At 35.4% G+C, this 72,089-nt stretch overlaps 1 protein-coding gene, 1 non-coding gene and 2 pseudogenes across 2 annotated transcripts in view; 2 read left to right on the top strand and 2 right to left on the bottom strand.

The window, feature by feature from the left end:
* LOC125830386 (trihelix transcription factor ASIL1-like) overlaps positions 1-1,345 on the bottom strand; it is a 2,295-nt gene extending 950 nt beyond the window's left edge. Inside the window, exon 1 of the mRNA XM_049509568.1 lies at positions 1-1,345. This exon is cut by the window's left edge and continues 950 nt beyond it. Coding sequence (XP_049365525.1) covers positions 1-361 — 361 coding nt within the window. The 5' untranslated portion in view covers positions 362-1,345.
* A 6,706-nt stretch (positions 1,346-8,051) lies between these two features.
* On the bottom strand, positions 8,052-8,125 carry TRNAR-UCG (transfer RNA arginine (anticodon UCG)). The gene has a single exon. It is a non-coding gene; the product is annotated as a tRNA-Arg (tRNA).
* A 5,323-nt stretch (positions 8,126-13,448) lies between these two features.
* LOC125830364 (uncharacterized) lies at positions 13,449-17,778 on the top strand (annotated as a pseudogene).
* A 35,728-nt stretch (positions 17,779-53,506) lies between these two features.
* Positions 53,507-65,096, top strand: LOC125830363 (transcription factor SRM1-like; annotated as a pseudogene).
* Positions 65,097-72,089: the final 6,993 nt, after the last annotated feature.

Here is a 72,089-nt window from a genome sequence, read left to right as displayed (position 1 = left end):
ATGGTGGTGGTACTCGAGGTGCAAACTCATAACTTGATAACAAGCTCTTTAACTTCCTCTTCTTTTGATGCCTCTGTGAATCTCCATACTCATCATCATCATCATCGTCATCAAACACATCTTTCCCTATCCGCTGGACACCATTTTCTTCGCCATCATCATCTTCTTCTTCTTCTTCGCCATCAACTTCTTCATCATCAACTTCTTCATCATCATCCGCCTCCTCCACATACTGATTGTCGACATGCCTTGAATAAGAAGTGTCGTGAACAGAAAGCTTCTGGCAATTGGTTGACTCATAACCCTGGTTCAAGCCATAAGGGTTGGGTGGATATCTCCCATTATCCTCAATGTCATCCATTGAAGCACAACAAACCAAGTGTCTACTACTACAACACACTAATACCTAGAGAGAGTCTAAGTTCAAATTCCAAGCACAACGTTTTCTTGATCAATTTCGATCCATTTTAACTCCAAATTAACACTTTATTTCTAGCAACTAGATGAACAAGTTTCTCCATCATATTTATACCATCACAAAAATCTAATTCAAAAAATCAATCTCAGATACAGGCAAAATCCCTTTATCTAATTCAAGAAAATATGCCTACAACAACCCAAAATCCAAACAGAAACTTCTCACATACAATTGACAACCTTTATCAAATTCAAGCAATATGCCTACAGCAACCCAAAATCCAAACAGAAACTTCTCAGGTACAACTGAAACCCTCCATCAAATTCAAGAATATATGCCTACAGAAACCCAAAATCCATACAAAAACTTCTCAGACACAATTCAAAGGAAAACCCTATAATCCTTTACCTCAACAAGGGGGAAATTTGTACTCAAACAGCCTTAAAACTGGAAACTTAATCAAACCCCTAAACAACTCAATACACATCCCAAAAAAACAAAGAACTTATCAGTTTCCAATCAGAAGAGATACCCTGCTGTTTAACTCCCTTACTTCAAGAAATGATTTTTTTTTTTTTGTTTGAGCAAATCAAACACCTTAACAACCAAAACCCATCTAAAAATCAAGAACATCCAACAGATTAAGTTCCAATAAATAAAAAAAGAACACCCTTTAACTCCCTTACCTCAAAAAAGGGAATCTTGTTGAAATTGCCTTAAAAGTTTGAAACTTTGAGGGAAAATCAAACAGGTAGCAAGAACAAATTCAAGAAAACTTTAAGGATCTGAGACTGTAAAAGGATTACATGAAAATAAAAAAAAATGAAAATTTAGTAGGGTTCATCTACTGGGGTAGCAAAGATGTGAGAGAGAGAGAGTGAGGACGCAAAAATCAGGTGAGAGTGCAACCACCAAAGTTGCTCAAGTGCGCCGAGTGTGATTTTTCCTTCCGGCTGCTTTTGGGGTCCATCAACAGCACGGGTGTAAGGACATTTGTCCTAACATTATTAGGGCCAACTATTTATTTTATTGAAAATTTAAAGAGACATGGCCAAATGACGCCCTGACCTATTATCGGATTCTCAACTACACATTTGAGAATCCTATTACCTAGGGGTGTGTATATCCAAACTAATAAGATATTTTTATCGGTTTTGGTCCTTAATGGTTCGATTTTCAGTTTACCCGATAAGAAGATGTTTATAAAATAAATATATGACTTCTCCAATAATTTGACAGGACAAGACAATAATACAATTTTACAGAACGCTCATAAAATAAAAACAATAATAACTAACATGAAAAGGACTATACAAGTGCACCACACAGAGAAATTAAGAATATGGTTCTTACTTTAGATTTTGATGTTTTGTATAACGTAAAGTTGTGAGCTCAAAGTCAGTGTAAAGTGTGAATTAAACGCTAATGAGCAAAGACAATAATCAATAAGATACTGAGATCAATATTTAATAATTATGTATGGATAGAGTAGTAAATTACTACCGTCTTAATGAGTTATCGGTTTACCCAATATTTAAAACCAATATCGAATCGATAACCCGATATTTTTTTAAGAAAATAGTTAATTCAATAACCCAATAACAATAAACCAATAACATTTTGTCAAGCCCTAACCTACATCCTGAACGTGGCCGGCACTCGAAAACCATCGTTGGTCCCCAAGCGAACCCTTGCTCTGGCTCACTATTCAGCGAAAGACTTACTCAAACAAAATAGGACTTTCAATTGCATAATTAAAGTTTAAAGTATAAGTCAAACTCAAATCAATGAACATATAGAAATACTTATGAAGTTAATATCAACTGTCTCAAAATATCTCAACAAGAAAGGGAAAATAAAGAGACTCCTTAACGTATAACTATCTACGAAGCCTCTAATTACTAAGATAGATGTCGGGACAGGACCCCAAACAGCTTTAAACAAAACAAGAAATAACTATGAATCCCTCCGAAAAGCAAGAAGGCTCACCAAAGCTAGCTGGAGTGCAAATGATATCAATGAAGTGCCTGTTAATGATCCTGAACACCTGTATCTGCATCATAAAAAATGCAGGTCGAATAATGTCAGTACATTGAATGTACGAGCATGTAAGGGGAAAACTGAAAGCATGTGCATCTGAAATGACAAGGCAAAAAGATATACTCACCTCAACTCAACTCCAATACAAAATCAACAATGATAAATGCAATATTTAAAACATTATAAAATAGGAGATCTAACAATGATGTATAAAAATACAATAAGATTTTCTTTACTCTTAGTTATTAGATTCTCTAACTGACAACCATCACTATGAGCTACATGATGATATAACGTCTCACCCACACCGTTAGAACTGTCCTATACCTTTCCGGGGTATAGAACACCTCAACTAAGTGGATTCACTAATTAAGCTATGCTTAAAAGTAATAAGGAGTTGTCTAAAAAGTATGATCTTTTACCCATGTTGGCTACATTGTTTATGAGGAATGTGAGTTGTCTGAACTCATCTCCATATTGGTGCTCAATATTACTACCAATAATATATAAACTGATGCTCAAATGTATAAAACATAACTCTTTCTCAATTTGAGATAATTACTCAAAATATCTTCTTAAAAGAGGTAATACTCTGAAATATCTCTGAACTCACAAACTCATTTAGAAATAAGTGTTTCTCTCTTTTTAAATGTAAAAGTGTTATATTTGGAAATACTTAATTCTCTTATACTCTTTTTCAATCATGAATACAACTCTTCTCATTCTCATACTTACTTTCTCAAGACTTAGTTCATAACTATTGTTGATTACAAAAGAATTCTCAATTTGACTCAAAAGACCTCTTGAACTTTCCTTTTAATTTTACTTCAATTTGAAATGTAAAATTAAGACATGTGATTAGGACATGTGGGATCTCTCAAGGATTAATGGAGACTTTAGAAGCTAATACAAAGAAACGAACGTATTCACGATTCAAAGGAACACGTTCGGAATGAAGCACGAAAAGGAAAAAATACCAAGTGACCCTGGTGTAACAGTGGCGCGTCGCACCAGACCCAATTGATTGGGGTTGGGCGCACTGATGACGCATCGCCCCAGACCTCAATTAATTGGGTTTGGGTTTGGGCGCACTGATGACGCGTCGCCCCAGACCTCAATTGATTGGGGTTGACTTCGGGCGCATTGCTGGCGCATCGCCCCAGCCCCTCCCTAAGTTTCTGACAAATTTTTATGCTCAAATTATGGTCCTAAATCATATAGAATCAAGTGATTTCTTCCAAACTCTTTTTAATTCATAAACTCAACACGAATCCATCGAAATTTTACACAATTCCTATTAAGAATCACAACTCATACTCAAGATCATCAACTCAAAAAACTCAAAACCTCCATTATTAAAGGATAAAGCTCCAACCAAAAACTACTCAAGAATCTCTCAATAAATGATTTCATGGACGAATTAAACGTATGGTATGAGGAAGAACAAGTCCATCACTGTGGGAAGTCTTACATACCTGGAAAGAACGATGTTCTTGGCGAATTCCACAAATCTTGATGAACGCTAGAAACTTAGTCTTTTTCTCCTCTTGAAACCTCGCTTTAAATCCCTAAGTAATTAGGAACGTGAATAGGTGATTTAGAATCTGACTAAACCCTTAATTGGGTCAGGAAAAACGTGCTAAGACAAGTGTGAAAAAGAAAAAGACAAAAATACCCTTTCCTAAAACGGACGAAATGCCTTAAATGGAGAGGCTTCAACTAGATTAGGTGCCCACATGACCCGATGGGTTGGGTTCAACTAGATTTAAATCCTAACAAAAAAAATACTAGAATCATATTTCACTAAATTGTCTTAGATATTTTTGTTATTTTTAAAAAAAAATTAGTTCATAATATTAATGGAGTCATATATTTAAATAAGTTTTTTTTTGAAAATATATTATCGTATCAAAATCGATGATTCTTTTCAGTGGCCCAAGTCAGGATTGAAGAGTTTATTATCATAGAGGGCTTATTAATTTAGAGAATATCTATTGTATTTACTTTCCTTTCAAGTCTAGAATTTACATTAATCGCAAAATATTTAGTTTCCTTTAAATTTAATATCTATAAGGAAAATAACATATATATTTTCAATTTTCTTATCTTTAGTTGTTTATAAATAAGGATGTACTTTTCTGTAACACCTCAATCTTTGAGAAAGGCTAAAAAGGGCTTACAGGCAAGTCCACAAATTCAAAATGAACCATGGAACCTTCATAGAACCCTAAACAGTTCGTTTATGGGTCCATGACCCATTTAGGGGAGGTAGCCCAACCGTCTGGGACTGCCAGGATTTGAGTCACCATAACGGGATCCTAGACGGCCCGTGGTGACTTGTACGAACCGTTTAGGGATCCTTGTAGGTCACCCGTCAGCTTTTAAGTTAATGTCAATTCTTTAAATATGAGAATGATTTTGGATATGAATTAAGGTCACTAGAATCCACTTGCACAAAGTTGAGTTGAAAGCTTTCTTACGGATTGAGTTTCAATATGAGATTTTAGTTAGGTCAACTTCAAATGACCATATCTCTCAACATATAATGAATTAGGTGGATTACGACCTATCAAATTAAAGTATATGAGTCCTCTTTCCAACTCCACCAAGTTTGCTCCATTTTGAGTTCGAATTAAAAAGTTATGCTCATTTTAGTGAAACCCTGTTAGGCAGTCGAAGTATCACATACGGTGTTACCGATGGTGAAGTATTTCACGGACCGTGGAGCCCTAAAAGATCCGTGTAGCCTTCCTATTATGGCACTCCATCATCTTTTAAGTTAGGGTCGTTTTGGTCTTTTCCTTATGTGTTTGGTACTTAAGCTATGTCATTTTAACCCCTATTTCAAGTCTAAACCATGACGTTTTCACCTAGTTAAGATCTTAGAAAGTGTTAATAAGTTCTTTTACATTCATTAACACTTCAAGTTAAGGTTCCAAAAGGAGAAAAGTTAGGGTTTCGAGCGTTCTTCAAGCTTCATCGATTTCGCCAAGAACTTTATTCTTTCAGGTAAGACTATCATAGTGTTGGACTAGTTCGTCCTCACTCCCTATATCTACTTTCAAATCAGTAAAGTGTAATCTAGAGTTCTATTCTTAGATTTGAGTATTCTCGAGATGAGTTGATGTTGAGTTCTGAGTTCTTGAGTTCTTGATTCTTATAATTGAAATTTAATTCCTAATTATTGAATTTTTGTATATTGTGCATTGAGATTATTGATTTGATTATTCATGTCTATTTATCAGCTTGAACCCTATTCATGAATATTCATGGAGTCCTTATTGAGAATCTTTTAAACAAATCATAATTGTTTTAAACTTAGTTTTTGAGAGAGTAAAGAGGAGTTTGAGAAAGAGTTTTAACCAAGATTTGAGCACGAGTATAAGAGAACTAAGTATACCTAAATGTATCACTTTTTACATTTAGCAAAGAGAAACCTTGTTTTCTAAATGAGCAATGAGTTCATAGATATTTTAGAGCAGTTACCTCTTTTAAGAGGATAGTTTGAGCAATTGTCTCAAACTAGAGAAAGAGTATGTTTATACATTTGATCATGAATATATATTTATTGGAAGTAGTATTGAGCACCAATATGGGGATGAGTTCAGACAACTCAAAATTCTCATAAATCATGTCTGCTAACATGAGTAAAAGGATCATACTTTTTAGACGAATCCTTATAGCTTAGTGAATCCACTTAGTTGAGAGGTTCTATATCCCAACACGGTATAGGATAATTTTGGCAATGGGCGAGACATTGTATCATCACGTAGCTCATAGTGATGGTTGTCGGTTTAGAGATTCTCCCAGTTGAGTTAAAGTGTATTTTAATATATCACTTATTATGTTGAGTTCAGAGATGAGTAAGTATTTTGTAAAGCTTTAACTGATTTAACTTCTTTATTTATTTACATTCAGCTTGAGTATATTTTTATCTTTTGCAGTCCTTACATTCAATTATTTCTCTTCAGCTATATACATACTCGTACATTCAAATGTACTGATATCATTCGATCTGCATCTTTTTATGATGCAGATACAAGTGTTCAAAATCATCAACATGCGCTTCATTATGATCACTCTACACTTCACCTAGCTTTTGGTTAGCCTCCTTGCATTCTAGATGACTTCACATTTACTTTCTAGTTAGTAGGTTTGAGATATTGTGAGTCTTGTCCTGACATCCTTCTTTAATAGTAGATGCTTAATAGATAGACAGAGTCGAGGTGTCTCTTAGTATTTACTTTCGTTTGAGTTGTTCTACAAACTATAAGTATTGTTATTGAGTATTTACCAGACTTTATAAGATGAGTATTTGAGTTTAACTAATTTAATTATGTTTTGAGCCTATCATTGCTTGAGTAAGTCTTCCGCTAAGTAATCAGTCAGGCCAAAGATTTGCTTGAAGACCAGCAATGGTTCTTGAGTGTTGTCCACGTCCAGGATGTAGGCTCGGGGCGTAACATTTTTTATTTGAATTAATGCAAGAATCAATAAAGAGTTATCATTCATTCTCTCTTCATATTTTTTCTCTAATTATTGATACATAAATTATGAAGAATTAATACTTATATAGTCAAAAGAAATTACTGATAAACATTCCATTCAAGAAGTTCATAACATACTCTCAAATATTTTAAATTATATTATTTCTTTCATTTTATTTTAAGCATCTAATAAGATTTTAAACACTCAGTAAGAAAACATTGAGAATGAAACAAATTTATTAATCTTTTTTTTAAAATTGAGAAATGCTACTGAAAAATGAGAACTATTAATTATTATTTTTTACCTCTTTAGTAGCAAAAGTAAAACTGAAAAATAAAGTAATTTGTTGTGTCTTAACTTTCTGAAGTAATTATTATCTTAAAATAATTTCTTGAACTAAGCAGATACTACTACTTCAAATATGACTGAGGGAGTATTAAACTAGCATTCCTACCCCTTTTGTTTAATTCTTTGTAATCCATTTTTTGTTAACCCAGTTTTAATTTTTCAAAATAAGGGCTCCTATACTGATCTGTGAAATTGTTTATAAGCACGTTGAAACTTATAATTTATGAATTTTTATCATGAAACACATTTATTATAAAAATGATAATACAAACGTAATATATATATATATATATATATATATATATATATATATATATATATATATTAAAGTTTTTAAAATTGATGAGTATAAATTATATATTTTTTTAAAACTTTAATAATTATTTTAATAACTATGTCCAAATACATGGTAAAACTTCACCGGGATATAACTTGCTAAAAATATTTGAAATTTTATGACCAAACGCTAGGTAGGTATGTTGCTATTGTTGTTGTTTCTACATGGTATGACATGTTTACAACCTCAAGTCTAAAGAATATTTTTAGTACATTCTACCAATTTTTAATTTCAAACCATAAAATTTAAAAAGTATTGTATTTTCTTAAAAAATTGTGATAAAATTAAAATCAAACAAATAAATTGTAACGGAGAAAATATATGTCTTGGTAATTGTGAAACCCCCATTAAAAAGTACTAGGTGTAATAAACTAGAAAAAAAAGAAGAAAGAAATTGCACAATAAAAAAAAGTAAATAGTCGACCACAGTGGGAGTCGAACCCACGACCTTTTGATCCGAAGTCAAACGCGCTAATCCACTGCGCTATGCGGTCTTGAATATACATTTTCTTCTCAGAAAGTTTATTGTCTAAACTCTCTTTTACCGTTTTACGCACCCAAACTAGTTTAGTGTACGCGCAAATAAAAAACGTACCTCATTTGATAACAGACAATCAGACATTATAGGAGTAAGTTGAAATTAACTAAACGGATATGCTTAGACAAACAATGACATACCAATCTTGTTCGGAATATAGACTTTATTATGTTTATCAACCATTTCTTTTTAATATTATACGGCATTTATTTCTGATGGTAAAATGAATTTATTTATTAAAAAATAAAAAAATATAAGATGGTTCAAGCCAATTTTTCAAGTTAAAGACTTTTTTTTTTCCAGAAATTTTAATTTTTTTAATTAAAATACATATTTAAACACAAAATTTATGTTTAAGTGTATTTTTAAAATTAACTTTAAATACTATTTTTTCAAGTATCACTTAATTTGTATTCAAACAATCTCTCTCTCTCTCTCTCTCTCTATATATATATATATATATATATATATATATATATATATATATATGTATATATAAAGCTGGATAATAAGTCCGTTGATATGGCATAGCTCATTGGCCAGTATTATTATTTCTCTATTTTCTCAGAATTTTGAATTTTTTTCTTCAATTTATGTTAAAAAGTTATTATAAAAAATTACTCGCTTTCTTTATTATTAGCATTTATTGCAATTAATGAATAATTCCAATACTATTTAACAATTATTTAATCGGAAAAGGGTCATATTTGCCCTTGTACTCTTAGAAAAAGGCTATATGTATCTCTCGTCATACTTTTTTGATATATTTGCTCTTGACATCCAACTTTGGGGTCATATTTGCCCTTGAACAGTTAAGTCTCATTTTTCTATTTCTTATTATCCTACTTGGCGCCTACGTGGATATATTTTTATCACAATTAAAAATTACTCTCAATTTAATTATTTTTCTGACCCAATATTATGATCATTAACCACTCATGTAATCAATTTAAACCAACTGCTAATACCATATTTCCCTCGCCGGTCGTTACTTTCATGTAGACAAACACAGGCATCAACACAGAGAGAACTAGGGTTGCATCTCATATAGATGTACTTTTACATCACCAAGGTTATTTAGATGAGATGCAGCATATGATATGTATTGTTGACATTAGTTTTTCTTCAATGGATTTTAACTTTTCCCAAGAACTTTTTGAAAGAAATTAAAGAAAAAAACACTCTTGTCATTTAATAAACATTGTTTTCTGTCATAATGCTCTAACTGATTTTCTGAAGAAAAGAAAATCGAAGTTGTATACACGAGACAAACTACCACAAACAATTTCATTACTGCATAAAAATATTCTACAAATTTATTGAATCAAAGATTTTAATTTGTGATTCAAATGGAATCACCAATTAAAATCTCATTCAAACGGAATCACCCCAGCTCCCTCTCTCTGTTGATGCATGTGTTTGTCTACACGAAAGTGACGACTGGCGTAGGAAATATGGTATTAGCAGTTGGTTTAAATTGATTACATGAGTGGTAAATGATTATAATATTGGGTCGGTATAATAATTAAAATGAGAGTAATTTTTAATTGTGATAAAAATATATCTACGTTAGGCGCCATGTAGGATAATAAGAATAGAAAAATGATGTTCAAGGGCAAATATGATTCCAAAGTTGGATGGTAAGGGCAAATATACCAAAAAAGTATGACCAGGGGTAAATATAGCTTTTTTCTAAGAGTACAGGGGCAAATATGACCCTTTTCCGTTATTTAATTGAAGAAATTACGTGTTATATTAATAAGGAAAGGGAGTAATTTTACCGTGTTATTAATAAGGAAAGGGTAATTTTACTTAGCCGTTACATTTGGAAGGAAAAGTTATTTTAAATAAATGCAATAAATGCTACTAATAAAGAAAGAGAGTAATTTTTTATAAAGTTTTTTAACAGAAATTGTTGGTATTATATTACAAAATAATTGGAATTAACTATATATTTAAAATTTAAAATTAAATTAGCAGTAACACAAACGTTAGCACTACGTTTTAATTTTTTAAAAAGACGTTAGCATTATATTTTAATTTTAGAAAAAACGTTAGCACTAATTATAACACTTCATTTTTTTTAATAATTACAATATTAATGATTATATTTAATTTCTAATAGCTATTTAAACTCTGTTAATCCTCGATATTTTTCTAAGCATATTCTCCCCACAACTAATTAAATTCATTTACTTATTGTTCCTTTGAGAAATAAGAGGCTATTCCTTAAGGCTTGAAGTACATAATCATTCTTTATTCCATTAATAAATTTCCTGTTCTCTGTGATTTCTCTTTTTTTTTTTTAAAAAAAATACCTCTAACTATAGATGTTAAAATTGTGGAGTGATATTCAGCCGAAAGTATATATTTATATTACATTATTACTTTATATTTTATGCATAATTGTATTGTTACCTCATTTTTTTAGTGTTTTGAGCTTATTATAAAATTTATGTGTACAGAAAATGTGTCGAACGAACATGATCGAAAAGAGGAGATTTTGGCTCCTTTTGAAGCAAAGGTACAAAGATTGAAGGATGACTACATCATCACCTCGTGAGAAACATATGTGAAGAAAAAAATAAGAGATTTAAAGTCGATCGGGCTCGCCACTGGTGTTCCCAAGTACAAGCCAAGAAGGATTATCTCAATGAGTTTGGATTAGTTATTTGATTCCTAATGAAGTTTTATTGTTTTATTTTTAGTGAAAGAAATTTCCGGAAAATAAATATTTTGTACTATCTAATAAAAGAAACAAACCTACTACTATTAGAATTACATACAAAAATTCGTATTTAAAAATGAAATCTTTTTATATATTTTTCGTTTTTTAAAGAAGATATAATAATAAAAAGAATACCGCTCATCTATATTTCATGAATATTTATAATTGTTTTTTTTTATGCATAAATATGAAGAGTTTCATCATATTTGTTTGACAAAATTGATTAATATACCGTGCGAAGCGCGACTATGTTTTCTAGTAATTAAATAAGGTGCAAGGGTAATTATGTAATGGATACGATTATAAATAACTATTGATGGATTATTTCTTTTTGAAACTTATATGTTTTTTTTTTTTTCGGTTTCTGAATCCTATATGTAAACGTTCCCAGTTTCAATACGAAATTAATAATTCTTTAATAAAAACACTTTTTTTTTCACTTGAAAAATGAGGATAAAACACTAAACAAATTTTTATTCAACTTAAAATCTAATACATTCTCTTATTATATAAGAGAGACTTCACGCTGAATCAGGCACGTTTTCATCGACGTGCCTGCTTCAGTGTGTTTCGGAAAAAAAATTAAAAAATATTTCTTTTGTTCTATTTTATTTTAATTAATGTATAATTTTTTCGAAATTATGAGATCCATTTTAGCTGTGACTTTTAGTTTTAACTTCATATTCTTTAGTTATAGCTTTATTGTTTTGAATGTCGGTAATATTTTGTTTATATCTTGTAACTACTTTGAGTAAAAAATCAACGATCAATAACGAAAAATACTTTAATTATGGACATCTTAATGGACTTTTTCGCATTAAATTTGCACAAACAAAAATTAATTAACAACTTAAAATATCTAAAAATCATATTAAAATTTAATCAACTTTCTAAATTCTATCTATATCACATAAATTAAAATAAAAAAATAATAGATATTGGGTCCGTGCTAACAAGGGCACCTGTGTCTAGTATGTTTATAAGGTTCTCACCATCTTTTATTCTTAGTTACTTAAACATATTTCAAAACTTTAATTGTTATTGATAAAACCATCGGTATGAGCAAGTTATTTTATTTATCTATTTTACTCTGCTCGTTATTTAATTATTCAACGTCATTACATTATATGTTTCATACTATTTCTTATTTTGAAAATGAGATTTAGGTATATAGGTAAGTTCATAATACATATATTAGAAAAAAAAATCATCACATTAAAACAAATAGAATAAAATAAAAATACTCTAGATAAATATTGATATAAATGTTAAAATAGACATTTTAAAAAGTCAAATTTGAGATTTATGGATCCTTGCTTTGATGAACATATGGCTGATTTAAACATGGAGGAGTGCGCTTCACCTTCTGATCATAATGATCTCCAAGAGATAACCAATGATGTTAGAATTATCATACTTACATACTTAGATGTATGGGTGCGTCTCCCCCAATTACCGATTGAATTCTACGATAGCCTATTACTTAAAAGAATTGAAAATTCCATCGGCAAACTCCTGAAAATAGATGTGTGCACCAGTTCCACACTACGAGGCAGATATGCCCGGCTATGTATCCAAGTTCCCTTAGAGGAACCAATGATAGGTTGTATACAAATCGGACAACATAGACAACCAATCGTTTATGAAGGCAATGGATTTTATGTACTAATTGTGGAAGGCTAGGCCATACACAAAATTCCTGCCTATACCACTCGACCACTACACAACCAAAATCCACATCACGAAGTTTGCAGGATGTATCTAGTAAAACCACAGAGCAAACAAAATGGCAAACATTCAAGTTCCCAAGTAGAAAGTCTCATAAACCAGGGAGACAGTACGAAAGACAAATCTGGCCAACCTACCCCAAAATCATCAGGTATAAATGCCAATTTTTTTGCAACGGATCCAGGTAAGTCTCTCAACTCACATCAACTGTTAAATAAACCTAAAGATCGAATTACTACTCCTCTATCTTCTCATCCTCCTGTGAAAGGGGCATTCGTCGAGGCATCATTACATAATTCCTCAAGGAAAACTCCTGGAAAAATTCCTATTTCCATTAACACCTTATCTCCGCAATGCTCTAATGAATTTAATCTTCTAGACGCTCTAAATGATAACAACATCTCTACTTCCTCGGAAGTCTCTGACATGCTTTCTGAAACTTTACACCTCATTAAAGGCATTAACGAGAACCCATATCCTCCCCCTGCAAACTCCTCTGACACTCACCACGTGTCACCTCCCCTTAGAAACCTCAACATACTCTCCTCTCCCTTTGGGCCCACAATTTTTTCAAATAGCCAAAAGATCTCTAAGACAAAATTGGAAATGCTACCTACTTCCCCAAGTAATTCCCCGCCTTTACACTTGGCGAACTCCGATGTACAAGTGGCCATGGAAACTTGCCAACCAAAATTCCCCCCTAAACCCTATTTGCAAGAAACAACCAATCACCTCCCTAAAGTATCATCCTATAAATATATGCAATCATTAACACTCCATTCACACACCTGCTCCTCTACGTGTATTTTTTCCTTTTCTAACAATGTTCAGACCATCAATTCCCATTCCGCAGAAAATTCATTTTGCTTCTCTAGCTCGTCCTTCTCTTCTTAGGTCCACCATGAACTTGAACATGAACATGAACAATCCCTCTCCCCACCAAATTCTGCAACATCCTCTGTTGTTTGCGACTCAACCAACTCACCCTCTTCACCTCCCTCAGTCGTGGGTCGAGATGAGCCTGTAAGGCCATGCAACCATCTTCTCTATGGAGATCAACAGAGTGGAGACTCTAGTTATTCTACAGAACCAAAATTTCCTTGCTCAACTGATCTCAGAAGGAATGAAAATAGCAATGAAATTTTTTTGTAAACCAAATGTGGGCGGCAAATGTTCTGGACCCCTAGCACCACCGGTCATCCTATCATTTATCCAGACAATGCAGACTTTGTGGAACTTTCCAAAGTCTAATCGTGTGGAATACTCGTGGTGTTAACAATGATAACTTTAAAAGAAATTTTAAAGACCTTATCCAAAACTATAATCCTTGCATGGTTGCCCTCCTTGAAACCAAAATGGAAAATCACCAGGGAATGCTTAATGAATTTGGCTTTGATGACTTTTGGGAAACTCCAGCTCATGGTAGATCAGGTGGTATCATTCTTCTTTGGCACACTAGTATTATCATTGTCACCAAGAAAAATCAAACCTCCCAAGAGCTGCATACCATGATGCAGGTACATCCGCTAAATCTACCTTGTTATTTCTCTATTATCTATGCTAGCACAATCTACTCTAAGCGTATGAGTCTTTGGAATAACCTAAAAGATATTGCCAATTCCTACGCGGGGCCTTGGCTTATAGCTGGCGATTTCAACGAAATTCTTTCCCAAAAGGTCAAGTGGGAGGGGGGGGGGTCACCTCCTTTAGTACCACTAAAAGCTCTCACTTTTGGTCCTGTATCAACCATTGCAACCTCATTGACCTAGGGTTCAAAGGTGCTCGTTACACATGGTCAAAACATAGGAGAAAGAAAAAGTCTTCCCTCATTCTAGAATGTATGGATAGGGTCTTTGGAAATAATTGTTGGTTAGATCTTTGGCCCGATACTCAGATTATGCACTTACCCAAAACCCATTTCGACCATAACCCCCTTCGTATTACCATTAACACTACTATTGCTCATAGGAGAAACAAACCCTTTCGCCTTGAAAAACTTTGGTCTGACCATCCTCAATTCAACAACTTAGTTAAGAATAGCTGGGAAAGTAGATCCTTCTAGGAAGCTCTCCCTATCAATACCTCTGCTGCTAAGGACTGGAGCAAGGAAATTTTCGGAGACATTTTTTGAAAGAAAAGAAAAATTCTTGCTAGATTAGAAGGCATACAAAATTCTGCCGCCTTCCCCTATAGTTCTTTTCTTCAAGACCTCGGCTCTAATCTTAGATTTGAATACAACAACATTCTCAAACTCAAGGACAAATATTGGAAACTTAGATCCCGTATAAATTGGCTCAAAGACAGAGATGCAAATACAAAATTCTTTCATCTCTCAGTAGTAAACATAATGAGGAGAAATATAATAGTCTTTTTTAAGGATGACAACGACACATAGATTACAGATCCTGGAAAAATTATGGATCATACTTATGCCTACTTCAAAAGTTGCTTTGCTACCTCCCATACTGCCACTAATTGGCATCAAATTCTAACTGCTACACCTAGTTTCCACAAACTGGACCTTTCAGATCTTGATCAACCCCTTCAAGATTATGAAATCACCTAAGCACTCTTCTCCCTCAAGCCCTTCAAAGCTCCGGGTCCAGATGGGCTTCACCCTAATTTTTTCCAATCCTAGTGGAAAACTGTAGGTAAATCTGTTATCGCTTGCTGTCATGAAATTTTCACCATACATAACATCCCCGAGAACATGAATAATAATCTCCTCTGCCTGATTCCAAAATTTGAAAATGCTAACCATTTCAAGAATTTAGACCAATTGGCCTTTGTAATACCATATATAAGGTTATTACAAAAATTATAGCTAACTGCATAAAACCCCATCTACCTAACCTTATAGGGCCTTACCAATCTAATTTTGTTAAGGGTCGAAGAGCCTGCGACAATGTCGTCCTCGTTCAAGAGCTTATGAACCAGCTTAATAAGACTTAGAATAAAAAGGCATGATTATGCTTAAGATCGACCTTGAAAAGGCCTTTGATCGTTTGGAATGGTCCTTTGTTTGTAGAACTCTTCAACATTTTAAATTCCCACCAAATATTACCAATCTTATCATGAAATGCATCTCCTCTTCTAACATAGCAGTTCTGGTTAACGGTAACCAAACAAATTATTGTTCACCATTTAAAGGGATACACCAAGGTGACCCCATGTCTTCTTATATCTTTATCCTTTGTATGGATCTTCTATCATCTTACATAAATTATTAGGTTGACCTCCTTCACTGGGATCCCATCCACCTCTCCACTAATGGCCCCCTATTGTCTCATCTATTCTTTGCGGATGATCTTACTCTCATATCTAAAGCCTCTGTTAAATCCATTCATACCATATCCAATTCCCTAGCCAAGTTCTGCACCCTCTCGGGTCAAAAAATTAATACGACCAAATCCAAGGCCTTATTCTCTTCAAACTGCGACTTTAACATCAAGGCCCTAGTTAAACATCTTCTTGATATCTCCCCTTCCTCTCACTTTGGAAAATACCTTGGTTTCCCAATTCTAAACCGCAAACCCAAGGCTTGTGACTTCTAATATGTCATTGATAATATGAAGAAAAAACTCTCTAGTTGGAAAGTCAACTTTATGACTACTGCAGGTCGGACTATTTTGATGAAGTCTACTCTTAATACTATTCCGGCATATACCATGCAATATTTTCTTCTTCCGAAGAATATTTGTTATGCCATTGATAATATCCAACGAGATTTCCTTTGGGGTTCCTCCACCCATAAAAAAAAGCTTCATTATGTGACTTGGGAAAATGTTACATCCCCGAAGGATAATGGGGGACTTGGCCTTCAAAGTGCTGAAACTAAGAATAACGTTCTCCTCACAGGCCTCGCCTAGAGATTCTTCTCAAACAATTCTGATCTTTAGGTGAAAACCTTATCCCACAAAAAGAAACATAATTATTCTACCCCTTCTCGATCTTTTATCTGGCAGAACATCCTCCATGTATGCAAATTTTGTTTGCAAGGTATAGCTTGGACACCTGGATTAGGAAACTCTATCAATCTCTGGCACCAACGCTGGATGCGTAACAAATCCTTCCTCCGGTCCCTCATTCATGCCTCCCTACATCGAGGAGAAGAGCACCTTAAGATCTCCACCTTATGGGATGGTACTTCTTGGGATTGGTCAAAAATTTCTTTCGACGTCCCCCCTGACATTGTGCAGGAAGCCTCCAAAATTCACCCTAACCCTCAGATTCGCGATAATGATATCCCCTATTGGACCTATAATTCTACCGACAACTTTTCTATCTCTTCTACTCGTGCAATTTTTACCCCGGCCCTCCACCGACCCTTTGCTCTTCGATGGATCTGGCAGCTCAAGACGCCAGAAAATATTAAGTTCTTCCTTTGGCAATGTGCCCTTGGACGTCTGCGTGCCTATCTCCATTATATAGGCATCATCAATAATCCTACTCGCGTAGTTTGTCATAGTGGCTAGGAGACCATCATACACATCTTCCTGGACTGTTACATTGCAAAAAAGTTTTGGTTAGATTTAGGTTTGCATATTGATAACATTATTGGCCACATTGAAGGCCACTGGCTATGTTCCCTTCGTGAACTAGAATTCCCCAATAATGACCTCCCTTACGACTGGACTGACCTCTTTCCTCTTGCTAGCTGGTATATTTGGATTAACATGAATCATAACATTCATAATGGGAAAAATACTCTTCTCCTTTTTGTATTGATTAGAAGCAGAACCTCCAAATTTATCCACCATACTATAGCACCCTCTAATCCGGAGGCCTCTATCTCTATTAATATCAAGTGGTTTCTTCCTCCTCCTAATCACTTTAAATTAAAAACTGATGGGTCTTTCTCAAAGACATCAGGTGGAAGTGGTATTGGTGGGGTAATTAGAGACGACCAAAGAAACTGGTGGGTTGGCTACTACAAGAGTACACATAGCCATAAATCACATTATGGTAGAATTGGAAGCTATCTTTTCCGGTCTTCAATTGGCTATCAACTACAATCTTAAACCTTTAGAAGTGGAATCTGACTCCACTGATCTCCTCCTCTATTTAGAGGAACCGGTTTTACTATATTCACCTTTAATTTCATCTTGCAGGTCAATGTTGAGGAAGTTGGGGAATCTAGTGGTACGCCATAACTTCCGGCAAGGAAATAAGGTGGCAAACTTTTTGTGCAAGATATGTTGTCAGCTAACAATGACCCCTCAATCATACATACTACTATTGCCTCCTGCAACTGCTGAAGATCTACTCAAAGTGGACAAAGAAGGTGTACTATCTAGTAAACTAATATTAAGGTCTACTTGTAATAAGTTAGCTTGTTTTGGCAATCTATATGTAATCACTAGTACTAATAGTGATCGTGTAAGGTTCATCGTTTAACTATATATATAATATATATCTTTGTCTACCAAAAAAAAAGTCAAATGAGCAACAGAGAGGAGAATGATCATTGTTCAAAGTTGAGGAAAGAGTTTGATTATTAAAATAAAATTATGAGGTATAAATAATTTTCACCCTTAATGAATGTCTCTTTTAAACTCAAAATAATTCTTATTGGTATACAAGGCAAGTTTGATTCTATATGTCAAATGTCGACAAAACGTTTCTTACCATTGATTATATCAGCAACTGTTATATGTAAGTCTATCATCAAGTTAATTCATAAAAGTTATTATTTTTTTTTTACTTTTTCCGAGTCACTCTAAAATGTACAATTTGGTCGGTTATAGTAAGAGGCAACATTCCCCACATGCATCACACATTATGATGTCAAACAATGGTGTATACGTGAAACGATTAACTCTTATTATAATTAACTAAATCGTACGTTTTAGAGTAATTCAGGCAAATTAAAAAATTATTTTTATCGAATTAACCTAATGAACAACTTATGAATACGTAGTGAACGTGTCTCGTTTCAAATTCAGTATATTACTATTGTTGTATATGTATAAGGTAAGTTTTTCTGTGTTTAAATGTAGTCGAATTAAACATTCTTACTCTATTGCTTTTGTGTAAAGGGTAAAAAAGATGTTCTTAAAGTATGCAAAATTAAGTCTGACATATATGTCAACAACCAACAAAAAGGTTCGTCATTGATTATGTCAATAACTGTTTATATGCAAACTGTCAAACCAATCATCAAGTTAATTCAAAAAGGTTATTTATTTTTTTCAACTTTTTCGAGTTACTCTAAAACGTACAATTTAGTCGGTTATAGCAAGGGTCCAATCATTTTCCGTACACATCATAGATTACGATGTTAAACAACAGTTATATCTAGAACGTAATGATTAGCCATTTAATTATTATCCGACTAAATCGTACGCTTTAGAGTAACTTGTATAAATTAAAAAATGACTTTTGAATTGACCTGGTGAACAATTTATGGTTATATAGTAAATGTGTCTGATTTATAATTCAATATATAACTATTGTTTTATGTGTTTAAGGTAAGTTCTTCTATGTTTAAATGCAGTTGAAGTTGAACATTTTTACGTTATTGCTTTTGTGAAAAAGAGGTAAAAAAAAAATACTCATAAACTGCAAAATTTAATAAATATGTCATATGTTAGTAGTTTAGTCCAAAATATATTTGTTGTTAATAGATTGATTTAAAATATCTTTATTGTTAATAATTCGATCTAAACGTCTTTTTCTAATAAATATATTGTTTCTTTTCCTTTAAAAAACATTCATTTCTTGATAAAAATATTATTTTTAGGAACCTTTTTTTTCTTTTAAAATTTCTTTAACCGGTAAAAATGTGGGAAGTAATTTTTCTTCTTTTCTAATGTAGTTTTATCGATTAAAATAGAATAATTATACTTTTTTTTAACTAATAATATATTTCATTAATATAAAATCATAGTAATTTATTATTAATTTATATTTAGATAATGATATAAAATATTTTTCTGACAAAGTAAGTTTTGTTTTTTAATATTTTGAAGTGGAAGAAGGATCAACATTTGCTAATAGTTTTTAATTTTAAATCCAAGATATAATAATCATAATGTCATAAAACACAAAAAAAATATTTATATTGTTTCAAATCACAATATATATATATCTTTAAAATATTATTAATGGAATTATTGCTGACCCATTTTTCATTTTAGCTTTAAAATCATAGAATATAATAACAAATGCTTTAACTACTTTAATTCCAAAAATATGTAAAATTCCTTTTTTATTAGAAAATTTTAATCATTATTTAAATAAAAATGATAACGAGGTTACTATGATCTTTTATATATATAATCTGGCCCAAAATTCTCATATTGTTACTTATCTTTGACCCAATTAAATAATAATATGAGCATTTTAAGTAGAATTATTAACAAAAAAGACATTTTTAAACCAACCTATGAAAATAATAATTTTTTATTTGATTTTTCTTAGTGTAAAATTATTTATTATTCATGGACATTTTTCTTTCCTCCCTTTCAATTCTATGGTTGTTCACTTGTTTGAGGTTTTTAAGTGGTTTGTGCAAAGTGTCAAGTATTCTACGGTGAGAATTGGCCCAATTAAATAATAATATGAGCATTTTATGCCAAATTATTAGAAAAAAAGACATCTTGGACCAAACTATGAAAGAATAATTTTTTTTTCAATTTTGCTTTGTGTAAAATTATTTGTTATCCTTTTCCATTGCTTTTAAAATTAATCATGGACATTTTTCTTTCTTCCCTTTCAACTATGTGGCTGTTCACTTATTTGGGGATTTAAGTGGTTTGTGCAGAGTGTCAAGTGTTCTACAATGAGAATTGACCCAATTAAACAATAATATGAGCATTTAGGTCAAATTTGTTAACAAAAAAAGACTTTTCTGAACCAAACTATGAACATAATAAATTTGTGTCTCAATCCCAGTGTGACTGATCATAATCTCGGACCAGCTACTGATCATCGCCTTGGTAAGCTATTGCCTCACCAACTAGCTAATCAGACGCGAGCCCCTACTCGGGCGGATTTTATTCGATTTTTCTTAGTGTAAAATTATTTGTTATCTTTTTCCATTGCTTTTAAAATTATTCATGGACATATTTCTGTCTTCCCTTTCAACTTTGTGGTTGTTCCATGTTTAGAGATTTAATTGGTTTGTGAAAAGTGTCAAGTGTTCTACAGTGAGAATTGACCCAATTAAATAATAATATGAGCATTGTAGGCCATATTATTAACAAAAAAGACATTAAAACCAAACTATGAACAAAATAATTTTTTATTCGATTTTGCTTGGTTAAATTATTTGTTATCCTTTTACGTTGCTTTTAAAATTATTCATGGACATTTTTTTTCCTCCTTTTCAACTGAACTGTGGTTGTTCACTTGTTTAGGGATTTAAGTTGTTTGTGCAAAATGTCAAGTGTTCTACAGTAAGAATTGACCCAATTAAATCATAATAAAGTATTTTAGGCCAAATTATTAACAAAAAATTTTTGAACCAAACTATGAACAAAATAAAATTTTATTCGATTTTGCTTTGTAAAATTATTTGTTATCCTTTTCCATTGCTTTTAAAATCATTCACGGACCTTTATTTTTCTTCTCCCCCTTTCAACTCTATGGTTGTTCACTTGTTTTGGGATTTAAGTAGTTTGTGTAAAGTATCAAGTGTCTACAATGAGGATTGACCCAACTAAATAATAATAGGAGCATTTTAGGCCAAATTATTAGCAAAAAAGGCAATTTTAAACTAAACTACGAACATAATAAATTTTTATTCGATTTGGCTTAGTGTAAAATTAATTGTTAAACTTTTCCATTGCTTTTAAAATTATTCGTGGTTATTTTTCTTTCTTCCCTTTAAACTCTGTGATTGTTCTCTTGTTTGGGGATTTAAGTGGTTTGTACAAAGTGTGAAGTGTTCTATAGTGAGAACTGACCCAATTAAATAATAATATGAGCATTTTAGGCCAAATTCTTAACAAAAATAAAAATATTTTTGAACCAAATTATGAACAAAATAAATTTTTATTCGATTTTTCTTAGTGTAAAATTATTTATTATCCCTTTCCATTGCTTTTAAAATTATTCATGGACATTTTTCTTTCCTCCCTTTCAATTCTATGGTTTGTTTTATTTAGAAATAATATTTTGACTGGTTTTAGAGTCGCCACTTAACTTTTAAGAAAAATCAAGAAAACTATTGTTTTCAAAAGACAAACAGAAATCTAATGAAAACTTAAAAGGGGATCGGGATTCTTATTAGCATTTTGGGAAGGGATTTAAAGCACCCGAAATGCCTGCTAACACGCAGTTATCCGACGATTAATTATTTGGCTAAAATAATTTTAACTTAGCTTGAACTGCAAAACTGAACTATTTTATAGTTAAGACCATTTTAAAGGAGAAATAGAGAAATGTTGCAATATTATCTAAGTGAAGTATTTTTTGTTAAATTATTATTTAAGTTCGTTTAAAGATGACTGATTTAGTTGAATCGTGAAAAAAAACAAGATATGCGTCGTTTGGGGGTTTGAAATTTTCAACCTTAAGATTAACGGCAAACAATGACAAGCAAATAAACATAGTAAGACAAAGGGGGAAAGAGATTTGGGCCCAAATCTGGTTTTCCTGTCCGCCTGGGCCAGTATTTGGGTCCACTTTCGTTTTGGGGCTTTCGGCCCATTTGAGTCACCTGCACCTGTCCTAGTCTAACATGAAATAAATATCTTTCTTCGGACCTTAAGCCCAATTCCTCCACCTGTCCAAGTAATAGTAAGTAAAATGACAAGGGCTTAGGCCCAATAATAACAAAAATACAATTTCGAATAAATAAAGGTGGGCTTTTGGCCCAATCTGATTTGCTCCGCTTTTCTTTCAATTTCGAGACTTGTTCGTCGATTTTCAATGGTCGGCTGACTCAATAAAGGTGGAATTGGGCCTCCATGGCCCAATATGAAAATGCGAGGAGAGGAGTCCACCACGGGATCATAAGGGATTCATATAACAAAAAAAAGAGGCAACATTAGTATTCGAAATATCAAAACAAATGAGACATAATTCGGTTGGAGTAAGAGCCATTTAAGAAATTCAAAACCAAGAGGTAACCAAACCCAACTATTAGGCCAAAATAACATATGACTTTTAAAGAATACGAAATGAACTAAGATAATAATGACAAAATTTAAACTACAACTTCTGACATTTAACTGTAACAAGGAAACTAAGCAAAGAAATGATTAATATTTGACCCCAAAAATACAAACATTAGGGAAAGAAGGAAATATGACTATGTCTAGATAATTACCAAACAAGGCCCTTTCATTAATCAACCCAATATGTTTGCAAGCACAAAGGAGTATAGATAAACACAATATTCGCCAAAGACTAACATTACTGAGTAACAATATCTAGTACATGATTAAGACAAACAGTAAACTAAAATTGGGGCCGATACCTTCGTATTTAGACAAAGATAGGGGAGTTTATTATCAAATTAATACCACAAATAACAAGCATAAATAAGCCTCTTAATTCATGTTCTTAGCTTATTATGACATATGAAAAATACTACAGATGTGATGACATTAAGATTCACAAAGAAACAAAATTCTCACACACACATATATATAGAGAAAATGACCAAAATGGTCCTCAATGTATGGGCTTTGATTCCATTTGGTCCTTAATGTATGGACTTGATGGAAATAGTCCTTTATGTATCATAAATTGTGATCAATTTGATCCTTAACCCTAAAATTTTAATGGCAGCGATTATTTAAAAAAAAATTAACGAGCGATTTCCCATTATTTTTTAAGCAGTCCTCGCCTCGGGAATTTTTAATAAAAAAATTTAAACTTTTTTAAGAAAATGGCTGCTATAGCAGCTATTTCTATTTTTTAAACGATGTTGGGGAAGCGTTGTTAAAAAAATAATTCACAGCAGCGATTTTAAAGAAAAAAGAAATTGCTTTTTGGACCGGCAACGATTTTTATGTTTTTTAAAGGAGTAACAACGTCAATTTTGTCAGAAGAAAATCGCTCTGTCAGGAGCGATTTTGTCCTTTTGGTTAAAAAAAATTGATGTGCCATTTTGGAATTTTTGGAAACAGAGTAAGGAAAGTCTTGAACGAGCGCATCTTTTGCATATTCCGTGTATTTTGACGGGAAAATAAAATAAAATATTAATTTTAGGGTTAAGGACCAAATTGATCACAATTTATGATACATAAAGGACCATTTCCATCAAGTCCATACATTAAGGACCAAATGAAATCAAAGCCATACATTAAGGACCATTTTGATCATTTTCTCCATATATATATGTATACACACGTTTAAGACTAAACTGGACACACATATATACGAAAATATCGGCGTAAGGAGCCTGATTTACTGCTAGACATATCCAAGGCTTCATTATAGCGCTGTCAAGAAAACTATAGAGGCAAATTGCCAACACACTCATGAGCTAAAAAAGAAGAAGAAGCAGCGAGCAACATACGACAGCATAATCGACACGTTTCGAGTCTAAATAACATGAACAATCACACTATTTCGAACAAACGAGATAGAGACTCCACCAACTTTAGAAGATAAAAAGTGAATTAAAGACTCCAAATATCAACCTACGATACCAAGAAAGCTTCATTGATACTTTGACTTTCAAAGAAAAAAAAACACATTGAAACGAGGAGCTAAACTCACTCGCAACAGAACTCACAACCAAGCATTGAACAAACAGCAAATAAGAATCTTATCTCGGAGTCGAAAAAGAGACCAAAAGCATCCTAAGGAGAAAGAATTTTACCTTTTCGAGGGCAGCGAAATAAGAACCGAACGAGCAGAGCAACGACTTCACCACCACCACACACTTTGGAATGAAATCGACAGAAAAGAAAAAAAAGTTTGAGTGAATGAAGTGAAACTCCAGTAAACGTCCTCCTCTTTTTATTTTCAATGTATCTTTATATAGCTATATCTATATATGAATGTTCCCTCTCCCCCTATATTAGTTTTAAGAAATTCCCCCCCCCCCCCCCCTTTTCACAGTCAACAACAAGCAAATATATATAGAGGGGAAATAGGGTTCGGATTTTTGGGGGGAAAAGAGGTGAGAAATTGGACTAGAATAAGGCCCAATCCGAATTCAAACTTCAAATTCTTTCACAATGCCAGCAAAACACTTTTTTTTCTGCGATTTTCTCCCCATTTCGAAAGAGGAAAGGGGGAAATCGACGCTAGGGATCAAAGGCCTGTCCTCGGACGTCGACATGGCTCTATCTCGAGGCCACAAGGACGAAAATCGCAGAGGCTCAGAATTGGAACAACCCTGCTGTCCGTTTGCTCTGGTGAAGGCGGAAGACGCGGGAAATCTAATGCTTTCCGTGAAGACGCCGTGTATTTGGCGTCGTTTTCCGTTGGATTCGCTAGAGCATTGCTGCTGTTCACGTTAGAATGGAGCAGTGGAGTGGGTCGGGTATTATTTGATGTTATGGGGTCGTCTGGGTTGTTTTGGCATGTTGTATGTATTGTATTATAAATAGGGGAATATTGTATGTTGGGCTGAGAGAATGAGAGGTGTTTGGGCTGGATTGGAGAAAAATGGGCAGATTCACGTGTTGGGCTCCTGGGAAAAGAGAAAAGAGTCCAAAATATAGATTCTTCTGGTGGGTTGAAGTGAAATGGCTACCATCACAATTAAAATTACAACTAATTGAGGTCAAAACTTTACCGAATCCAAATTGAGTGGGTGAAACGGCTAAAAGTTATATAAGAAGAATTTATATAAATTAATTAAGGAGCCTCTTAGTCTTAACGAAATAAAAGAATCAACTTAATTATAAATTAATCATTTAAATAACTCAAAATTATAACTATAAATACTACTAAACTAAATTAATAAAATATTTATTTTAACAAAGTAGAAATCTTTTGAACATGATTTTCAAATATTTATAGAATATACTAATCATATATATAATTATATGAAATATATTTATCATTCAAAATGTTATAAAGGTCGATTGAAATTATTTAAACTAACCTTGAAACTATTTAAATTTTGTAAAGCTAATTATTCTAAATCATTTGAAAATTAAGAAGCTCTGAAATTAATTATTATCGGGGAGGGTCGAAATTGGGTGTCAACATGGTTGTTCACTTGTTCGGGGTTTTTAAGTGGTTTGTGCAAAGTGTCAAGTGTTCTACGGTGAGAATTGACCCAATTAAATAGTAATATCAACATTTTAGGTCAAATTATTAGAAAAAAAGACATCTTGGATCAAACTATGAACAAAATAATTTTTTATTCAATTTTGCTTAGTGTAAAATTATTTGTTATCCTTTTCCATTGCTTTTAAAATTATTCATGAATTAGTTTTTCCCTCCCTTTCAACATTGTGGTTGTTCACTTGTTTGGGGATTTAAGTGGTTTGTGCAAAGTGTCAAGTGTTCGACAATGAGAATTGACCCAATAAAACAATAATATGAGCATTTTGGGCCAATTTTGTTTTAAAAAAATACATTTCTGAACCAAACTATGAACATAATAATTTTTTTTCGATTTTGCGTAGTGTAAAATTATTTATTATCTTTTTCATTGCTTTTAAAATTATTCATGGGCATTTTTCTGACCTCCCTTTCAACTCTCTGGTTGTTCACTTGTTTGGAGATTTAAGTGGGTTGTGCCAAGTGTCAAGTGTTCTAAAGTGAGAATTGACCCAATTAAATAATAATATGAACATTTTAGGGCAAATTATTAACAAAAAGACATTTTGAAACCAAACTATGAACAAAATAATTTATTATTCGATTTTGAAATTATTTGTCATCCTTTTTCATTGCTTTTAAAATTATTCATGGACATTTTTCTTTTCTCCCTTTCAATTCTGTGGTTGTTCACTTGTTTGGAAATCTAAGTGGTTTATGTAAAATGTCAAGTGTTCTATCATGAAAATTGACTAGGAAAATGTCACTCCCCGAGCCTACACCCTGGACGTGCATGGCCGGCACTCGAGAACCATTGTTGGCCCCAAGCGAACCTTGGCCTGACTCAACTCTCAGCGGAAGACTTACTCAACAATAAAAGAACTTTAAAAGTGAAGTTTTAACTCAGTGTCTCAAAATAGTAAACTCAGAAATGTATAAGAACATTCAACTGGCCAAATGATGGCAACTCGAGTCTCAAACATCATCAATGGAAATAAAAAAAGACTCATGAACTACTACTGTCTATCTATGAAGCCTCTAGTACTGTGAGGGATTTAGGGACAAGACCCTTGATCATCTTAACAAACTGAAATAACGGAAATAAATGAGGGATCCACCGGAAGCAAAGAGGCTCACAACCCTGGAACTGCAGATGGTATCAACGAATCGCCAGTTGATGACCCTGATCTGCTGTGTCTGCATCATGAAAGGATGCAGGACAAATGACATCAATACATTAAATATACGAGCATGTAAGTGGAATGCTGAACATACCACCAAAGCTTGAACTTGGAAAGAATGAAACATACTGACCTCGACTTTACTCAAGTCAACCTCAACTCATGGATACTCAACGCAATGCTGTGTAAAACAACGATAAAAGTGCAGTTTATATAAATCATTTAAAACAAAAGATAGTACTCAATCTATTTAAAAATACAATAATAACTCAGTTTGTATGTAAAGATACAAAATAACTCTGTTTGGGAGATTCTCTAACCGACAACCATCACTATGAGCTATGTGAGATACATTGTCTCGCCCACTCTGCCAGAACTGTCCTATACCTTGCTGGGGTATATAACTCCTCAACTGAGTGGATCCACTAAGCTATGCTTAAAAAGCAATAAAGAATCATTTAAAAAGTATGACCCTTTCTACCCACGTTGGCTACATGGTTTATGAGGACTTTGAGTTGTATGAACTCGCCCCATATCGGTACACAATACTACTCCCAAAGATATAACTTAGCTCATATGTTTTAAAAACATTTCCTCATCCTCAAACTTTGAGATTATTACTCAAAGGTTCTCTTAAAAGAGATTATACTCAAAAACTCCTCATGAACTCATTTTGAAATCGATGTTTCCTCTTATTTTAAATGTAAACATTTGCTCTTGGGAATACTTAGTTCCCATAGATTCATTTTAAAAAATGAAACTCAACTCTCCTCGTCCTCATACTTAAGTACTCAAGTCTTAAAACAAGTTTTAAAATATTGTAAAAGACTTCTCGAATTGACTTGAAAGAACTCTCAAGAGTTTACTCTTAACTCTACCTTGAATTTGAATTTTAATTATGAATTCAAGGGTTATGATTCATGTTATGAAGGATCTCTCGATGTTTAGATATAGTTTAGAGTAGTTAGAATCAGAAAGGGAGTAAAGGTACACTTTAAGGGACTTAGACGGAGCAAATGACGGAAAAAAGGTGGAGGCAGGCGGCCCTGGCACACTACTGGTGCGGGGCGCCAGCCCCTAAACTTCAGAGACTCATTTGTGGAGCACTGCCCTAGACCTTCCGGCGCATCTGGGGCACGCCGCCTCAGCCTCTCCCCAGAATTTCCAGACAAATTTTCTTCTTTGATATTTTGGCCCTAATTCACCTAGATACGAATGGTTTCCTCCCAACTCACTTAGATTCGAATAGCCAACATAAGTACAAAAAAAATTACTCAAAAAAACCCCTCAGAGTCTAGTGAAGAAGTTACAACTACAAATTGTCTTCATTTGGAGTACAATAAATGACATCTAACGAGAGGAATAAATAATAAATATTTAGACATGTTTCCCAAGAAGAAGTTTGGCTTTTTTTTTTCTTTTGCAATGGCTTGTTTTAGTTGCACAACTTGCAAGGCAGTAATTTGTTTGGTCAATCTATAGAAGTAGTAGTTGCAATTGTAATTTACTTGAAAAATTAATTTTATTTTCTTAATAATTAAGTAGAGTAATAATTAAAAGGGGAAAAAGATAATAATACGTTTTAACATCAAATATGGACTATGGATACCCTCAATATCATAAACGCACTTGTTTGAGTCGACAAAAAATGAAATTTGTTTTTAATTATAAAAGAATCTATTCAAAGATCTATAAATGAGTGTAATCTTCTCACCATCACACATTAATTTTTGTCGCTTTTAAAAGGACTCTTCTCAGCTATAAAAGGACACAACTATGTGACTCTCTAACACATCAATTATAAATTGAATTGTTAGAGAGAAGCATTACTCCACTATAAGTCACTAAATTCCCTCCCTCCTCCCATCCCACCCCCCCACCCCTCTTCCTTCTTTCGATGGATTGGCCTGAATTTCTAGAAAGTTCAAACCCTCAGGAGCCAACAATTGATCTGTATGTTGTATCACCTCAAGATAATCATGAGGTGACTGGATAAATAGATAGGTGGATTCCTAAGGAGAAACATGTTTTCCAAAATGCTTTTTCTAGGTATAATAACCTAGGTTCTCAATTTTTTTCCCGAATTTATTGCTTCAAAATTACCCCCCATAAATCCTCGGAGGAAATGAAAACCTCTATATAAACCTCTTTAAAAAGGTTGAAATGGAGGATTCTTTGAAAAACAAAAACGTTGTTGTTGGTGATGTTGTTGATGATCATCATCAACAACATCATCAAGTGCCACAAAAAGATAACTCATCAGACAAGGAGACTAATCTTAATGACACTCTGTCTCGAGCCGAAATCAGTCCTTCACGACGTCGTCAATGGGGAATTCCATGGACTAAAGGAGAACACTCATAATTAAATTAAATTTTTCTTTTTCATTTATTAAAGTTATGATTAACTTATACATAAACTACTTTACTACCTTTATTTTTATGTTTTCACACACATTTACAAGTTTTGTTTTGTTTTTTGCATGTTAGATTTGATTATTTTTTTTTGCATGTTAAATTTGAGTTTTCTTGACATCTCCTTTATGTGAAACCTTTTTTTTCTTGAAAAATAATAATAATAAAAAGAATGAAACTTCAAGAAACTCATCAAGAACTCAAATCATTCAATCTCAAGAATGAAATTTTGGATTTAAAATCACATGTTTGGCATGAGGGTGATCGAACCCAACACTATGAGAGCTTACATACCTCTTAAGGATCAATCCTTGGTAGTTACCTACTTGTCTACCTTAGCCCATAATCCAATCACATCCCAAGAACCCATCTCTTTACTGGTTTATTCTTGTTATTTATTGATGTTGTAGTTGATAATTACAATCAAAACCCCCATAGTTGACAGTTGTGTCACCCCTTAATTTGGAACCATGCTTTTATTCGTAAATATTTTACCTATAATTGACTTGAACATATTTGTACTTGGCTCTTGAATCTTAACCACGTACCACTTCCTGTGGGATTCGACCCCAACTCACTTAGTTGAGTTATATTACTGACTAACGATCATTGGAACTTAGTATTGGAAGAAGTGTCCTGATACGTGAAATTAAAATGGCACCGCTGCCGGGGAGTGGTGTTTTTTGAGACTTTTGAGTTTAGTTAAATTTTGTTCTTGTTAGTTATAGTTGAACTTACTTAATTTTAGTTTTGTCTTGTGATTTTGTTTTTTGAAATAGGAAGTATGAGTGTGAACAAAAACAATGGTAGCCAAGTAAGCCACCAAGATGACGTCGGAAACCTCAACGATGTCAACGAGCCTAATGCTAATGGCCCCCATATTATGGGTGGTATTGGTGCCATTCGCTTGCCTCCGGCCGAAGGGACTGCTGTGTTCCACATCATAAGTACTATGTTGCAGCTCTTGCAATTGAAGGAGTTGTTCAGTGGTTTGGCTCATGAGGATCCCACGAGCATATTCAAAACTTCACGGATGTTTGCAGGCTGTTCTCCTTCAAGAACATATCCCAAGAGTCGGTCCGGTTGAGGTTGTTCCCATTCTTTTTTATGGGAGAAACATGCAAGTGGCTGGTTGAGTTGCTACGTGAATCAATCACTTCGTGGGAGGAGTTGGTCATCGCATTTAATGTGTGATTTTTCCCTCCCTCAAAGATGATGCCTCTTCGGGATAACATTCAGAGCTTCAAGCGTCTGGAAGGCAAGCCAATTCATGAAACTTAGCTACGATTCAAGAAGTTAGTGCTCCAATGCCCAACTCATGGCTTGCCTGACAATGTGTTGCTGACCAACTTTATTCGGGAGGTTTAATGCAGCAACCTTATGTGATACCAGCTCAACTATTGGATGACATGACCACGATAAATTAGGCTTGGTACACCCGTGAAGACCAGGTCTCTCCTCTCACATTTAAACTGACCAAGGAGCAGATGGAGAAAGGCCAAGAGAGGGACCAGAACATGGCCAAGATCATGACACAACTTGACATTTTGTCCAAAAATGTCATGGGAGCTGGTGCTCGAAGTGTCAATGTCGTGGGTGTCGGGTGTGCTAATCCTGATGAGGCAAAATTTGAGGCTTTGTACAACAAAAAGGTGAATTTCCTAGCCAACCAAGGTGGTGGTTATCGTTCAAACTACCCGAGGCAGGGTGGTAACCAAGGTTGGAATAGGGATGAAGGTTGGAATGATATGCTTTCTCGTATCCTTAACAAAGTTGAGGGGTCAGACAAGATTTTGAAAGAAATGAAAGAAGATGTGTCGACCCTTAGCCAGACGGTTACCTCCCACTCCGTATCGATCAAACAGTTGGAAACCCAAATGAGTCATATCTCGTCTCATTTGAACCCGAGACAGTAATGGGGTTTGCCTAGTGATACTATGTCCAACCCCAAAAATGAGGTTTGAGTGTGGACTTGCGTTGTGCCACGACGTTAACTAAGGCGCTGCTTAGGAGGCAACCCGAGTTTTTATTTGCTTTCTTTTTGAGTTGAAATAATGGTGTGTTAATTGTGTAGGTCAAAGTGGGGAAAGTGTTTGAAAAGTGCAGGTTGGCGAACAAAAAGTCCAGTCGGTGCATCGCCGAAGGGGTCGGTGTGCCTGACTTGATTTGCAGTTTGACTCAAGACAATTGGAAATTGGACTTTGTAAAACTTGGCGAGCCTAGAAGCAAATTGGCGAATCGCCAACCAGGTCGGCGATCCCGACATAGACCACCGTTTGGACCCCCACAATAACTGGAGGTTCTGTAAAACTCAGCGAGGTAAGTGCCCACACGGCGTGTCACTGAGTGGGTCGGCGAGCACACTAATGTCGCCGAATGAGCGCGAACCGGACAGATTTTACAATCCAAAGGTTTAAACTTTCAAACTCTTTCACTTTCCCTCACTTTTGAACTTCCCAAACTCACTCCCGCACTTTAGTCTCTATATTTCTTGAATTTTCTTCGCATTTTAGTCGTCGAAATTGTGTTCGGAGTGGATTACTTTGCCGCCTAACATTTCAACTTGTTTAATCGGCATCTAAGGTTGCTTTTCCGAACCCCGAATCTTAATTTAGCAATTTTGTACTCATTTGCAATGATTTTGTCTTAGTGTTGTGTGCTCAGCCTCTCTGATCTTAATTTTGTTAGTGTGTGCTTGTGTTAATTCAAAAATCTTGCCCATAATGCCTTTATTATTGAATTCCTGTGAATTTGTGCCTTAAAATTAGTTAAAATTTGTGGGTTTGTGCTCACATGTTATTGGGTTTAGTCAGGTGAAATCTTTGTAGCCCGTATTTGTGCCAAATGACGTATTTTGCCCAATGATGGAGCGGTTGACGTCATTCTTAAGGGCAAAAGTTGTCAAATGGCCAAATTTGGCCAAACCGGGAGAAGTCTAAGTATCCTGGGGGCATGGGAGTAATGGGTCTTAGTTTAATTTGATAGGTGCATGTTTTGATTTTGTTTTCGGGGGTTGTGCGGTTGAATTTGAGGAGTTAGGTTGAAAGTAGGCACGTTGGGTCGTTTGGCGAGCTGGGTCGAGCTCGCCAAAGTTCCCCATACCGCCTTTAATTTCATGCTATTTGTGAAGTTTGGTTCTATAACTTTCGGCGCGAAGCTTGAGGTCGCCGAATGCACTCGGCAACTCGCCGACAATCCTTCTTAATCTCCCTTTGTCTGCGCCCCTTACCCTTAATTGCACTGTAACCTTTGGCGGGCTAATCCTTGCTCGCCGAATGCTGTCAACGATTCACCTAAAGGCCTTCCCATCGTCGACATGTCATGTTTTTCTGAGATTTTTGAGCCCATCCTTTCGGGGAGCCTGATCTAGCTCGCCAAAGAGATTCAGTGACTCGCCGACTGGTTCGGTGAGTCTATCTGCAACTATTTTTCTGTGCTTTTGCTTGAAGTGTTTCTCACTATTTCCTGATGTTTTACAGATATAGTAAGGACAAACATCGACCTGCCACCCCGAAAAGAGCATGGGGTATCAGAATGAATGAAAGAGGAGCAAACCCTTCCAAAAGGGGCAGAACAGAGCCTCCAATAGGAGGCAAGGACAAAGTCAAAAGGCTTGCATCTGAGGTTCCTAAGCACAACAAGGAGAAAGTGTTTGTTGACTCCAGGATAGCATTATCTGACGATCAGCCCCTACAGTCCCGGTGGATAGAGCTTCGTGCTAGAGCTTGTTATGACTTATCTAGGGTCCTAACGGCTGCTACTCGTCCTGCAGCTGATACAGTGCCAGCTCCGGCACTTTTTGTGTCTCTAGTGCCAGTTGTGGTTCCTCCTCTCCGACTCCTTAATAGATTGAAAGTAGATGGGTTGCAGACTATTTTGGAGGAGAAATTGCTTTCTACTGAGAGCCTTGAGGGCAGATACTCCGATGTGAGACACCCGTCGAGTAGTTCACTAGGCCCTGGGGTCCCTATATTCCTTCATGGGTCTAGGAGTTCTATACAACGCATGATGACTTAGTTCTAAAGAACAAGAAGAAGGCAGCGAGTTTAGACCGGTTAAGTTGGTTGTGGTTCAGGGTAAAGAAGTTGGATACAATAGCGAGTACCTAAATAACGTACTTGACAAGAGGTATGACTTTGACTACCCCAACCTGACTACCAGTATAACATCATTGGATGAACTCAAGGGCTGGCTGCCGCCCCTCATCTCAGACACTACCAAGAGGTGAATAGAGGCAAGAGTCCCGATCGAAAAGAGGGACTTGAGTGTAGCTGTACGTTATTGGTTTGGATTCGTCTGCAGCTCTATTATGCCTTCCTAAAATGAGTCTGTTCTCCGTCATCCTAAGGTGGCCTGCCTTGGGTTGATTATTTCGAGGAAAAGCATTGACTTGGGTTTTATCATATAGCAAGAGATAGTCATGAGGGCTAAACAGAGTCAGACCTCTTTGCCATTCCCGGTCCTGATCACGGAGTTGTGCCAGCGTGCTGGAGTACCTCGAGATTACGAGAGATATTGAGGTTACCCCTTCTTCCTCTACTGACATCTAGCGTATTGAGGCCGAGTATACACGAGAGGAGGCCGACATGAGGATAGCAGCTCTGGTGGATACATCCTCGGAGGTGGACATTTATTTGATACATGCAGAGGCATTTTTGCCTACTCTAGCCTCCGGGCCTTCAGGTACATTTGCTCCAACTTCTTTTTCTTCACAGGCTCCAGGTGCATCTACCTCTTCCCAGCCCACCAAGATCACTCAGGCTATGATCCTGAAGATGGGGCCCTGGCCCTTTCAACTAATGTGAGAGCGGCTAGACTAGAGAGATCTATCCTGTAGATGATTGAGGCTATCATCTTAGCTGCACTTACCCCCTTCATACTTTCATTGACACTTTTGCTACGAGAGTTAAGGCTTGTGAGAGAAAACAGTGGGAGACCTCTGAGGTTACGACTTTGAAAGCTGAAGTAGCAAATTTAAGAAGGATGTAGACTATCTAAAGTCTACTGACTTCACTTCATTACTAGAGGCTGCTGATGGTGTGGACGCTCCTGAGACTTCAGAGATTCTTCTGGTAACTACTGGAGATGTACATAAGGATGATACATCAGTTGATGAGTTAGAGGCAGAGACTGATGATGAGTAGATAGAGATAAGAGAGGAGAGCATATATGGAGATTTGCTAGATCTTGAGGAGATGACTATGCAGTCGATGATCCAACAGACATCACCGATAGAGACATCCAAGGTAGCTCTTAGTGGACCTACTCCTTCTGAGGTTACTCTGGGCACTGGTGCCTAGGTTCCAAGCACCACACCGGGCACTAAGGCCTATATAGATGGAGCGACTGTGTAGAAATTATCCCTTTTTTACCTCCCTCTCTGTCTTACTTTTTGACTTGTGGATATTATTTTTGCTTGCATTTGAGAACACATGTTTTTTTTATTTGTGGTGGGGTAAGGCCCACCTTGTGTGACTGTTTTTCTATATATATTTGGGTTTTTGAACTATAACTGTGTTTTGCACTGTTTTTGTGGATGATTGAGCTTGTGGCTTCTTGTTTTTAATTGAAATGATTTTTGGACCCTTCCGAAAATTTTGTGCCACCTCTTGTTTGTGTTTGAGTGTGTCTGTTCTCTTGTAAATTTGAGTATCGATCTTGATCAATACCGATGACTTGAATAGTTCTCATAATCAAACAAAAATGAATGTGCAGCTACGATGGGGCCAAATGAAGTTGCATAGACAATATATGAACTTTTTGCATCTCGTTGTGACTAGCCAAGTATCGAATTGAGACTCTTGTGATGAACATTGCAGACTAGCGAAAGTGTGGAGTCTTGTTTGACATTGGTGTCAATGCCTTGCGTGATGAGCTTATCGTGAACCATGTATGATGACACTTAGAATTTCCCCATTGGTCTGGTTGACTAGATGATGCAATCTTATGATATGATCTTAGGTAACTTTGAAGAGTGTGGAACAATTTAACATTAAACCTCTTTTGTGGCCAACCTTGTGAGTGTGTGATCCTTGTTTGAACACCCTTTGAGCCTTATCCTTTTCTTGGATGAAACTTGATGCAAGTTGTAACCTTTCTTTGTCCATTACCCATAATCCTCATGATTTGTGGTTTGTGTGAATAGCCAACTTAGGCCAAAAGCCTAAGTTGGGGTGTGGTGAAAAGAGAAGGTAAATCAAGAAGTGCAAAGAAGTCCCCTCTTACACGTGGTTTTGAGAAAGATGGAACCCCTCCATACAAAAAAAAAAAGAGAGAAAAAGAACAGAAAAATGAAAAAGATGAAAATTTTCAAAATAAAGTTTGTGAAAGTGCAAAAAAAAATGGGGTGTCCGGCATTCCATGGAAAATGAATAATGGGGTGACCGATGAGCATAAATGAGAATGATGAAGGGAAGGAACGAAAGTATTGTTCACACCACATTTTATGAGGATAGAAGTCACTGAGCCTAAATGACTATACCTTTACACTCAGCCCCGTTACAAGCCTTTAAAAAACCCTTTTGATCTTGAGTGAGCTGAAAATAAGGGCAAACCTATGGTGAAATCATGCATTGTATTCATCTTTGTGAGTGTGAGTGTTGCATTTGATTCCGGAGCTTTAAATTGTTGAACCATTGTATGTGGATATGGAATCATCCTTTGTTGAGCTTGAACTTGCATTTAAAGCAAGTATTGTGAGCTTGAGATTCTTTGGTAATGGTGAGCCACAACTTGAATCTTTGAGTGTACAAGATCCTTGCATGAGTAAATTGTGTCTTTTTGTGTGAATTAATGATTGAGTCTTGTGTAGCACTATTTGAGACATCCTTTTTGAGTTGCTGAACTTGAGTTTTACTTGAGGACAAACAAGAGTTTAAGTTAGGGGTGTTGATGAGTCCACGATTTGGACTTATTTAGGGCTTTATTTTAATAGAGTTAGTGTCCTCAAATGCATATTTTGTGCCAATAACTGATGTAAATCCTTGGTTTTTCAGGTATTTGGATTGAGGAATAAAGCATGGATACTAATGAGCAAAAAGGAACAAGGCAGCTGAAAGAACAAAGAAAATAAGGCGTGATGATCGCCGAACCCATTGGGCGAGTCGTTGAATGGCCATGAACTCACCTAAAGTTCCAGTGTGCCAAGCCCTGAAAGAGAAAATCAAGTGGGCAATAGAAAAGAGCAGTGGGTGAATCGCCAAACGGTTCCGCGATGCAGTACTAGATCCCCCAAAGTAACTGAACTTGAAGATGCTGAAGGCCAAAGCAAAAAGGCGATGAAATTGACCAAAGGGCGAATCGCTGAGTGGATCGTGATCCTGACTTATTGCGCCGAATGGTCCAACACTTTTTTTGGCAACTATAAATACATTTTTAAATTCTTAGTTTAGTATCTAGTTTTGATCATAGACTCATAATTATTAGTTTTGAAGTTTGGAGCTTAGAACTGAGAGTATTCAGACAATATTTTCCTTAGCTTTGAAGATTTCCATTTTTGAGAAATTGAAAGTGGGATTTTGAGATTCTTCGACCTAGAGCTTTGTAAAGATGAAATTAATTGTACCGAGTTGATGGAAACAATATTTGGTAACGATTTCTATCTTTTTATGATGTCTAGCTAAAACTTCAATTCTTGGGGTGTGATTATGTGATTATGGGTTGATTTAGTTGTTGAGGTTTGTTAATTGATAGTTTAAATGCTGTTTAAAAGTGATTTCAATCAGTAACTGTGGTTTAATTTAAATGGTTGTAGTTGCAAATGCAATTCTAACTTCGTGTTTTTGGCTTGCTCGAGAAAGAGGTTTTAAACCAAGATTACTGATTTGATGGTCTGTGGGTATTGGCTTGTCATGGGTTCAGCTCAAGAGAGTGAATCATTTACCCTTTTCCACACATTCAACTCGAGAGAGTGAATGGACTAAAGCGAAGGCTGTTCTTGATTGCTGCTAATTGGTGTTCGAGAGAAACCAATTTAATTCGGGGTAAACTGTTCAAGAGAAAGTTTATCCCCACTATAGTCTAGTTTATTCACGGATTACAACTATTTACTATCAATTGCAGTTACCCACTTGTCTACCTTAGCCCATAATCCAATCACATCCCAAGAACCCGTCTATTACTTGTTTATTCATGTTATTTGTTGCAGTGATAATTACAATCAAAACCCCCATATTTGACACTTGTGTCACCCCTTAATTTGAAACCATTCTTTTATTCGTAAATATTTTGACCTATGATTGACTTAAACATATTTGTACTTGGCTCTTGAAACTTAAGCACGTACCACTCCCTGTGGGATTCGACCCCAACTCACTTAGTTGGGTTATATTACTGACTAACGATCATTGACACTTCTTATTGAAAGAAGTCTCCTGCTACGTGAAATCAAATATCTCCTTTATCCGAACTTAAAATTTAGAAAACTTGGTGGCGTTGGAAAGAGGATTCAAAGACCTTTCATTTGATATCTTATGGGACATCTAACTCATCAGATACTGAAAGTTATGGTCGTTTGAAGTTGACCCAAAACTTACAACTTAAGCTGAACTTGAACAAATCTCAAATTGGCTCTTTCCAAATTGGTTCTTTACAAATTGGTTCTTTCTAAATTTAGCTCTTTCTAAGGCTGGATGTTACAATATCTCCCCCTTGGGAATATTAGTCCTCGAATGAGATTACTCAAAGTAGACTAAGGGTGGCAATATCTAACAACCAACTCAAACACCCAACATGCAAATTAAAATAACATTTCGAGTTCAAATGTACTAAGAAAAGAATTAGTACATTGATTTGGAATTTCTCTGGACTTAAAGAGATGTGGGTATCTCTTTTCATATTCTCCTCAGCCTCCCAAGTAGCTTCCTCAACAAAATGATTCCTCCATAAGACCTTGACTGATGTTACCTCCTTAGTCATCAATTTGCGAACCTTACGATCTAGAATCTGAACGGGTACCTCCTCATAAGATAGGTTTTCCTTAATACCAATATTTTCAGTAGGTATAATGAGTGAAGGATCACCCATACACTTCTTCAACATCAAAATGTGAAATATCGGATGGACTGCTAGCGTGATAACTATTGTTGTAAGAAAACTCGATGATAAGTAAGGGATCATCCCAATTACCCTTGAAATTGATCACACACGCCATCAATATATCCTCTAAAGACTGGATTATGTGCTCTGCTTGACCACTAGTCTGGGGATGGAAAACAGTACTCAAGTTTACCTTCGAACCCAAACCTTTCTGGAAAGATTTCCATAATTGTGCGGCGAATTGTGCACCTCTATCTGAAATAATGGACACCAAAACTCCATGAGGTCTAACTTCTCTTAAATATATAATTTTGCATAATCCTTCGCTGAATAGGTAGTCTTTATCGGTAAGAAATGGGCAAATCAAATCATGCTGCCTGCGAGACTATATCAAACCAATAATGAAATACATATTGATCATTTTCCACTTCCATTCCTGACTATCTATGTTCTGAGCCATACCACTGGGCCTCTAGTGCTCTACCTTAACTTGTTGGCAATTCGGGCACTTAGTACGAACTTTGTAATACACATCTTCATATTACTCCACCAATAGACTTCTCTCAAGTCACAATATATCTTTGTGGAACCCGAATGTATAGAGTATCTGGAGCTATGAGTTTCCTTCATGATCCTCTCTTGAGGTTCATCCACCTTGGGTACACACAATCTACCATGATACCTCAACACACTATCTCCCCCTTGTTCAAAGCCATCACTTTCTGCTTATAAACATTTACCTTCAATTCAAGCAATACAGGGTCTTGGTCTTGTTTCTCTTTTACTTCAGACACTAATAATGATTCAGCCCCATTCATCACCACCACTCCTCCTTCATTGGAATCCATTAACCGAACTCCCAATCGTGCAAGTCTGTGCACATCTTTGGCTAATTCTTTCTTGCCTTCCTCAACATGGGCGGTACTATCCATAGACAATCTTCTCAAAGCATTAGCAATAACGTAACATTAGCCTTACCTGGGTGATAGAGAATACTCCTATCATAATCCTTGAGTAACTCCAACCACCTCATTTGTTTGAGATTAAGCTCTTTCTGACTGAATACATACTGAAGGTTTTTCTGATCGGTGAACACATCTACATGAACACCATAAAGATAGTGACACCATATTTTCAAAGCGAACACTACAACATCCAACTCTAGATCATGGGTTGGGTAATTCTTCTCGTGAATCTTAAGTTGTCTGGAGGCATAAGCTATAACTTTGCCATTCTGAATCAATACACAACCAGTCAAACTCTGGACGCATCGCAATACATAAAAATAACCTTGTGTACCTTCCGATAAGGTCAATACTGGGTAGTAATCAACCTAGTTTCAATTCATGAAAGCTCTTCTCACAAGGTTCAGATCATTAAAAATTTGTTGTCTTCTAAGTCAACTTAGTCAAAGGGGATGAAACAGGCGAAAATCCCTCGACAAACCTTCTGTAATAACCAGCCAATTCTAAGAAACTCCTAATATCAGTTGGAGATGTGGGTCTAGGCCAGCTCTGCATTGCGTCAATCTTTTGAGTGTCAACGCGAATCCCATTACCAGAAATAATGTGGCCTAAGAATACCATTGACTCAAGCCAAAACTCACACTTAGAAAATTTTGTATAAAACTCCCTATCCTTTAGAGTTTGGAGAACTATTCTGAGATGACTAGCATGATCCTCCTCATTCCTCAAATAAATCAGAATGTCATCAATGAAAGCAATAACAAACATATCAAGATAGGGCTTAAACACTCTGTTCATAAGGTCCATGAATGTTGTAGGAGCATTGGTTAAACCAAAAGACATGACTAGAAACTCATAATGACCATAGCGGGTCCTAAATGTTGTCTTAAGAATGTCACTTTCTCTTACTCTCAACTGATGATAGCCAGATCAGAGGTCTATCTTAGAAAAACAAGTGGCACCCTGAAGTTGATAAAAAAGATCATCTATTCTAGGAAGAGAATGTTTATTCTTTATAGTAACCTTGTTCAATTGGCAGTAGTCAATATACATCCTAAGAGAACCATCTTTCTTCCTCACAAATAAGATCAGAGCTCCCCAAGGTGAGACACTTGGTCGAATGAAACCTTTATTAAGACGGTATTTCACATGTTGTTTTAACTCTTTCCCTTATTACCAATACATTGCCTGTTCTTAGGGCACTCTCTCATGAAGTGACCATTCTAACCACACTTGAAGTAACCAGTGGAGCCATCACGACACGCTCCTGGATGGTTCCTACTACCCTTAGCACAAGCAGGAGTCCAATTTCCTCTTTGTGCCACATTACCTTGAGATTGTGCAGGTCTAGCTGTGAAGTTCTAAGAATTTTGATACTTGTACTCACCTTTGTTCTTCGGTGCAGGTGCACTAATAGATAATGGAGCAGGTCCATTAGGCTTTCGTTGAAAGGATGATCGATTTGCATTACTCTTCTGCTGCCTGGACTCATTTCTTGTTGTCTTAGCCTTCTTGTTTCAGAACTCTTCTCTATCCCTCAACTTATCTTCCTCAACCCATTGCACATGGATCATCAGCCTTGCTATGTCTATGTACTCTATCAACATTGCAGCCTTACCCTCTTTGCTTGATAGACGAGACAACCCATACACAAATAAACTCATCCCGCTCCTTATATAGGCAACCATCTCCGGAGCATAACGAGAAAGTTGAGTGAACTTGAGGTTGTACTCATACACACTCATGGTTTCTTGCTTGAGAGTGAGGAATTCTCTTACCTTTGCCTCTCTTAGCTCACAAGGAAAGAAATTCCCTATGAAGGCACCTTCGAACACAACCCAACTCACAGTTGATACTCCTTCAGCTCTACTCTTCTTCCATTGATCAAACCAGATTCTAGTAACACCCTTAAATTGGTATGCAACTAGTTCCGCATATTCAGCATCAGAACAATGCATAACCTCAAACACTTTTGGCAACTTTTCCACAAAGTTTTTCGGATCCTCAGTGACAATTGAACCAGTGAAGTCTGGAGGATTCATCCTTAAGAACTCACAGATTCTAGATGTATCAACCACATCCAGTCGAACCCCTCTTTGTTTCCCAGCTTGGTTGGTCACCACTTGACTCAACATCCAGATAGCATCTCAAAACTCAACATTAGTGACCTCTTATTGGGGTTCCACTTCTGGTGCATTGGGGACCCTTTGATCCTGAGAATCAACATTCTTCCTAGCAGGATGACCTCGAACAGCTCTTCGTGGAGGCATGATCTGAAAGATACGCGCAAGCATGAATTAAAAAGAAACTTTATAGAGTTGAACTCTATCGCACGAAAAGAGTATGAAATAAGTCAGATAATTCCTAAATGTCGTAGCTTCCTAATTATAGATGTGGCGTGCTTCACATCGATAACTAGGATTTTACAGACACGGATTCATAAACACCCTAGGACTCTTGAACTCTGTGCTTTGATACCAAGTTTTTCATGTCCCGAGCCTACACCCTGGACGTGGCTGACACTCGAGAATCATTGCTGGCCCTAAGCGAACCCTTGGCCTTGCTCAACTCTCATCAGAAGACTTACTCAACAATAAAAGAACTTCAAAAGTGAAGTTTTAACTCAGTGTCTCAAAATAATAAACTCAGAAATATATAAGAACATTCAACTGGCCAAAAGATGACAACTTGAGTCTCAATCATCAACTATGGAAATGAAAAGGACTCATGAACTACAACTGTCTATCTATATATGAAGCCTGTAATACTGTGAGGGCTGTAGGGACTAGATCCCCGATCATCCTAACAAAACTGAAATAACGGAAATAAATAAGGGATCCCTTGGATGCAAGGAGGCTCACCAAACAACCTTGGAACTGCATATGGTATCAATGATTCGCCTGCTGAAGACCCTGATCTCATGTATCTGCATCATAAAATTATGCACGCCAAATAGCATCAGTATATTGAATGTACGAGCATGTAAGGGTAATACTGAACATAACATAAAAGCTTACACTTGGAAAGAAAGAAACACACTCACCTCGACTCTACTCAACTCAACCACAAATCATGGATACTCAACTCAATGCAATATAAAACAACAATAAAAATGCAATAATAACTCAGTTTGTATGTAAAGATATAAAATAACTTTGTTTGGGAGATTCTCTAATCGACAACCATCACTATGAGCTATGTGATGATACAACATCTCGTCCACGCTGCCAAATTTTCCTATACCTTGTCGGGGTATAAAACTCCTCAACTAAATGGATTCACTAAGCTATGCTTAAAAAGCAATTAGGAATCATCTAAAAGTTATGACCCTTTCTACCCACGTTGGCTACATGGTTTATGAGGACTTTGAGTTGTATGAACTTGCCCCCATATCGGTGCTCAATACTATTCCCAAAAATATAACTTAGCTCATATGATTTAAAAATATTTTCTCATCCTCAAAGTTTGATATTATTACTCAAAATGTTCTCTTAAAAGAGATTAAACTCAAAGCTCCTCATGAACTCCTTTGGAAATCTATGTTTCCTCTCATTATAAATGTAAAAACATTTACTTTTGGGAATACTTAATTCCCATAGATTAATTTTAAAACATGAAACTCAACTCTCCTCATCCTCATACTTAAGTACTCAAGTCTTAAAACAAGTTTTAAAAGGTTGTAAAACACTTGTCAAAATGACTTGAAAGAACTCTAAAGACTTTATTCTTAACTCTAACTTGAATTATGAATTATGAATTCAAGGGTTATGATTCATGTTATGAAGGATCTCGTGATGTTTAGATGTAGTATAGAGTAGTTAGAATCATAAACGGAGTAAAGGTACACTTTAAAAGGACTTAGACGGAGCAAACGACGGAAAAAGGGTAGGGGCAGGCTACCCTAGCGCACTGTTGGTGCGGGGCGCCAACCCCTAAACTTTAGAGACTCATTTGTGGTGAACTATTGGCGCGCTGCCCCAAACCTTCTGGCGCATCTGGGGCACGCCGCCAAATCCTCTCCCCAGAACTTCTCGATGAATTTTCTTCTTCGATTATTTGGCCCTAATTCGACTAGAGTCGAATGGTTTCCACCCAAGTCGATTATATTCGAATACCCAACTTAAGTACCCCAAAAATCTACCAAAAAACAACCCTTTAATTTCTAACATTCATCTTAAGAACTCATCAAACTCATTATTAACGATTTAAGAACGAAACTTCAAGAAACTCATCAAGAACTCAAATCATTCAACCTCAAGAATGAAATTTCGGATTTAAAATCACATGATTGGCGTGTGGGTGGACGAACCCAAAACTATGAGAGTTTAAATACTTCTTATGGATCAACCCTTGGCAAAATTTCTCGACAAATCCCAAGAATCTTGATGAACGCCTTAACATTTCCTCTTTCTCCTCTTGAGCTCTTTTCAAAACCCTAAGTGTATTTAGGATTGTGAAAACTGACCCAAATCAGTTTTGACCCCTAAAACATTATTAAAAATATTTAAAGTTGAAAGGGTAAGGAAAAGATCAAACTACCCCTCATTATTTTGGGTAACTTCCCTTTACTGGACATGCTGATTTCAAAAAGGCATATCTCCCTCATCCGAACTAGAAATTTAGAAAACTCGATGGCATTGGTAAAAATAATTCAATGACTTTCATTTGGTATCTTATTGGCCACCTAACTAATACTGTACGGAAAGTTATAGTCATTTGAAGTTGACCCAAAACTCACAACTTAAGCTTAACTTGAACAAATCTCAAATTGGCTCTTTCCAAATTGGCTCCTTCTAAATTTAGCTCTTTCTAAGGCGGGATGTTACAGAAAAGAGTTTTAATTTTTAGTGCAAATAGTAGTCTAGTGAAGAAGTTACAATTACAAATTGTCTTCATTTGGAGTACAATAAATGACATCTAAAGAGAGGAAAAAATAATAAATATTTAGACATGTTTCCCAAGAAGAAGTTTGGCTTTTTTTTTCTTTTGCAATGGCTTGTTTTAGTTGCACAACTTGCAAGGCAGTAATTTGTTTGGTCAATCTAAAACAGTAGTAGTTGCAATTGTAATTTACTTGACAAAATTTCTTTTTTTAATAATTAAGTAGAAGTAATAATTAAAAGGGAAAAAAAGATGATAATACACTTTAAAATAAAATATGGACTATGTATACCCTCAATATCATAAACACCCTTGTTTGAGTCGACTAAAACTGAAATTTGTTTTTAATTATATAAGAATCTATTCAAAGATCTATAAATATGTGTAATCTTCTCATCCTCACGCATTAATTTTTGTCGCTTTTAAAAGGACTCTTCTCAGCTATAAAAGGACACAACTATGTGACTCTCTAACACATCAATTATAAATTGAATTGTTAGAGAGAAACATTACTCCACTATATGTCACTAAAGTCCTTCCCTCCCCCCCCCCCCCCCCCACAACTCTTCTTTTTTTCAATGGATTGGCCTGAATTTCTAGAAAGTTCAAACCCTCAGGGATCAACAATTGATGTGTATGGTGTATCACTTCAAGATAATCATGAGGTGACTGCACAAATAGATAGGTGGATTCCTGAGGAGAAACATGTTTTTGAAAATGCTTTTTTTAGGTATAATATCCAAGGTTCTCAAATTGTTTTTGAATTTATTGCTTCAAAATTCCCCGATAAATTTTTGGAGGGAATGAAAAACCTCTATATAAACCTCTTTAAAACGGTTGAAATGGAGGATTTTCGAAAAACAATGTTGTTGTTGGTGATGTTGATGATGCTCATCATCATTAACAACATCATCAAGTGCCACAAGAAGATAAGTCATAAGACAAGGAGACTAATCTTAATGACAGTCCGCCCCGAGCCGAAATCAGTCGTTCACGACGTCGTCGATGGGGAATTCCATGGACTAAAGGAGAACACTCGTAATTAAATTATATTTTTCTTTTTCATATATTAAAGTTTTGAATAACTTATACATAAACTACTTTACAACCTTTTTTTTTTGCATGTTAGATTTAAGTTTTCTTGACACCTCCTTTATATGAAACCTTTTTTTCCGTGAAACAAAAATAAATAATAAAAAGAATGAAACTTAAAGAAACTCATCAAGAACTCAAATCATTCAATCTCAAGAACGAAATTTTGGATTTAAAATCACATGTTTGGCATGAAGGTGAACGAACCCAACATTATGAGAGCTTACATACCTCTTCGAGATCAACCCTTGGCGAATTTTTTTGACAAATCCCAAGAATCTTGACGAGTGCCTTGACCTTTCCTCTTTTCTCCTCTTGAATCTTCTCAAAACCTAAGCGTATTTAGGATTGTGAAAATTGACCCAAATCATTTTTAACCCCTTTAACATTACTAAAAACGTTTAAAGCTGAAGGGGTAAGGAAAAGAACAAACTACCCCTCATTATTTTGGGTTACTTTCCTTTATTGGACATGCTGACTTCAAATAGGCATATCTCCCTCATCCAAACTTGAAATTTAGAAAACTAGGTAGTGTTGGAAAGAAGATTAAAAGACCTTTCATTTGATATCTTATGGGCCATCTAACTAATATAATACTGAAAGTTATAGTCGTTTGAAGTTGACCCAAAACTCACAACTTAAGCTGAACTTGAACAAATCTCAAATTGGCTCTTTCCAAATTGGTTCTTTCTAAATTTAGCTCTTTCTAAGAAGGGATATTACAATATCTCCCCCTTGGGAATATTCGTCCTCGAATGAGATTACTCAAAGTAGGCTAAGGGTGGCAACATCTAACACCCAACTCAAACACCCAACATGCAAATTAACATAATATTTCAACTTAAAATGTACCAAAAAAAGAATTAGTACCTTGATTTGGAATTTATCCGGACTTAAAGAGATGTGGGTATCTCTTCTTCATATCCTCCTCAGCCTCCCAAGTAGCTTCCTCAACAACTGATTCCTCCATAAGATCTTGACTGATGCTACCTCCTTGGTCCTCAATTTGCGAACCTGACGATCTAGAATCAAAACCGGTACCTCCTGATAAGATAGGTTGTCCTCAATACCAATATTTTCAGTAGGTATAATGAGTGAAGGAGCACCCATACACTTCTTCAACATCGAAATGTGAAATACCGGATGGAATGCTACTAACTCTGGCGGTAGCTCCAACTCATAGACAACATTGCCAATCCTCTTAGATATCCTGTATGGACACTACATCGGGAACTAAACTTCCCCTTCTTGCCAAAACTCATAACACCCTTCATGGGTGAAACCTTCAAATACACCAAATCATCCACCTTTAACTCCAAGTCTCTTCTCCTAACATCAATATAGGATTTCTAACGACTCTGCACTATTTTCAACCTTTCTTGAATAGTCTTCACCTTCTCCATAGGTTGATGAACCAAGTCTGGTCCTATCAACTCAACCTCACCAACCTCAAACCATCTAATAGGATATCTGCATCTTCTCCCATAAAGATCCTCATAAGGATCCATTTGGATGATAGAGTGATAACTATTGTTGTAAGAAAACTCGATGATAGGTAAGTGATCATCCTAATTATCCTTGAAATTGATCACACACTCCATCAACATATCCTTTAAAGTCTGGATTGTATGCTCTGCTTGACCATCTGTCTGGGGATTGAAAACAGTACTCAAGTTTAACTTCGAACCCAAACCTTTCTGGAAAGATTTTCATAATTGTGTGGCGAATTGCACACCTCTTTCTGAAATAATGGACACCGTAACTCCATGAAGTCTGACTTGTCTTGAATATATAATTTGGCATAATCCTCTGCTGAATATGTAGTCCTTACTAACAAGAAATGGGCTTATTTAGTCATCCGATCTACAATCAACCAAATCAAATCATGCTACCTGCGAGACCACGTAAAATTAGTAATGAACCCCATATTGATCATTTACAACTTTCATTCCAAAATATCTATGTTCTAAGCCATACCACTGTGCCTCTGGTGCTCTACCTTAATTTGTTGGCAATTCGGGCACTTAGCAACAAACTCTGTAATACCAATCTTCATACTACTCCACCAATAGACTTCTCTCAAGTCACGCTATATCTTTGTGGAACCCGGATGGATAGAGTATCTGGAGCTATGAGCTTCCTCCATGATCCACTCTTGAGGTTCATCAACCTTGATACCTCAACACACCATCTCCTCCTTATTCAAAAGCCATCATTTTCTGCTTATGAACATTTACCTTCAATTCAAGAAAAACATGGTCTTAGTCTTGTTTCTCTTTTACTTCACTAATGATGATTCAGCCCCATCATCACCACTACTCCTCTTTCATTGGAATCCATTTATCGGACTCCCAATTGTGCAAGTTTGTGCACATCTTTGGCTAATTCTTTCTTGCCTTCCTCAACATGGGCGGCACTATCCATAGACAATCTTCTCAAAGAATTAACAACAAGATTAGCCTTACCTGGGTGATAGAGAATACTCATATCATAATCCTTGAGTAACTCCAGTCACCTCATATGTTTGAGATTAAGCTCTTTCTGACTGAACACATACTTCAGGTTTTTGTGATCGGTGAACACATATACATGAACACCATAAAGATAGTGACATCATATTTTCAAAGTGAACACTATAATAGCCAACTCTAGATCATGGGTTGGGTAATTCTTCTAGTGAATCTTAAGTTGTCTGGAGGTATAAGCTATAACTTTGCCATTCTGAATCAATACACAACCCAATCAAACTTTGGACGCATTGCAATACATAGAAAAAGCCTTGTGTACCCTCCGGTAAGGTCAACACTGGGTAGTAATCAACCTAGGTTTCAATTCCTGAAAGTTCTTTTCACAAGCTTTAGATCATTAAAAATTTGTTGTCTTCTAAGTCAACTTAGTCAAAGGGTATGAAATAAACGAAAATCCCTCGACAAACCTTCTATAATAACCAGCCAATCCCAAGAAACTCCTAATATCATTTGGAGATGTGGGTCTAGGCCAATTCTGCATTGCCTCAATCTTTTGAGTGTAAACGCGAATTCCATCACCAGAAACAATGTGACACAAAAATACCACTGAATCAAGCCAAAACTAAGACATCAAAATTTTGTATACAACTCCCTATCCTTTGGAGTTTAGAGAACTACTCAGAGATGATTAGCATGATCCTCCTCATTCCTCGAATAAATCAGAATCTCATCAATGAAAAAAATAACAAACATATCAAGATAGGGATTAAACACTCTGTTTATAAGGTCCATGAATGATGCAGGAGCATTGGTCAAACAAAAAGACATGCCTAGAAACTCATAATGACCATAGCAGATCCTAAATGTTGTCTTAGGAATGTTTCTTTCTCTTACTCTCAACTGATGATAGCCTGTTCAGAGGTCTATCTTAGAAAAACAAGTGGCACCCTGAAGTTGATCAAAGAGATCATCAATTCTCGAAAAAGGATATCTATTCTTTATAGTAACCTTGTTCAATTGGCGGTAGTCATTACACATCCTAAGAGAATCATTTTTCTTCCTTACAAATAAGACCGAGCGCCCCAAAGTGAGACACTTGGTCGAATGAAGCCTTTATTAAGAAGGTATTTCAAATGCACTTTTAACTCTTTCAACTCAGCTGGAGCCATTCTATATGGCAGAATAGAGATATGACGAGTATCAGGAAAATATCTATACCAAAGTCTATTTCTCTCTAAGGAGGGTCTCTAGGAAGATCATCTGGAAAGACCTCTGGAAACTAACTCACGACTAGGAATAACTGAATAGGTAGTGTCTCAACACTAGAGTCATTAACTCGTACTAAGTGATATATGCAACCCTTGGAAACTAACTTTCTCGTCTTAAGGTACAAAATAAAACTTCCTTTAGGCACTGCTGAACTACTCCTCCACTCTATAAATGACTCATTAGGAAACTTAAACTTTCAAACTCAAGTTCTACAATCAATTGGGGCATATTAGGTATGAAGCCAGTCCATACCTAGAATAACATCAAAGTCCACCATATCTCTCTCAACTAAGTCAGCCATGGTGTCCTTTTAATTAACAAAAATGGTACAATCACGATAAAATCTCTCAGCTAGAATAGACTAACAAATAGGTGTGGAAACACTGAAGGGAACAAGAAGTTGTTTATGAATAATATCGAACCTCATAGCAACATATGAAGTCATAAAATATGGACTCACACCAGGATCAAATAAAGCATAAACATCAAAATTAAAGACTTTCAGCATACCAGTGACAACATCTGGTGAATTCTCTTGTTCTTGATGACTGGTGATAGCATACAAATGGTTTCGTTTGTCCCTGAAGTAGCTCATCTAGCTATAGCTCGTCTGGCAGAGCCACTGAAAAAGATTGGGCTCTATTGCCTCCATTATCATTACATTTCCTGTTCTTAGGGCACTCTCTCATAAAGTGACCATTCTGATCACACTTGAAGTAACCATTGGAGCCATCACGACACGCTCCTTAGTGGTTCCTACCACACTTAGCACATGCAGGAGTCCAATTACCTCCTTGTGCCACACTACCTTGAGATTGTGCAGGTCTAGCTCTGAAGTTCTAAGAATTTTGATACTTGTACTCACCTTTGTTCTTTGGTTCAGGTGCACTGGTAGATGATGGAACAAGTCCATTTGGCTTTTGTTGAAAGGATGGTCGGTTTGCATTACTCTTCTGTTGCCTGGACTCATTTTTTGTTGTCTTAGCCTTCTTGTTACAGAACTCTTCTCTATCCCTTAGCTTATCTTCCTCAACTTGTTGCACATGGATCATCAGCCTTGTTATGTCCATGTACTCTATCAACATTGCAGCCTTACCCTCTTTGCTTGATAGACGAGACAACCCAGACACAAACAAACTCATCCTGCTCCTCATATAGGCAACCATCTCCGGAGCATAATGAGAAAGTTGAGTGAACTTGAGGTTGTACTCATACTCACTCATGGATTCTTGCTTGAGAGTGAGGAATTCTCTTACCTTTGCCTCTCTTAGCTCACAGGGAAAGAAATAGCCCATGAAGGCACCTTCGACCACAACCCAACTCACAATTGATGCTCCTTCAACTCTGCTCTTCTTCCGTTGATCAAACCAAATTCTAGCAATACCCTTAAATTGGTAAGCAACTAGTTCCACATAATCAACATCAGAACAATGCATAACCTCAAACACCTTCTACAACTCTTCCACAAAATTTTCCGGATCCTCAGTGACACTTGAACCCGTGAAGTCTGGAGGATTCATCCTTAAGAACTCATAGATTCTAGATGTATCAACCACATCCTATCGAACCCCTCTCTGTTGCCCAGTTTGGTTGGTCGCTACTTGACTAAACATCTGTATAGCATCTCGAAACTCAACATTAGTGACCTTTCCTTTGGGTTGCACTTCTAGTGCATTGGGGATCCCTTGATCCTGAGAATCAACATTCCTTCTAGAAGGACGACCTCGAACACTCTTCGTGAAGGCATGATCTGAAAGATACGCGCAAACACGAATTAGAAAGAAACTTAATAGAGTTGACCTATATCGCACGAAAAGAGTATGAAAGAAGTGAGATAGTTCCTAAATGTCGCAGCTTCCTAATTATAGATGTGACGCGCTTCACACCAATAACTAGGACTTTACAGACATGGATTCATAGACACCCTAGGACTTTTGAACTCTGTGCTCAGATACTAAGTTTATCATGCTCCGAGCCTACACCCTGGACGTGGCCAACACTCTAGAACCATTGTTGGCCCTAAACGAACCCTTGGGCTTGCTCAAATCTCAACCGAAGACATGCTCAACTATAAAAGAACTTTAAAAGTGAGGTCTTAACTCAGTGTCTCAAAATAATAAACTCAGAAATGTATAAGAACATTCAACTGGCCAAAATATGGCAACTCAAGTCTCAAACAACAACAATGAAAATGAAAAGGAATCATGAACTACTACTATGTCTCTATCTATGAAGCCTCTAATAATATGAGGGATGTAGGGACTAGACCCCTGATAATCCTAACAAATGTGAAATAACAGAAATAAATAAGGGATCCCCTGGATGCAAGGAGGCTCACCAAACAACCCTGGAACTGCATATGGTATCAACGATTCGCCTGCTGATGACCCTAATCTTGAACTTGGAAAGAAAGAAATATACTCACCTCTCATTATAAATGTAAAAACATTTACTCTTGGGAATACTGAGTTCCCATTTATTCATTTTAAAAAATGAAACTCAACTCTCCTCATCCTCATACTTAGGTACTCAAGTCTTAAAACAAGTTTTGAAAGATTGTAAAAGACTTCTCAAAATGACTTGAAAGAACTCTCAAGACTTTACTCTTAACTCTACCTTGAATTTGAATTATGAATTCAAGAGTTATCATTCATGTTATGAAGGATCTCTCGTGTTTAGATGTAGTTTAGAGTAGTTAGAATCAGAAAGGGAGTAAAGGTACAGTTTAAAAGGACTTAGACGGAGCAAATGATGGAAAAAAGGGTGGGGACAGGCGACCGTGGTGCATTGTTCGTGCGGGGCGCCAGCCCCTAAACTTCAGATACTCATTTTTGGTGCACTGTTGGCGCACCACCCCAGACCTTTTGCCACATCTGGGGCGCGCCTTTCCCCCCAACTTCCCGATGAATTTTCTTCTTCTATTATTTGTCCTAATTCGCCTTGAATCGAACGGTTTCCTCCCAAGTCACTTAGATTCGAATACCCAACATAAAAACACAAAAATCTACTAAAAAACAACCCTTTAATTCCTAACATTCATCTCAAGAACTCATCAAACTCATTATTAACGATTTAAGAATGAAACTTCTAGAAACTCTTCAAGAACTCAAATCATTCAACCTCAAGAACAAAATTTCGGATTTAAAATCACATGATTGGCGTGTGAGTGAATGAACCCAACACTATGAGAGCTTAAATACTTTTTAGGGATCAACCTATGGCAAAATTTCTCGACAAATCCCAAGAATCTTAACGAACTCCTTGACCTTTCCTCTTTCTCCTCTTGAACTCTTTTCAAAACCCTAAGTGTATTTAGGATTGTGAAAACTGACCCAAATCAGTTTTGAACCCTAAAACATTACTAAAAATATTTAAAGCTGAAGGGGTAAGGAAAAGACCAAACTACCCCTCATTATTTTGGGTAACTTCCCTTCACTGGACATGCTGACTTCAAACAGGCATATCTCCCTCATCCGAACTCAAAATTTAGAAAAATCGATGGCGTTGTTAAAAATAATCCAATGACCTTTCATTTGATATCTTATGGGCCACCTAACTAATAATGTATGGAAAGTTATAGTCATTTGAAGTTGACCAAAAACTCACAACTTAAGCTTAACTTTAACAAATCTCAAATTGGCTCTTTCCAAATTGATTCTTTCTAAATTTAGCTCTTTCTAAGGCGGGATGTTATAGAAAAGTGTTTTAATTTTTAGTGCAAATAGTAGTCTAGTGAAGAAGTTACAATTACAAATTGTCTTCATTTGGAGTACAATAAATGACATCAAAAGAGAGGAAAAAATAATAAATATTTAGACATGTTTCCCAAGAAGAAGTTTGGCTTTTTTTTTCTCTTGCAATGGCTTGTTTTAGTTGCACAACTTGCCAGGCAAAAAATTGTTTGGTCAATCTAAAACAGTAGTAGTTGCAATTGTAATTTACTTGAGAGAATTTTCTTTTCTTAATAATTAAGTAGAAGTAATAATTAAAAGGGAAAAAAAGATAATAATACATTTTAACATCAAATATGGACTATGTATACCCTCGGTATAATAAACAAACTTGTTTGAGTCGACTAACAATGAAATTTGTTTTTAATTATATAATAATCTATTCAAAGATCTATAAATGAGTGTAATCTTCTCATCATCACGCATTAATTTTGTCGCTTTTAAAAGGACTCTTCTCAGCTATAAAAGTACACAACTATGTGACTCTCTAACACATCAATTATAAATTGAATTGTTAGAGAGAAGAATTACTCCGCTATAAGTCACTAAAGTCCCTCCCTCCTCCCACCCCCCATCCCCCCCCCCCCACACACATCTCTTCTTTCTTTCAATGGATTGACCTGAATTTCTAGAAATTTTCAAACCCTCAGAGGCCAACAATTGATATGTATGGTGTATCACCTCAAGATAATCATGAGGTGACTGCACAAATAGATAGGTGGATTCCTGAGGGGAAACATGTTTTTGAATTTTTTTTTCTAGGTATAATAACCTAGGTTATCAAATTGTTTTCGAATTTATTGCTTCAAAATTCTCCCATAAATCCTTGGAGAAAATGAAAAAACTCTATATAAACCTCTTTAAAAAGGTTGAAATGGAGGATTTTTCGAAAAATAAAAATGTTGTTGTTGGTGATGTTGTTGATGATCATCATCAACAACATCATAAAGTGCCACAAGAAGATAACTAATCAAACAATAATTTGTTTGGTCAATCTAAAACAGTAGTAGTTGCAATTGTAATTTACTTGAAAGAATTTTCTTTTCTTAATAATTAAGTAGAAGTAATAATTAAAAGGGGAAAAATAATAATAATAATACATTTTAACATCAAATATGGACTATGTATACCCTCAATATCATAAACACACTTGTTTGAGTCGACTAGAAATGAAATTTGTTTTTAATTATATAAGAATCTATTCAAAGATGTATAAAGAAGTGTAATCTTCTCATCATCACGCATTAATTTTTGTCGCTTTTAAAAGGACTCTTCTCAGCTATAAAAGGACACAACTATGTGACTCTCTAACACATCAATTATAAATTGAATTGTTAGAGAGAAGCATTACTCCACTATAAGTCACTAAAGTCCCTCCCTCCCCCCCCCCCCCCCCTCACATCTCTTGTTTCTTTCAATGGATTGGCCTGAATTTCTAGAAAGTTCAAACCCTTAGGGGACAACAATTGATTTGTATGGTGTATCACCTCAAGATAATCATGAGGTGACTGCACAAATAGATAGGTGGATTCCTGAGGAGAAACATATTTTTGTAAATGCTTTTTCTAAGTATAATAACCTAGGTTCTCAAATTGTTTTCGAACTTATTGCTTCAAAATTCCCCCATAAATCCTTGGAGAAAATGAAAAACCTCTATATAAACCTCATTAAAAAGGTTGAAATGGAGGATTTTTCAAAAAATAAAAACGTTGTTGTTGGTGATGTTGTTGATCATCATCATCAAGTTCCACTAGAAAATAACTCATCAGACAAGGAGACTAATCTTAATAAAACTCCACCTCGAGCTGAAATCAGTCGTTCACGACGTCGTCAATGGAAAATTCCATGGACTGAAAGAGACCACTCGTAATTAAATTATATTTTTCTTTTTCATTTATTAAAGTTATGAATAACTTAGACATAAACTACCTTTCAACCTTTACTTCTATGTTTTCACACACATTTACAAATTTTGTTTTGTTTTTTGCATGTTCGTTTTGATTTACTTTTTTTTGCATGTTGGATTTGAGTTTTCTTGACACCTCCTTTATATGAAACCTTTTTTTCCTTGAAACAAAAATAAATAATAAAAACAATGAAACTTTAAGAAACTTACCAACAACTCAAAACATTCAATCTCAAGAACGAAATTTTGGATTTAAGATCACATGTTTAGCATGAGGGTGAAGAATTCAACACTATGAGTGCTTACATACCTCTTCGGGATCAACCCTCGGTGAAATTATTCGACAAATCCCAAGAACCTTGACGAACGCCTTGACCTTTCCTCTTTTCTCCTATTGAACTCTTCTCAAAACCTAAGCGTATTTAGGATTGTGGAAACTAACCCAAATCATTTTTTACCCCTAAAACATTACTAAAAATGTTTAAAGCTGAAGGGGTAAGGAAAAGACCAAACTACCCCTAATTATTTTAGGTTACTTTCCTTCACTGGACAGGCTGACTTCAAATGGGCATATCTCCCTCATCAAAACTTGAAATTTAGAAAACTAGGTAGTGTTGGAAATAGGATTAAAAGACCTTTCATTTGATATCTTATGGGCCATCTAACTCATCATATACTGAAAGTTATGGTTGTTTGAAGTTGACTCAAAACTCACAACTTAAGCTAAACTTGAACAAATCTCAAATTGGCTCTTTCCAAATTGGTTCTTTCTAAATTTAGCTCTTTCTAAGGAGGGAAGGAGGGATGTACAATATCTCCCCCTTGGGAATATTCATGCTCGAATGAGATTACTCAAAGTAGACTAAGGGTGGAAACATCTAACACCCAGCTCAAACACCCAACATGCAAATTAACATAACATTTCAACTTAAAATGTACCAAGAAGATAATTAATACCTTGATTTGGAATTTATCCTGACTTAAAGAGATGTGGGTATCTCTTCTTCTTATCCTCCTCAGCCTCTCAAATAGGTTCCTCAACAAACTGATTTCTCCATAAGACCTTGACTGATTTTACCTTTTTGGTCCTCAATTTACGAAACTGATGATTTAGAATCTGAATGGGTACCTCCTCATAAGATAGGTTGTCCTTAATACCAATATTTTCAGTAGGTATAATGAGTGAAAGATCACCCATACACTTCTTCAACATCGTAATGTGAAATATCGGATGGACTGCTGCTAACTCTGGCAGTAGCTCTAACTCATAGGATACATTGCCAATCCTTTTAGATATCCTATATGGACAACTACACCAGGGACTAAGCTTCCCCTTCTTGCCAAACCTCATAACACCCTTCATGGGTGAAACCTTCAAATACACCCAATCATCCACCTCAAACTTCAAGTCTCTTCTCCGAACATCAGTATAGGATTTCTGACGACTCTGCATTATTTTCAACCTTTCTTGAATAGTCTTCACCTTTTTCATAGCTTGATGAACCAAGTCTGGTCCTATCAACTCAGCCTCACAAACCTCAAAACATCTAATAGGATATCTATATCTTCTCCCATAAAAAGCCTCATAAGGAGCCATTTGGATGTTAGAGTGATAACTATTGTTGTAAGAAAACTCTATGATAGGTAATAATCATCCCAATTACCCTTGAAATTTATCACACACGCCATCAACATATCCTCTAAAGTCTGGATTATGTGCTCTCCTTGACCATCTGTCTGGAGATGGAAAACAGTACTCAAGTTTACCTTCGAACCCAAACCTTTCAAGAAATATTTCCATAATTGTATGGCGAATTGCGCACCTCTATTTGAAATAATGGACAACGGAACTCCATGAAGTCTGACTTCTCTTGAATATATAATTTTGCATAATCCTCTGCTGAATAGGTAGTCGGCAAGAAATGGGCTAATTTAGTTATCTGATCTACAATCACCCAAATCAAACCATGCTGTCTGCGAGACCATGTCAAACTAGTAATGAAATCCATATTGATCATTTTCCACTTCCATTCCAGAATATCTATGTTCTGAGTCACACCACTAGGCATTTGGTGCTCTACCTTAACTTGTTGTCAATCCGGGCACTTAGCAACGAACTCTATTATACACATCTTCATACTACTCCACCAATAGACTTCTCTCAAGTCACGATATATCATTGTGGAACCCGGATAGATAAAGTAGCTGGAGCTATGAGCTTCTTCCATGATCCTCTTTTGAGGTTCATCTACCTTAGGTACACACAATCTACCTTGATACCTCAACACACCATCTCCCATTTGTTCAAAAGCCATCACTTTATTCTTATGAACATTTACCTTCAATTCAAGCAAAATAGGGTCTTGGTCTTGTTTCTATTTTACTTCAGACACTAATGATGATTTAGCCCCATTCATCACCACCACTCCACCTTCATTGGAATCCATTAACCGGACTCCCAATCATGCAAGTCTGTGCACATCTTTGGCTAATTCTTTCTTGCCTTCCTCAACATGAGTGGTACTATCCATAGACAATCTTCTCAAAGCATTAGCTACAACATTAGCCTTACCTTGGTGATAGAGAATACTCATATCATAATCCTTGAGTAACTCCAGCTACCTCATCTTTCTGAGATTAAGTTCTTTCTGACTGAACACATACTGAAGGATTTTGTGATCGGTGAACACATCTACATGAACACCATAAAGATAGTGACACCATATTTTCAAAGCGAACACTACAACAGCCAACCCTAGATCATGGGTTGGGTAATTTTTCTCATGAATCTTAAGTTGTCTGGAGGCATAAGATATAACTTTGTCATTCTGAATCAATACACAACCCAGTCAAACTCTGGACGCATCACAATACATATAAAAAGCCTTGTGTACCCTTTGGTAAGGTCAACACTAGGTAGTAATCAACCTAGTTTTCAATTCCTGAAAGCTCTTCTCACAAACATCAGATCATTAAAATTTTGTTTTCTTCTAAGTCAACTTAGTCAAAGGGGATGAAATAGATGAAAACCCTCGACAAACCTTCTATAATAACCAGTCAATCCCAAGAAACTCATAATATCAGTTGGAGATGTAGGTCTAGGCCATTTCTACATTGCCTCAATCTTTTGAGTGTCAACGCGAATCCCATCACCAGAAACAATGTGGCCTAAGAATACCACTGACTCAAGCCAAAACTCACACTTGGAAAATTTTGTATACAGCTCCATATCTTTTAGAGTTTGGAAAACTACTCTGAGATGACTAGCATGATCCTGCTCATTCCTCGAATAAATCAGAATGTCATTAATGAAAACAATAAAAAAAACATATCAAGATAGGGATTAAACACTCTGTTCATAAGGTCTGTTAGTGCTGTAGGAGAATTGGTCAAAGCAAAAGACATGACTAAAATGTTGTCTTAGGAATGTCTCTTTCTCTTACTCTCAACTGATGATAGCCAAATTAGAGGTCTCTCTTAGAAAAACAAGTGGAACCCTGAAGTTGATCAAAGAGATCATCAATTATCGAAAGAGGATATTTATTCTTTATAGTAACCTTGTTCAATTGGTGGTAGTAACCACTATCCTAAAAGAACCATCTTTTTTCCTCACAAGTAAGAACGGAGCGCACCAAGGTAAGACACTTGGTCGAATGAAGCCTTTATTAAGAAGGTATTTCGAATGCTTTTTTAACTCTTTCAACTCAGCTGGTGCATTTCTATATGGCAAAATAGAGATATGATGAGTATCAGGAAAATATCTATACCGAAGTCTATTTCTCTCTCAGGAGGGTCTCTGGGAAGATCATCTCGAAAGACCTCTAGAAACTCACTCACAACTAGGACTAACTGAATAGGTGGTGTCTCAACACTAGAGTCATTAACTCGGACTAAGTGATATATGCACCCCTTGGAAACTAACTTTCTCGTCTTAAGGTACAAAATAAAACGACCCTTAGGCACTGCTGAAGTACTCCTTCACTCTATAAATGACTCATTAGGAAACTGAAACTTTACAACTCAAGTTCTACAATCAATTGAGGCATATCAGGCATGAAGACAATCCATACCAAGAATAACATCAAATTCCACCATATCTAGCTCAACTAAGTCAGCCATGATGTCCTTGTGATTAAAAAAAATGGTACAATCACGATAAAATCTCTCAGCGAGAATAGACTCACCAACATGTGTGGAAACACTAAAGGGAAAAAAAAGTTGTTCGGGAATGATATCGAACCTCATAGCAACATACAAAGTCACAAAAGATAGGCTCGCACCAGGATCAAGTAAAGCATAAACATCAAAAGTGAAGACTTTCAGCATACTAGTGACAACATCTGGTGAATTCTCTTGTTCTTGACGTCTGGTGATAGCATACAAATGGTTTACTCCTCCGTCTATACCTAAAGTAGCTTATCTAGTTGTAGCTCTGTCTGGCAGAGCCACTGAAAAAGATTGGGCTCTATTGCCTCCATTACCATTACATTGCATCTTCTTAGGGCACTCTCTCATGAATTAAGCATTCTGACCACACTTGAAGCAACTAGTGGAGCCATCACGACGCGCTATTTGGTGGTCCTTACCACATTTAGCACATGCAGGAGTCCAATTACTTTATTGTGCCACACTACCTTGAGATTGTGCAGATCTAGCTCTAAAGTTCTAAGAATTTTGATACTTGTACTCACCTTTGTTCTTTGGTGAAGGTGCACTAGTAAATGAGGGAGCATGTCCGTTTGGCTTTCGTTGAAAAGATGATCGGTTTGCATTACTCTTCTGTTGCCTAGACTCATTTCCTGTTGTCTTAGCCTTTTTGTTTCAGAACACTTCTCTATCCCTCAGCTTATCTTCCTCAACCTGTTGCACATGGATCAACAGCCTTGCTATGTCCATGTAATCTATCAACATTGCAACCTTACCCTCTTTTCTTGATAGACGAGACAAGCCAGACACAAACAAGCTCATTTTTCTCCTCATATAGGCAACCATCTCCGGAGCATAACGAGAAAGTTGAGTGAACTTGAGGCTGTACTCATACACACTCATGGATTCTTGCTTGAGAGTGAGGAATTCTCTTACCTTTGCCTCTCTTAGCCACGGGGAAAGAAATGCTCCATGAAGGCATCTTCGAACACAACCCAGTTCATAATTTATGCTCTTTCAACTCTACTATTCTTCCATTGATCAAACCAGATTCCAGCAACACCTTAAATTGGTATGCAACTAGTTTCACATATTCAACATCAGAACAATGCATAACCTCAAACACTTTCTGCAACTCTTCCACAAAGTTTTCTAGATCCTCAGTAACACTTGAATCAGTGAAGTCTGGAGGATTCATCCTTAAGAACTCACAGATTCTAGATGTATCAACCATATCATGTCGAACTCCTCTTTGTTACCCAGCTTGGTTGGTCACCACTTGACTCAACATCCGGATAGAATCTCGAAACTCAGTATTAGTGTCCTCTCCTTGGGGTTGCACTTCTGGTGCATTGGGGACCCCTTGATCCTGAGAATCAACATTCCTCCTAGAAGGACGACCTCAAATAGATCTTCGTGGAGACATGATCTGAAAGATACATGCAAGCACGAATTAGAAAGAAACTTTATAGAATTGAACTCTATTGCATGAAAAGAGTATAAAAGAAGTGAGATAGTTTCTAAATGTCGCAGTTTCCTATTTATAGATATGGCGCGCTTTACACGGATAACTAGGACTTTATAGACACGAATTCATAGACACCCTAGGACTCTTGGACTCTGTGCTATGATACCAAGTTTGTCATCTCCCGAGCCTACACCCTGGACGTGGCCAACACTCGAGATCCATTGTTGGCCCCAAGAGAACCCTTAGCCATGATCAACTCTTAGCGGAAGACTTACTCAACAATAAAAGAACTTTAAAATTGAAGTTTTAACTCAGTGTCTCAAAATAATAAACTCAGAAATGTATACGAACATTCAACTGACCAAAAGTGGGCAACTCAAGTCTCAAACATCAACAATGGAAATGAAAATGACTCATGAACTACTACTATCTATCTATAGATAAAGCCTCTAATACTGTGAGGGATGTAGCGACAAGACCCTCGATCATCCTAACAAAACTGAAATAACAGAAATAAATAAGGGATCCCCTGGTGCAAAGAGGCTCACCAAACAACCCTGGAACTGAAGATGGTATCAACGAATCTCCAGTTGATGACCCTGATCTCATGTATCTGCATTATGAGATGATGCACGCTAAATGAGATCAGTACATTGAATGTATGAGCATGTATGGGGAGTACTGAACATAACATAAAAGCTTGAACTTGGAAAGAAAGAAACATACTCACCTCGACTCTACCCAACTCAACCACAAATCATAGATACTCAACTCAATGCAGTATAAAACAACAATAAAAATGCAGTTTATATAAAGCATTTAAAATAGTAGATAATAACTCAATCTATTTAAAAATACAATAATAACTCAGTCTGTATGTAAATATATAAAATAACTCTGTTTGGGAGATTCCCTAACCGAAAACCATCACTATGAGTTATGTAATGATACAACATCTCGCTCTTGCTTCCAGATTTTCCTATACCTTGCCGGGGTATAAAACTCCTCAACTAAGTGGATCCACTAAGCTATGCTTAAAAAGCAATAAGAAATCAACTAAAAAGTATGACCCTTTCTACCCACGTTGGCTACATAGTTTATGAGGACTTTGAGTTGTATGGACTCGCTCCTATATCGGTGCTCAATACTACTCCCAAAAATATAACTTAGCTCATATAATTTAAAAATATTTCCTCATCCTCAAACTTTGAGATTATTACTCAAAATGTTCTCATAAAAGGTATTATACTCAAAGCTCATCATGAACTCATTTGGAAATCGATGTTTCCTCTCATTTTAAATGTAAAAATATTTACTCTTGGGAATACTTAGTTCCCATATATTCATTTTAAAAAATGAAACTCAACTCTCCTCATCCTCATACTTAAGTACTCAAGTCTTAAAACAAGTTTTAAAAGATTAGAAAAGACTTCTCAAAATGACTTGAAAGAACTCTCAAGACTTTACTTTTAACTATACCTTGAATTTAAATTATTAATTCAAGGGTTATGATTCATGTTATGAAGGATCTCTCGATGTTTAGATGTAGTTTAGAGTAGTTAGAATCAGAATGGAGTAAAGGTAAACTTTAAAAGGACTTAGACAGAGCAAACAACAAATATAATGGTTGGGGCAGGCGACCCTGGCGCATTGCTGGTGCAGGGCGCCAACCCCTAAACTTCAGAGACTCATTTGTGGTGCACTGCTAGCGCACCGCCCCAGACCTTCTGGCGCATCTTGGGCGCGCCGCCCCAGCCTCTACCCAGAACTTCCCGACGAATTTTCTTCTTCGATTATTTGGCCCTAATTTGCCTAGAATTGAATGGTTTCCTCCCAAGTCACTTAGATTCGAATACCCAATATAAGTACACAAAAATCTACTCAAAAATAACCCTTTAACTCCTAATATTTATCTCAAGAACTCATCAAACTCATTATTAACGATTTAAGAACAAAACTTTAAGAAACTCATAAAAAACTCAAATCATTCAACCTCAAGAACAAAATTTTGTATTTAAAATCACATGATTGGTGTGTGGGTGAACAAACCCAACACTATGAGGGCTTACATACCTCTTAGGGATCAAACCTTGGCGAAATTTCTCGACAAATCCCAAGAATCTTGACGAACGCCTTGACCTTTCCTCTTTTCTCCTCTTGAACTCATTTCAAAACCCTAAGTGTATTTAGGATTGAAAACTGACCCAAATCAGTTTTGACCCCTAAAACATTATTTAAAATATTTAAAGTTGAAGGGGTAAGGAAAAGACCAAACTACCCCTCATTATTTTAGGTAACTTACCGTCACTTGACAGGCTGACTTCAAACGGGCATATCTCCCTCATCCAAACTTGAAATTTAGAATATTCGGTGGTGTTGGAAATAGGATTAAAACACCTTTCATTTGATATCTTTTGGGCCATCTAACTAATCCTGTACGGAAAGTTATATTCGTTTGAAGTTGACCCAAAACTCACAACTTAAGCTTAACTTGAATAAATCTCAAATTGGATCTTTCAAAATTGGTTCTTTCTACATTTAGCTCTTTCTAAGGCGGGATGCTACAAAAAATAATTTTAATTTATAATGCAAATAGTAGTCTAGTGAAGAAGTTACAACTACAAATTGTCTTCATTTGGAGCACAATAAATGACATCTAAAGAGAGAAAAAAATAATAAATATTTAGACATGTTTCCCAAGAAGAAGCTTGTTTTTTTTTTCTTTTGCAATGGCTTGTTTTAGTTGCACAACTTGCAAGGCAGTAATTTGTTTGGTCAATCTATAACAGTAGTAGTTGCAATTGTATTTTACTTGAAAAATTAATTTTATTTTCTTAATAATTAGGTAGAAGTAATAATTAAAAGAGAAAAAAGATAATAATACATTTTAACATCAAATATGGACTATGTATACCCTCAATATCATAAACGCACTTGTTTGAGTCGACAAAAAATGAAATTTGTTTTTAATTATAAAAGAATCTATTCAAAGATCTATAAATGAGTGTAATCTTCTCACCATCATGCATTAATTTTTGTCTCTTTTAAAAGGACTCTTCTCAGCTATAAAAGGACACAACTATGTGACTCTCTAACACATCAATTATAAATTGAATTGTTAGAGAGAAGCATTACTCCACTATAAGTCACTAAATTCCCTCCCTCCTCCCATCCCCCCCCCATCCACCCCTCTTCCTTCTTTCAATGGATTGGCCTGAATTTCTAGAAAGTTCAGACCCTCAGGAGTCAACAATTAATTTGTATGGTGTATCACCTCAGGATAATCATTAGGTGACTGTACAAATAGATAGGTGGACTCCTGAGGAGAAACATGTTTTTGAAAATGCTTTTTCTAGGTATAATAACCTAGGTTTTCGAATTTATTGCTTCAATATTCCCCCATAAATCCTTTGAGGAAATGAAAAATCCCTATATAAATCTCTTTAAAAAGGTTGAAATGGAGAATTTTTCAAAAAACAAAAATGTTGTTGTTGGTGATGTTGTTGATGATTATCATCAACATCATCATCAACAACATCATCAAGTGCCACAAGAAGATAACTCATCAAACAAGGAGGCCAATCTCAATGACACTCCGCGTCGAGCCGATCACGACGTCGTTGACGGGGAATTCCATGGACTAAAGGAGAACACTCATAATAAAATTATATTTTTCTTTTTCATTTTCTAAAGTTATGAATAACTTATACATAAACTACTTTACAACCTTTATTTTTATGTTTTCACACACATTTACAAGTTTTGTTTTTTGCATGTTAGATTTGATTTACTTTTTTTGTATGTTAGATTTGAGTTTTCTTGACACCTCCTTTATATGAAACCTTTTCTTACTTGAAACAAAAATAAATAATAAAAAGAAAAATATTTTCAGCTATATTATATATATATATATATATATATATATATATATAAAAAAAAAAAAAAAAATATTTTTTCCGTCAAGAATTTTATTTGTTGTTTTGTGATTGATTTCAGTTACTTTTATGACTGCATGTAGATATCATTATATTCTAATTTTGATATAGGAAAAATCCAATCATCATTTTCAATGAGTCTTGAAATACAATAAGTCACTTACTACAACATGTAAAACTGACTTAGCTTGTTGGTGCATATAAATTTAAAATTCTTTAAAATTAATCTTTTGTTATAAACTTTATTTCAGTTTGCTTCTTTTTTTTTCAACAATTTTTTAATCACGTGGCATGGTATATATAGGTTGTTTCTCATGGGACTGAAAAAATTTGGGAAAGGAGATTGGAAGAGCATCTCAAGGCACTATGTTCTTTCGAAGACACCAACTCAGGTGGCAAGTCATGCTCAGAAGTACTTCTCTCATCGTACTAGTAAGACTCCAGTGGATCGTCCTCGCCCTAGCATCAATGACATTCAAACTGTCACCGTTAATTCTAGGAGGACGATGAAAACAACTGTGACAACAACTCCTCAGATCAATAACAACATACTTGCTTATAACAACACTTATCAAGTTGGTTCATCATCAATGCCTTTTCACTATTCTAATTACACATTTAGTGGTCCAACTTAGCTAACAAATCCAATGGGGAGCTATCATCAAGGTGAAGCATCAGGAAGCAACTCATTCGTTATGGAACAAAACAACAACAACAACAATCTCTATAGGCCAGTGTCACCTTGCCTTTCTCTTTTGATGTACTTGTCTTATTCTAGGGGGAATAACCACCAAGTCTAAATAGAATTGGGAATCTATTGTGTTCTAGTTATTTATTAATTTTAAAACTTCTATACTTTTGTAACATCCCACCTTAGAAAGAGCTAAAATTAGAAAGAATTAATTTGGAAAGAGCCAAATCTGAAATTTTACAAGTTATGCTTAAGTTGTAAGTTTTGGGTCAACTTCAAACAACCATAACTTTCAGTACAAGATGGGTTAAGTGGCCCATAAGATTTCAAATGAAAGGTCTTGGAATCCTCTTTCCAACGCCACCGAGTTTGCAAGATTTCGAGCTCATATGAGGGAGATATGCCCGTTTGAAATTAGTCTATCCAGTTAAGGAAAGTTACCCAAAAATATGAGGGGTACTTTGGTATTTTCCTTACCCCATCAACTTAAAACAAATTATGGTAATATTTAGTGGTCTAAACTGATTTGGTTCTGTTTTAACAATCCTAATTACACTTAGGGTTTTAGAAAAAAGTTCAAGAAGAGAAAAGAGGAGAAAGAAGGAAAAGGTTCAAGACGTTCGTCGAGATTCACTGAAAGTTCAAGAAGAGAAAAGAGGAAAAGGTTCAAGGCGTACGTCGAGATTACTTGTGAATCGAGGATTGTTTCGCCAATGGTTTTATCCCTAATAGGTATGTGAGTTCTCATAGTATTGAATTTGTTTAGCCACATGCCAATCATGCTATTTTAATGCAATTTCATTCTCAAAGTTGAAGGTCTTGAGTTCTTGATAAGTTTTGTTGAAATTTCACTCGTAATCTTGATTGTTGGGGTTTTGATGAGTTCTTGAGATGAGTATTAGTAATTTGAGGGTTGTTTTGAGTAGATTATCATGTACTTAGGTTGGATATTCAAATCTAAGTGAGTTGGGAAGAAACCATTCAATTTTAGGTGAATTAGGATCAGAAAATGAGAAAGAAAATTCATCGGAAAAATCTGGGCAGAGGTTGGCAAGTGCGCTAGAAAAGTACTTCTGTAGTTTGGGGCCTGGCGCCCTGTGCCAGCCAGTGTGCCCCAACAACTATTTTGTAGTTTATGGGCTGGCGCCTACCAGTGCGCTAGGGTCGCCTGCCCCCACTCGTTCTCTGTCATTTAGCCCGTCTGAGTTCTTTCAAAGGGTACATTTACTCCCCTTTAATTATAATTATTCTAAACTACTTCTAAAAATCTAGAAATCATTCATACCACGAATCATAACCTTGAATTCATAATTCATCATTCAAATTCAAGGTAGAGTTAAGAGTCAAGTCTTGAGAGTTCTTTTGAGTCTTTTGAGATGTCTTTTGCAAACCTTTTTTAAAACTTGTTTAAAGACTTGACCATTTGCGTTGAGTAAGAGTAGAGTTGAGTTAATTTTATTTAAAATGATATATGGAAACTAAGTATTCCCAAGAGCAAATTTTTTTACATTTAAGATAAGAGGAAACATCGATTTCCAAAAGAGTTCATGAGCAGTTTTAAGTACTATCTCTTTTTTTGAGAAATCTTTTGAGTAATAATCTCAAAGTTGAGGAAGAGGAAATGTTTTCTTTAAAACATATGAGCTAAGTTATATTTTGGGAGTAGTGTTGAGCACCAATATGGGGGAGAGTTCTAACAACTCACATCCCCCATAAACCATGTAGCCAACGTGGGTAGAAAGGGTCATACTTTTTAGATGATTCCTTATTGCTTTTTAACATAGACTAGTGGATCCACTTAGTAAGGAGTTCTATACCCCGGCAAGGTATAGGACAGTTCTGCCAGCGTGAGCTAAACGTTGTATCATGACATAGCTCATAGTGATGGTTGTCAATTAGAGAATCTCCCAAACAGAGTTTATTTTGTATTTTTGCATACAAACTGAGTTATATTGCAATTTCAAATACATTGAGTTGTTATCTATAGTTTTAAAAGCTTTTCTTTATATTGCTATTGAGTTGAGTTGAGACAAGGTAAGTTGTTTCTTCTGTTCTAGTTCAAGTTTATGTCATGCCTTAAATTTCCCCTCGTATTCTCGTACATTCCATGTACTGACGCCATTTGGCCTGCATCTTTTATGATGCAGATACAAGTAACCAAGATCAGCATCCAGCGCTTCATTAATCCAGTTACGTTCCAAAGTTGTTTGGTGAGCCTCCTTGCTTCCAGAGGATTCCCTATTTACTTTAAGTTATTTTATTTTGTTATTAGGATGTCGTGGGTCTTGTCCCGACGTCTATCTCAGTTAGTAGAGGCTTCATAGATAGATAGACATATTTCATGAGTCTTTTCATTTCAGTTGTTCATGTTGAGACTTGAGTTGCCTTTTGGCATAGTGGAATGTGTTATTTATAAAACATTCTGAGTATTTCTTTGAGACATTGAGTAATGTTGTGCTTTTTAGTTCATCTTAATTATGAGTAAGTCTTCCTCTAAGAGCTAAGCTGGGCCAAGGGTTCGTTTGGGGCCATCAATGGTTCTCGAGTGACAGTCGCGTCCAGGGTGTAGGCTCGCGGCGTGACAAAGTTGGTATGTGAGCACAGAGTTCAAGAGTCCTAAGGTGTCTATGAAGCTATGTCTGTAGAGTCTTAGGGTGTCTATGAAGCTATGTCTGTAGAGTCTTAGTTATTGGTGTGAAGCGCGCCACATCTATAATTAGGAGGCTACAACATTTAGGAACTATCTCACTTCTTTCATACTCTTTGTGTGATAGAATTCATCTTTATAAAGTTTCTTTCTAATTTGTGCTTGCGCGTATCTTTCAGATCATGCCTCCACGAAGAGTTGTCTGAGGTCGTCCTCCAATGAGGAATGTTGAGGATCAAGGGGTACCTAATGCATCGGAAGTGCAACCCCAAGGAGAGGTCACTAATGTTAAGTTCCGGGATGCTATATGTTGAGCCAAGTGGTGACCAACCAAGCTGGGTAACTGAGAGGGAATTGACAGGATGTGGCTGATACATCTAGGATCTGTGAGTTTTTAAGGATGAATCCTCCAGATTTCACCGGTTCAAGTGTCACCGAGGATTCGAAAAACTTTGTGGAAGAGTTGCAGAAAGTTTTTGAGGTTATGCATGTGATGATGCTGAGCTAGTGGAACTAGTTGCATACCAACTAAAGGGTGTTTCTAGAGTAGGGTACGATCAATGGAAGAAGAGAAGAGATGAAGGATCACCAATTGTGAGTTGGGTTGTGTTTGAAGGTGCCTTCATGGGGCGGTTCTTTCCCCCATAAACTGAGAGAGACAAAGGTAAGATAATTCCTCACTCATAAGCAAGAATCTATGAGTGTGCATGAGTATAGCCTTAAGTTCACTCAACTGTTCCGTTATGCTCCGAAGATGGTTGCTGATATGAAGAGCGGGATGAGTTTGTTTGTTTCTGGGTTGTCTCGTCTGTCTAGCAAAGAGGGTAAGGCTATGTTGTTGATAGGGGATATGGACATAGAAAGGTTAATGATCTATGTGCAACAAGTTGAGGAGGATAGGTTAAGAGATAGGGAGGAGTTCCAAAACAAGAAAGCTAAGACAACTAAGAACGAGTCCTGGCACCAGAAGAGTTATGCGAACCGGTAATCTTTTCAACAAAAGCAAAATGGATCTGCTCCATCATCTTCTAGTGCACCTGCACCAAGGAACAGAGGTGAGCTCAAGAATTAGAATTCGCAAAACTTCAGAGCTAGACCTGCACAGTCTCAAGGTAGTGTGGCACAAAGAGGTAAGCTAATATCTTTTTTTCCTTTATGAGAACCAAAAAAGCTGAAAAACTTTTTATTTTTACCTTTTCGAGAACCGAAGAGTTGTTTATCTTATTTCTTTTTGCTTATATGAGAACTGAAGAGTGCTTTTTCCACTATGGCTAGATCATACATGAGAGCAAGGTGGAAAGAGGCATAGATGCAATACAATACAATGATGGCTAGTTGACCACGTGGAATGAAATAGAAGGAAAGTTGTGAGTTGAAATGACCAAAACGCCCTTGATAAGTAAAATTACTTACCAAAAACAGATGAGCTTATAATGGATATTGAAATCTAATACTCTTTTTGGAAAGTTACCAGGTAATTGGAATTGATATAATTATTAGGATAGTAATTACTAGCCTAGTAATTACACAACCTAGTAATTACATTGACATGTTTGTTTGTCACAGTGTAATTACAAATGTACTATTTGGTTGCACAATTGAAATTATAAGGTTATATTAAATTTTAAGAATAAAAATTAATTATCTAAAATTAAAAATTTATATTAGACAGATAAGAGACTTTATAAGTGGTATTTAATTAAGGGAAAAGGTCTTAATTTACCCCTGAACTTTATGATTTGGAGCGGATATACCCTCCATTTAAAAAGTGGCTCATACATGCCCCTGTTGTTATAGAAATGACTCATATATGCCCTTTTACTTAATAGATTAATATTTAATAAATTAAAAATTCATATTTTAGCTTTAATTTTAAAAAAAATGCTATGTGGATTTAAAAATACCCCACCTTCCACCATACCCATCCGACCCAATTGGAAACAAAAAAACCCCACCCACTCCAATTAACTTCACCCATTTCATTTCATTGTTTCCACCTCAACAGAAACAAAAATAAAAATTTTTGATAGGATCTGGTGAGCTCTAATCAAAAGTCCCATCTTTTCCATCCTTATTTCTGTAAAAACCCTATTGTTTTCTTGTTTCTATCTCATAAATTACCATTGGCTTCAATGGTGTCGTCTTCATTCTCGATCTCAGGATCATAGAGCAAACAAATTTTTTTATTTTTGTTTTTGTTGAGGTGGAAACGATGAAATGAAATGGGTGAAGTTAATTTGAGTGGGTGGGTTTTTTTTGTTTCCAATTGGGTCAGGTGGGTATGGTGGAAGGTGGAGTATTTTAAAAGCCACATGGCATTTTCTTAAATTAAAGCCAAAAAAATGAATTTTTAATTTATTCATATTAATTTGTTAAGTAAAAGGGCATATATGAGTCATTTCTATAACGGCAGGGGCATATATGAGCCACTTTTTAAACGGAGGGTATATCAATTCCAAATCATAAAGTTCGGGGGTAAATTGGGACTTTTTCCCTTGAATTAAATATTTAAGATATATATTATCTTTTGAAAATATATTAATCAACAAACATATTTTCTTAACTAGTATTATAAAAAAAAATGATTAATGTTTTTCAAATTAGAATATACTAATTAGATTAATAATAAAAACTAAAAGCGCAAAATTTCTATCAACATCATAAAATACACGTATACAAAAAAAATTAGTATTATAAATATAATGTCATAAATTATGATTTTTTTTTATAAAAATACAATCTATCAAGTCTAACTAAAAAAAATGACTTGCAATGTGAACTATCAAGTCAATACTACAAAAACAAATGAAATTGAAAATATAAATAAGTTTTTAAATTCGATTTTTTTAAAATATAAAACTCTTATGTCAAATTCAACATAACGTACATAAATGTGATTTAAAGGAAAAGAAAAACGCAAATCTATAACCTTATTTAACGATGAATTGCCCTTCAATTTAAAAATTAGAAATACTAACAAAATTATGCTAATGAAGAAAATAAGGTAAAAAAACACTTATTCCCCAAAAAAGTAAAATATTTACACTTAAATGCCACATTACTTTCATACTCTTTTTTTAATTTTAAAATGACATATAATTCGCGCGCTGACGTCAGCGCCCATCCTTTTTTTCCCTCTCTAATACCAACACAGTGTATTATAGCATATGAATATACTCTTATAGTATCAAAGAGTAACTGAGCAGTGTTTTCATAGAAGGACTGCTTCTTCCTCCTTGATACCATGAAAGTATAATATACTCTGATGGTATCAATAAGTAACTGAGCACTATTTTCATTAAGGTTTGGTTCAGTTCTTAGATGTGATTACTCAATCATCCATGATACCATTACAATATATTTGCATACTGTCGTGGTATCATTGATGTATGTTTCAATTCTTCAATATTTTAATTTAAAAGCAGTTTTAAGAAAAATTCATAATTTAGGTACATATTTTTAAAATTTGCAAAAACAGATTTTTTTTTTTATAAAAATATATTTTCTACTAATTTAGAGTTAATAAATAAGATTGTGACTTTAATAATTTTCTCTTAATTGTTTCTTTCAAAAAAAAAAAAAGTTCAATCCTATATGATCTTGATAGAGTATCAATACATTGATGGAGTATCTATCACAAAGGATTAAGCTCTGTCATATATGATATCAATATGGTATCAATAGACCGATGGAGTATCACAAAGAATATATTTTCAACTAATTTAGAGTTTAATAATTAAGATCGTAACTTAAATAATTTCCTTTAAATTGTTTCTTATTTATTTCTTACCCAAACCTATATAATAACACTAGTGTATTAATATATCGATGGAGTATCACAGAGGATTAAGCTTAGTCCTATCTGATACCTATATGGTATCAATATACCGACAAAATATTAGAGGAATCATTCATAGTAGTGATGCTAACAACATGCTAACATTATAGCCATGGGTTCATTAAGGATAAATGGTTAGGTTTGAGTCAACTTGATAAATAGTTTCACAATTGAATCTATTTTGTGTAGTTACATAAAAAAACTAAATAAAAAAGATATTACAAAAAATCGCATGAAATCACAAGAATTAAAAGTTAAAAATGAGAATAAAATGAAATAAAAAAATAATATTTTTTTTAGAATAATAAAATAAATTCAAAAATAATAAAACTAAAATTAAATTAAATTAAATTAAAATAAAAAATAAGAAATTAAAAAGTAATCAACTTGTAATTAGACAATGTAATTACCAACAATTTTCAATTACATCCAATTACATGCTCACCAAGTAATTATATGATAATCAAATATGACAAATATTTTAATGAGTAATGCTGAATGATCATAAAATTTGGCCAGAAATTTAAAAAGTATATACTAATATCTTTTTTATTTTAAAATAAACTGATCTTTTTTTCATTTTTTAATTAAAAGATATTAAAGTTAAAAGAGTAAAA

This window comes from Solanum verrucosum, unplaced genomic scaffold (genome assembly GCF_900185275.1).
Source record: "Solanum verrucosum unplaced genomic scaffold, falcon-dt-bn FXZP01000228.1, whole genome shotgun sequence".
Taxonomy (NCBI): domain Eukaryota; kingdom Viridiplantae; phylum Streptophyta; class Magnoliopsida; order Solanales; family Solanaceae; genus Solanum; species Solanum verrucosum.
The sequence above is the reverse complement of the archived record's forward strand: the minus strand, read 5'-3'. Positions and strand labels throughout refer to the sequence as shown.